The sequence below is a fragment of the Scaptodrosophila lebanonensis genome, unplaced genomic scaffold (assembly GCF_003285725.1).
Source record: "Scaptodrosophila lebanonensis strain 11010-0011.00,11010-0021.00 unplaced genomic scaffold, SlebRS2 tig00000150-arrow-arrow-pilon, whole genome shotgun sequence".
Lineage (NCBI taxonomy): Eukaryota > Metazoa > Arthropoda > Insecta > Diptera > Drosophilidae > Scaptodrosophila > Scaptodrosophila lebanonensis.
Genome location: NW_022060592.1, coordinates 362,688 through 434,776, shown reverse-complemented (window position 1 = coordinate 434,776; position 72,089 = coordinate 362,688).

The window sequence follows — 72,089 nt, the reverse complement described above, 5'->3', positions numbered from 1 at the left end:
TTTTATACCCTGTACCCAAAGGGTAAGGTAAGGGTAAGGGTAATGTATAAGTTTTGTGCGAGGGTACATGGAACACACAGAAGGCGGCGTGGCAGAGCCAACAAAGTATATATATTCTTGATCAAGATGACAAGCCGAGTCGATATAGCCATGTCCGTCTGTCTGTCTGGAATCGCAAGGATCTCAGAAAGTATAAGAGCTAGAATAATCTGAGCCCGAGAAAGGACGAATTTGTTCATTTTTTTGATGCACCCCCCACTCGCCCCTTATTCTAGATTTTTTATAACTCCCGTAACTCTTAGAATTTTGAACTTAAATTTGGTAGACACATCCAGTTAGTGATTATATATTCGTATACCATTTCATTATGATATGTTGATTAGAAAGACAGTTATAGCCATATAACCAGGCCCAAGCTGTGTCCGCAGTTGTATTGACATACTTATATAATTCACAGATACATATGTATGTTTGTGTAGAAACACGCATAGACACGATTCTGATGTAAATGTAAATGTATGTATGGAATATTTTATATTTAATTCAATTAATTAAATTTGTTTAATAAATAAGGTATATATATTCTTGTAATATTAATCATTCAACCTTACCTAAACAAAGTATGCGAGGTGGTTTGCAATTGCCAACCTGGCTATACTTCTCTGGTACAAAGTATGCGAGGCGGTGACAATTGTCTCCGATACCCAAAAAAAGTTTATGGTGTGCTCTAGCAGAGAATCGCAACGTTCATTCTCATCTGACAGCAGGAAACTTAAATTTGTCATGGAGTTTATATACCTTTGTTCTGCTCTCGACAACCCAAACAATATCGGCCTGTATTAAGCGGCGAATAATCCTTGCTTACAGGATCATCCATCTGGTGCTCTTATATGGGTATGAGCTGTACGGCGACACTGAAGTGGTCAGGCGAATGAATACGATAAGACTTCGTTGGCTATGTCATGCAATGGAAGAAGAAACTCCAGCTCGGAAATCGTTTCATGCGGTAGTTGGCAGACAACGCAGGAGAGGAAGACCCCGGATACATCACTTGGTAACTGCAAGAGACGTGCAGAGAACAGGGGCACGTGGATGCAAATGGTGCATCAGGCAGAGACCCAATAGAGGTGTTTATGCCACAAAATAGTTTATTGGCAATATTACCAGCCAATGAAATGATCTCTCAGCCGCTGGCATTGACTCGGGAACTACCCGAACTCTCGCGAACATTTTGGTCATGCGGGCTGATTGTAAATGCGACGTTCAATCATGGTTGTATGCAGATAACAACCTTCGGACGTTACCTATCATTTTTGAGTCTTTGCATTTTTGATTTGAACTGAATATTCGTTGAGCGCTCTTTCACGCCCGTTCATTGCTTGTCACTGTACCCAAAAGAAATAATCATAACGAGTACGAGTAAACACTCGAGTGTGATCGAAAATGTAGTACCCGATGCATTTCTCTGTTACATACATAGTAAGCCGCAATAAAGTACAGCCGTCAACGCAGCTGAATTTATCGTGCAGAGCTCACACTCAAAACGACTAAGTAACAAGAAAGAAAGGCTAGAGTCAAGTGGGCTCAACTCTTAAATACCGTGTAACCACCCCCAATAATGAAATATTTAAACAAAATATTAAAAAAACAATTAGAGAAGCTGTCCCGACTTTGAAATACTCTGTACATTATGTAGAATAATTATAGAAACAAAAAAAAATTACGAAAATTACAAAACAAAAAAATACAAAAAATGTTGTTCGATTTTACTTCCTTTGGTATTTGTGTCCATGTAAGTATATGCGTGGCTGTGTATGCGCATGTATGCAGTGCTAAGCAGTGCAAGAAGCAACAACAACAACAGCTGCGGACATTGCTTGGCCTGAGATTATATATATATGGCTACAACATCCTTTTAAATCAGCCTATTATTATGAAACTTGGCATATGGACTCATAATCACCAACTAGAGATATTTGCCAAATTTGAATATTCTAAGAATTACGGGAGTTATGGAAAATCTGTGATTTCGGAGAAGAGGGCGTACAAACATAAGGCATCTTTGTGCAAAATTTGGTGTCTCTAGCTCTTATAGTCTCTGAGACTTAGGTGTTCATACGGACAGACAGACAGGGCTAGATCGACTCGTCTTGTCACGCTGTGGGGTCTGCCACGCCTCCTTCTGCCCGTTACATTTTTCAGCTCGCGGAAACCTAATATACTCTTGTACATTTCATGTACAGAGTAAAAGATTCAATACATACATACATAAGTGGAGCTATACATATGTTTATGTACAGTTTCAACAACATACATTTACATCAGAATTGTGTCTATGCATGTTTATATACGTGTATGTATGCAGTAAAGAATTAAATTAAATCAAATCAATCAAATCAGCAACAACAACAGCTGCTGCCAGAGCATGGGCAGAGATTTCATTTTTGGCCATAACTTTCTTCATGATTGACGAAACATGATTAAACAAGGCATACGGACAGATAATCACTACCAAAATTGAAAATAATGGAAGTTATGGAAATTCAAGCTCTTGTACCTTCTGAGATCCTTGCGCTCATACAAACGGACATGGCTATTTTAATTACGATTTCAACGAGTTTCGGTCATTTTAGTTCGAAGACATTTTTGGATGTACATATAAGTATATACATACATGTTGAGCGTACATAGCGAGTTAGATGTTAAAAAGGCGGAATAAAAAGAATTAATTGTGGTTGATTTTCTAAAAACCCAATAAAATTAATAATTTAATTTGTACATTCATCTGTACGTAAGTATATGAATTTCTTTTTAAATTGGAAAAGAGTTGTACATAAAGCAAGGCTATGTACGCCCTTGTTTATCTCCCAGTATTTGTGTGTGTATGTACTTTGAATTAGTTACGTTTCAATAATTAAGACATATACATTTTTATGCATCTAAAAAATCACTTTATTAAATGTGATGTGCACCTAACTTATTAACAAGTCCGAAAATCATTTAAAAAGAGGTATTTTTGCTTCTCTCAATGACACCCACGTGTTTATACAATTAGCACATTTTTATTAACTGGTAAAAGACTATACTAGACTGGTGGGAATGTACAAATGTAAACAAGTAAAAAAGCTAATGTCGGGTGTCCCGACTTTGAAATACTCTGTACATATGTTTAGAATAATTATAAAAATTAAAAAAGTACGAGAATTAAAAAAAAATTTGATCGATTTTACTGTTTTTGGTATTCGTACTCACGTAAAGGGTGTATAATTGCACATATACAAAGCAATTGCGTCTATGTGAGTATATGTATGTTTATGCTCGTATATTCGTGTCTGTGTAAGAATGTTCGCAGTCAACCAAAGCACCAGCATCAACAACAGCCGCGGGAAGCGCTTGAGCAGCGCTGCAGCAGGAAATATATTTATGGCTATAACTTCTTGTTAAATCGGTTTATCATGATGAAACTTAGCATACGGAGAAATAATTACTAACTGGGGGTATTTGCAAAATTTTAGTTCGAAATTCTAAGAATTACGGGAGTTAGAGAACATCGCGATTTGCATGGAAGAGGGGGAAGGGAGGGAAATTCCAAAATACATATTTTCTGCGTATTCACATAAGGCATGTGGGTTGTGTCCATGTGTCTTATAATCTCCGAGATATAGGCGATTATACGAATGGGAAACCCCCATAGCGGGGAATTGGGGGGGGGGGGGGTAATCAAAAAATAAAACAAACTTGCATAGCGTACACACATAACACATCTTTGTGCAAAGTTTGGTGTCTCTACCTTATAGTCTCTGAGATCCAGGTGTTCATACGGACAGGCGGACAGACAGACAGACAGACAGACAGGGCTAGATCGACTCGTCTCGTCATGCTGATCAAGAATATATAGTACTAGCAGGTATTGCCCGTCTTAACCCGGCTCAATATAATGTTTCCAATTGTATTTATTTTGTGTGTGCATAACCTTCCCATATGCTTTCACCCTTTAAGTTACCAGTAGGAAGGCATTTAAGGTATTTAAATGAACATTTTCTGTTCTTGACAAAAAATTGTTCAGTAGTCCGTTACATTTTTGTTCTTGCCAAACTATTTCGTTAAACGAACATGACCACTATAACTAATATTTTTTAAAGCTCGTTTTCCCCCCTTTGGAGCTAGAATTTTCCAAAAGCCTTTCTTAGTGTGCTCCTACACTATGATGGATACTATGAAAGGATACTTGAGTCAAAATTTCATCTTTTACCGTTTGGGCTGTGCGTTGATCACCAATTAGTCAGGACAAACTGTTTTATATATAGAGAAACCGCAACGTTTTACGATAGACTATGTGCAAAAAAAGGGGAATAATTATAAGGGTATATCCTAATTTTAAATTCACATTTGAGTCTTTTCGTGCCATATTGAGTTAATACGGTCACGCACAAACTCGGAATATGAAACACGGCACACGTGTCAATGCCGTGCAGCGATGAGCCACGATCAAAAAGCACTGACAGTTCTCATCTCAATTTGCTAGAGTAAGACTTTCGATAGTTGAAGCCACCGATAGCATCAAAATATCGAAGTTTGAATGGAATAAGCAGAATATTTAAATAATAAAATCGAATTATTTATAGAGATCAATAAGAACAAATCATATACATACATACATCTGCCCGCAATGCGAAGCAGAATATGCGTAGCTCCGTTATTCGGTTTCTGCTTTACTATCGCTTACGCAGTCGTTGTCTAGCGACGGTAACTGTAAACTTTTGGCGTTTTGCCTTTGCAATTAACATTAAATGGTCAAAACGAAAGAAAAAGAGCGAGCCAATGACTTGCAGTTGTTGTTGTTTTTAGAGCATTATTTTTTTTACAATCAAACAACTGTGTTCGTTTGCCCAATGTATACATTAATACGAATGTACATACATGCTATATTCATACACAGGCATACATATGTATGTTTCTCTTTATTTTTCAACCGTACGTAGAGAACCGCACACATAGACACGAACTGTTGCTTGTTGTGTGTGAGTGTGTGTATGTGATGTCCCCAACTATTTGATATTTGTTGTTGCTGCATAAAGTTATTAATGAAAACACTAATGCCAAATGCACTAAACAAAGAAAAAATTACTTTAAAAAATGTTATATAATTTTCAATTAATTAACATTTCTTGCTCTGCCAGTGCAAGACGAATGTACAAACATACACATGTAGATACATATGTACATACATAGATGTGCACATATGTATGTATGTATGGACATTCACACAGTGTCTCACATGTTGCTTTGGCTATTTCAATCGTTTGCACGCAACTACACGAACAGCTGTTTGCATGTGTGTGTGTGTGTATGTATACTTAGTTGTCCCCAACTGTTTGATATTTTGTATTGTTTGTTCTTCCTGCTTTTGTAAAATGCATATTTTGAAAATCCTTGAATGCAAAGTTGTAGATTTAGTTACGTAGATTACATTATCCAAATTTTAAATCGATCGGACTAAATTTATAACACAAACTTTTCATTTGAAATAGTGAATAAATATTAAAACCCCAATAATTCAAGCTCCAACACAAATTTCGAAAACCTAAGTATGCAGTTTTGTTTGTATTCTTTAATTGATTTCAGAAACCAAATTTTATGTCGATCGGCTAAAAAATGCGGATTTTTCAAACAAACTTTGGAGCTCGTTTTCCCCCCTTTGGAGCTCGAATCAAAATCCCTTCTTATTGCGCATCTACACCATGATAGGATACTTGAGCCCAAATTTCAGCATCCTAGCTTTTACCGTGTGGGCTGTGGGCTGTTGACGCGGTTTCCTTTTGTGCCCCAAGAAAACCCCAATAAATCAAGCTCCAACAAAAAATTTTAAAAACCAAGTATGCAGTTTTCTTTGTATTCTTTAATTGATTTTAGAAACTAAGTTTTAAGTCGATCGGTTGAAAAATTCGGATTTTTCAAACAAACTTTGGAGCTATTTTCCCCCCTTTGGAGCTCGAATTTTCCAAAATCCCTTCTTAGTGCTCATCTACACCATGATGGGATACTTGAGCCCAAATTTCAGCATCCTAGCTTTTACCGTGTAGGCTGTGGGCTGTTGACGCGGTTTGCTTTTGTGACCCAACATTTTTTTTACAGGAAAACTCCCATATTTTAGGCCCCAAAAAAAATATCAAAAAACCAAGTATACAGTTTTTCTTCGAATTGTTCTGAGAGTATACAAACTAAGTTTAAAGTTAATCAGATGAAAACTGTAGATTTTTCATACAAACGTTGGAGCCTGTTTTCCCCCCTTTGGAGCTCGAGTTTTCCAAAATCTTAGTGGGCACCTAGACTATGAAAGGATACTTGAGTCCAAATTTCAGCTTCCTAGCATTTACCGTTTGGGCTGTGCGTTGATCACCAATCAGTCAGTCAGTCAGGACAAACTGTTTTATATATATAGATATACTTTGTGGGGTCTGTCATGCCTCCTTCTGCCTGTTACATTTTCAGCTGCCGCAAAGCTAATATACTCTTGTACATTTTATGTACAGAGTATAAATACATACATCCGAGTCTACTCGTATATACGTGTATAGGAGAATGGGTATCTTTGTATGTCTTACATTTCTAGTTTTCATTTCAATGAGAATCATTAAATTCAAAGAAAAATTCACATTTCAATATTAATATGAAGAAGAATGGAAAGTTAGAGTCGAACGGGATCACCTCTTAAATACCCTGTACCCACTCCCATCTACCTTCCCATACCTTCCATTTAGCCTTCCTACTGGTAACCTTTAAGGTGAAAACATATGGGTAGGTTATGCACACACAAAATAAATACAATTGGAAACATTATATTGAGCCGGGTTGACGGGCAATACTTGCTAGTAATATATATAAAACAAGTAAAAAAGCTAAAGTCGAGTGTCCCGACTTTGAAATACTCTGTACATATGTTTAGAATAATTATAAAAATTAAAAAAAGTACTAGAATTAAAAAAAAAATTTTTGATAGATTTTACCTCTTTCGGTATTCGAACTCAGGTAAAGGGTGTATAATTGCACATTTACATAGCAATTGCGTCTATGTGAGTATATGTATGTCTATGCGCGTCTATTCGTGTCTGTGTAAACATCTTTGCAGTCAACCAAACAGCAACATCAACAGCAGCTGCGGGCAGCGCTTGAGCAAATATATTTATGGCTATTGTTGGTGTTCATATTTGCCCCATAGCGCTGAAGTTCATCGTACTGTCAATGTCACACGCACTTGACCGTATCATGAGCTACGCATGGGCCACGCATGTGCATATGATGCCAACGCAGGCAGCTATTCTTAGCTATTGTAAGAAAAGCGGCCGCGCATGTGCACAAAACAACCACCAACCGGCTGCCACGTCTACCTACACCTACGCTGGATATGCACGCACCGAATCAGCTAGCTGCATACAACACCCCAGCAACGATTTATTTTAAGAATCACTTATTAGTAATAATTAGACCTAAGCCCATTCTCAATTTTGTATATAAACCCCTGCAATTCAATCAATAAACAGACAGAACCACAAGAACACTCGTGCAGCTCTGATCTCACATTCCCTTTCAGCTCCTCTGAATTACACTTGGTTCAAGTACCGATTGTAAAATACTCAGCTACTAGTTTATTACTAGGGGCTAACTCAACAAACAACAACATATTTTTGGTGACCTCGACGTGATCCTTACCACAGGATCACAATCATTGAGGACGCAACTGGAAAGAAAGGTTGGTCAATAAAGTGACCAACGTCAACGCAATAAATCGCACCTCTATTGAAGAGAGCTTTGTTGGGCAGCAGTTCTTGTCGTGCTCAAAGAAGCCAAAGAAACCTCAACAAAGCAACAAGGAAACTGTGCCAGCTGAATCTACGTGCTAGAGATTTTGCTATTGGGCAGTATTCCGAAACCTTGGTATTGCACAAAGGAAACGATTAGTCAACAAGGCGACTAATCGAGCTTCCGTTGGGCAGCAGTTCTGGCCGCGCTCACAGGAGCCCCAGAAACCTCAACAAAGCAAAATTATTGGAACTCTATTAAACAGAGCTTTGTTGGGCAGCAGTTATTGTCGTGCACAAAGAAGCCCAAGAAACCTTAACAAAGCAAGATTGACGGAAAGACCGCAACAAGGAAGCTGTGCCAGCTGAATCTACGTGCTAGAGATTTCGCTATCGGGCATTTTCCGACAATTTCTATCACAACGATTAGTCAACAAGGCGACTAATCGAGACTTCGTTGGGCAGCAGTTCTGGTCGTGCTTAAAGAAGCCCCAGAAACCTTAACGTGGGAACACTTCAGGATAAATCCGCCGCCAGGAACGGACGGACCTCCATTGGTATTTAGTGTCATTGACCTCTCATCGGTGTGAGTCGAGGCACATCCGGCTTTTAAAAGCAAAACCATAACACCTCTAACGGGTCTGACAACTGATACCAGATTGGAGAAATGGGAACTCTATCTCCAGAATTGGATTCGCTGCTTACTAAGCAGGCATGGCTGGGAGAAGAAATTCAAACCCTGATAAGGAATTACAAAAAGGATTCCCAGGATAGAAAAACGAAAGCTTACTACTAAGAAACAAAGGCAAGGCTAAGCCATCTTCGGGAGCGATTTCAAGCGGGCAATAATAATGTAATTGTTGCCTTAAATGGTCAAATAATAGACCATAGCTATTTTGAAAGCGACTATTACACAAAAATAATAGATATCGCTAATGAGTATCTAACTAAATTTACTCAGTACGCAACCATGCTTCAAACTTTTGACATGGACCTCAGCCTCTGAAACTAAAACACAAAACATTGAGCCACATATAAGGCATCAAAATTCTTAAATGATTATGCGTAAACTGCTTGGGAAAAAATCATAGAGCCCTAGAATGCCGTTCCCGAGGATGCTTTAATTGAAATATAAAACATAACACGTTATTGCATCTACATGCGAGCGATGTAATGAAATATGGCGAAGCAAAAAAGCACCAGCCGATAGGCTTCCCAGTACTCACTACTGTGTTGCTGACCATAATACTGTTGCTACCAAGAGCATTCGCTCAGCCAATCAAGATTACGAAATTCGGCTTGAAGTCTGGAATATTCTATGAACGAATTGGGACAGCCAAGTTAGCAATTGCAGAATGGAACATAATTGGCTACTACGACTTAGACCAAACAGGCATGTGTATCGCTGCACAAACACTTCTGCCATTTAGAGGAAGAGCTTAAGACCGAAAACGAGCTGTTGAAATACCCACGAACGCGGAGATTCCCCGTTAGACATCGTTGGAATAGCCAGTAGTCTATTCGGAGTTCTCGACGTGGAATACGCTAAGGAAATGTCCAATACCATTCACAAAATTAAAAATGAAAAAGTAAAAAAGTCAAAGTCGGGTGTCCCGACTTTGAAATACTCTGTACATATTTTTACAATAACTATAAAAAATAAAAAAATTAAGAAAATAAAAAAACATTTGATCGATTTTACCTCTCTCGGTATTCGAACTCACGTAAAGGGTGTATAATTGCACATTTACATAGCAATTGCGTCTGTGTGAGTGTATGTATGCCTATGCGCATCAATTCGTGTCTGTGTACGCATTTTCGCAGTCAACCAAACAGCAACATCAACAACAGCCGCGGGCAGCGCTGCAGCAGCAAATATATTTATGGCTATAACTTCTTGGTAAATCGGTCTATCATAGTGAAACTTGGCATACGGATAATTACTTATTTGCAAAATTTTAGTTTGAAATTCCAAGAATTACGGGAGTTAGAGAAAATCGCATTTGCGGGGGAGGGAAATTCCAAAATATACATTTTCTGCGTATTCACACAAGGCATCTTGGACTAAAATTTGGTGTGCCTAGGTCTTATAGTCTCCGAGATATAGGCGATTATACGAATGGAAAATCGGGAAAACCCCCATAGGGGGGAAGTGGGGGGAAAATCAAAAAAATAAAACAAACTCGTATAGAATACACACATAACGCATCTTTGTGCAAAATTTGGTATCTCTATCTCTTATAGTCTTTGAGATCCAGGTGTTCATACGGACGGACAGACGGACAGACAGGGCTAGATCGACTCGTCTTGTCACGCTGATCAAGAATATATATACTTTGTGGGGTCTGCCACGCCTCCTTTTGCCTGTTACATTTTTCAGCTCCCGCAAACCTAATATACTCTTGTACATTTCATGTACAGAGTATAACAAGTAAAAAAGCTAAAGTTGGATGTCCCGACTTTAAAATACTCTGTACATATGTTTAGAATAATTATAGAAATTTAAAATATTAATCAAATTAAACAAGTAAAAAAGCTAAAGTCGGGTGTCCCGACTTTGAAATACTTTGTACATATGTTTACAATAATTATAGAAAATAAAAAAATTAAGAAAATTAAAAAAAATTTTTTATCGATTTTACCTTTCTCGGTATTCGAACTCACGTAAAGGGTGTATAAGTGCACATTTACATAGCAATTGCGTCTGTGTGAGTGTATCTATGCCTATGCGCATCTATTCGTGTCTGTGTAAACATGTGTGCAGTCAACCAAAGCACCAGTATCAACAACGCTTCAGCAGCGCTGCAGCAGCAAATATATTTATGGCTATAACTTCTTGTTTAATCGATCTATCATAGTGAAACTTAACATACGGACACATAATAACTAACTGGGGATATTTCCAAAATTTTAGTTCGAAATTCCAAGAATTACGGGAGTTAGAGAAAACCGCGATTCCCGGTAGCGAGAGGAGAGGGAGGGAAATTCCAAAATACACATTTTCTGCGTATTCTCATAAGGCATCTAGGACTAAAATTTGGTGTCCTTAGGTCTTATAGTCTCCGAGATATAGGCGATTATACGAATGGAAAATCGTGAAAACCCCCATAGGGGTGAAGTGGGGGGGAAAATCCAAAAAATAAAACAAACTCGTATAGAATACACACATAAGGCATCTTTGTGCAAAATTTGATGTCTCTATCTCTTATAGTCTCTGAGATCCAGGTGTTCATACGGACGGACAGACGGACAGACAGGGCTAGATCAACTCGTCTTGTCACGCTGATCAAGAATATATATACTGTGTGGGGTCTACCTCGCCTTCTCTGCCTGTTACATTTTTCAGCTCCCGCAAACCTAATATACTTCTGTACATTTAATGTACAGAGTATAAAACAAGAAAGGAATGCTAAAGTCGAGCAGGCTCAACTCTTAAATACCCTGTTCCACCCCACAAAAAAGTAATTAAATTAATTTAATTAAATTAATTGACTAAATTAATTAAATTAATTGACTAAATTAATTTAATTAATTAACTAAATTAAATATAAAATATTCCATGCATGCATACATACATTTACATTGTCATCAGAATCGTGCCTTATGCATGTTTGTATACTTGTACATATGTATGTATGTGTGCATTGGGCCTGGTTATATGGGTATAACTTTCTTTCCGATCATTCTACCATAATGAAACTGGGTATACGGATATATAATCACTAACCTAATGACTACCAAATTTTAGTTCAAAATTCCAAGAATTACGGGAGTTATAAAATCTTGAATACGGGGGGATTGGGGGGTGGATCAGAAAAAATGAACAAACTCGTCCTTTCTCGGGCTCAGGAGAATCTGTATACCAAGTTTGGTTATTCTAGCTCTTATACTTTCTGAGATCCTTGCGTTCATACAGACGGACGGACGGACAGACGGACATGGCTATATCGACTCGTCTTCTTATCCTGATCAAGAATATATATACTTTGTGGGGTCTGCCACGCCTCCTTCTGCCTGTTACATACATTCGCACAAAACTAGTAAACCCTTTCACCCTTTGGGTAAAGGGTATAAAAAATTTTGATCGATTTTATCTCGAACTCACGTGAAGGGTGTATAATTGCACATTTACATAGCAATGTGAGTGTATGTATGTCTATGCGCGTGCAAGCATGTTTGCAGTCAACCAAAGCACCAGTATCAACAACAGCTGCGGGCAGCGCTTGAGCAGCGCTGCAGCAGCAAATATATTTATGGCTTTAGCTTCTTGTTAAATCGGTCTATCATAGTGAAACTTGGCATACGGACACATAATACTTACTGGGGGTATTTGAATTTGAAATTTGAGTTCGAAATTCCAAGAATTAAGGGAGTTAGAGAAAATCGCGATTTGCATGGGAGAGGGGGAAGGGAGGGAAATTCCAAAAAACACATTTTCAGCGTATTCACATGAGGCATCTTGGACTTTAAATTTGATATCCCTAGGTCTTATAGTCTCCGAGATATAGGCAATTTTACGAACGGCGTTACGGAAAAACCCCCAAAAAAAGAAAACAAACTCGTATAGAATACACACATAAGGCATCTTTGTGCAAAATTTGGTCTCTATAGCTCTTATAGTCTTTGAGATACAGGTGTTCATACGGACGGACAGACTGACAGACGGACAGACAGACAGGCAGGGCTAGATCGACTCGTTTCGTCATGCTGATCAAGAATATATATACTTTGTGGGGTCTGCCACGCCTCCTTCTGCCTGTTACATTTTTCACTTCCCGCAAACCTAATTAGGAAAGTACGAAGTAGAAAGAAAAAGAGAAAAAGAAAGAAGGAAAGAGAGATAGAGAAACAAAAAAAGATAACAGTGGAAAGAGAGAGAGACGAAAATAAAAAGAGGGAAATCTTCAATCCGGTGGGGGAAATTTTAAATGCCAATCCGGCAAGCTATGCCCCAACTCACAGCAGTAAGTGGTCAGAGATTTCTCCGAAGATAATTATAAAGAATAATTTTTATAGAACAGGGAGAGAGTCCTGTCGAAAGTAAATGTGAAAGATCATTATAATGTCTGCACAGGACCCAAAAACGATTGTGCAAAGCGTAATCAGTTGTGCATCTTGCCAATATGAACGGCAAATAATTCCTTGTTGGTCTACAATGAACTGAAAAATTAAGACGACCTAAGAGGGCAGAGGAGTTAACCAACTTGTGGAGAAAAACTACTCCAAGAACCGTCCTACGATTTACTAAGGAAGGAAGATTTATAGGCATCAGTCTACTAGAGTACGATGGCAAGCAGAGATTGGGATCCCAGCTTAAACCACGTAGAGCAAAAAGAAGGAATTGCTTTTGAACAGACTCAATACTTTCCTGATGCTTTCTATACATACTGCGGAGACCAAACGCATGAGCAGTATTCAAGCACAGGGTGTACTAGAGCAGTGTAAAGAAGCTTAGTGGTATAAGGGTCATTAAATTCCTTGGACCAACGCTTAAAGAATCCAAGTAATCCCTTGGTCTTATTGACAATACTGGATATGTGAAGGTTAAAGTTCAATTTGGAATCTAAAAGAACCCCAAGGTCTTCAACAGTCGATATACATTGCAATGGCACATTGTCAATCGTATACGTCTCTAAATGAGGCAAGGTTCGGTGAAATGTCATGAACTTACAATTAGAGTAATTGAGGTGCAAGTGGTTAGCTAAGCACCAAGATTGCATGCAGTTCAGATCGCCCTGCAGGCGATGAAAATGAGAAGGGTCTTTGTAAGTCAGAATAACCTTGAGGCACACCTGATGATGCAAACACAGGCTTAGAAATGTACGACTTAAGCAAGATCCGTTGGGATCTGTCTTTTAGATAAGACGAAATCCAGCACAAAAAAGCGGAGGGAAATTCTATAAGACTTAGCTTAAAGAGCAGAAGATCATGGTTCACAGAGTCAAATGCTTTACTGAAGTCAGTGTAAACGACATCAGTCTGCATTTTTAGAGTAAATGCTTCATTTACCAAGGAAGTAAATTACAGCAAATTGGTCGTATTGGACCGTCTCTTTATGAAGCCATATTGAGCCGGAGATATGACAGATTAACAGAGGTGCTGCAAACTATTTTTTCAAATAATTTTGGTATGGCAGACAACTTTGCAATTCCTCTGTAGTTTGAAATATCAGACTTACCACCCTTTTTATGAAGAGGAATAATAAAGGATTCTCTCCAAATAGTTGGAAAGATTGAGGAACCAAGTGACAGATTAAAGATTTTAAGTAATGGCTGTAATAGGGAACTAGAACACTCCTTGAGAACACAACTAGGAATGTTGTCTGCTCCAGGACAGTATGAAGATTTTAAAGATTTGATAGCAGAAAGTAGACAGCTATCAGTAATTATGGGAGCGTAAACAGTGTGGGAAGATGAAATGCTATAAGGATAAGAGGTACTACTAATAGAGATGGAGGAATAAGTTGACTGGAAGAAATTGAAAAACAAGTCAGCAGCTTCAGAATCGTTGCTGGCTTTTTTGTCACCAAGGAAAAATGATGAACGTAGAGAAGCAGTTTTACGTTTAGAATTAACGAACTTATAGAATTGTTTAGGGTCCTGTGCCAATTGCATCTTGCATCGGGCAAGGTAATTATTATATCATCGTGAATTAAGAAGAACAAAATTCGATTTCGCTATAGAGTAGTGGTAAGTATCTTCAGGCACTGACAGGGGTAAAGACCTAGAGACTACAGCGCTACTAGGATCAGTGACATAGACGAGATCAAGCATTTTGCTGAGATGATTAGGTATAGAATTAATTTGAAACAAAGAAAGGTCCAACAGGCAATCCAAAAACTCATGTTCTGCTCAGGGCACCAAATAATTGGACTCATTGAAAATCACCATTCCAAAAAGTTAACTTTAACAGCAACAAATTCAACATCATTTGGCACATCACCATCAATGATTTCCACCCGAAGGTTGGATTTGACTGCAATCTGTACCCCTCCGCCTCGACGATTCGGACGATCATGACGAAAAATACAAAAGTGACCTGATAAAATTTTATTATCAGAAATCGTAGGATTTAACCACGTTTCTGAAAACGCAATAATATTAGAATCAAAGGAAAAACTTCTCAGAAATAAATTCCCGAGCTTGGACAAAAGACCCCTAACATTCTGATACAGAATATTAAACGAAAAAGGTCTAGTTTTTTAAATCCAAACTTGCCGTTGGTTTGGAAGAAAGAGTACTAGACTGTAAATCAACAGGCAGTGACGAAACTCGTTTTTTCTGCCTAAACTCATAAAGAATCATATGTGGAGGCCAAAATTTTGGATAACATATAATTGTAAAAGCCTCAGGCGGAACACTTATTTTAAATGAGGCTATTTCACTGGGCTCAGCAAAACTGAACTTCGAAATAGATACACTACCCGTCGATTAACTGGCAATATAGGCTGCTATAGATTCACAAGTGGTATCGGAAGATCTTGATACAAAAACTTGTCTTCTGGGAGCTATAACAGTAAGAGCCGGGGGCTGAGGCAGAGCAGCTCGTGTTGAGACTGCGGGGGATTTTGCAGAAAATTGTATAGAGGAAGCTTTCTTAGAAGCTTTCGAGGCCACTACTGTCTTGCTTACTGCAGGAGGTTCTATCAACGGGAATAAGGTGACCTTAGCAGGAAAAGACACAGGGGAAATTTCAAACAAATTTCCACGGGAAGCAGACAACGAGATTGCTGGCGATAGATCAAGATCTACTGGAGATCTTGGGCGTAATGAGGTTGACGGCGCCGAGCAAGGCGGTACCTCTAGAAATTGAGGCACTAACCTACGTTTGGGCGGAGACACAAACTTATATTGACTAAGCAACTGTTCTCCAGAGTCGAACTCAGTTGAAAGTTGCTTAGTTACCACTTGGATCTCAAAGACTATAAGAGATAGAGAGATCAAATTTTGCACAAAGATGCCTTATGTGTGTACGCTGTACGAGTGTGTTTCATTTTTTTTGGTTTTCCCTTCACTTCCCCCTATGGGGATTTTCGGAAACGCCGTTCGTATCACCTATATCTCGGATACTATAAGACCTAGGAGATCCAAATTTTAGTCCAAGATGCCTTTTGTGAATACGCAGAAAATGTGTATTTTGGAATTTCCCTACACACCCACTCTCCACCGTGATTTTCTCTAACTCCCGTAATTCCTTGATTTTCGAACTCAAATATTTTAAATACCTCCAGTTAGTGATTATGTGCCCGTATGCTGATTTTTATTACGATAGACCGATTTAATAAGAAGTTATAGCCAGAAATATAATGTATGTCTCACATAGACGCAATTGCTTTGCAAATGTGGAATTATACACCCTTTAAGTGACTTCGAATACCGAGAGAGATAAAATCGATCAAAATATTTTTTTTTTTAATTTTTTTTTCCCCTCCCCCAGCCGAAAAATACGCAAAGTGGTAACAATTGCTTTACATACAGACTAGGCTCTATTGCTATGTGCAAATTAAACGAAAACTATGCCCACAAGCGACTAAGAAAAACAACGCTTCCAAAATAACAAAAACAGCTAAAAACACTATGCCAACTGAGGCGCTGAAAAACAATAGATTCGCGATTCTCAGTTTACCTGAAGAAAATAACGCCGAAACAGCTAAGGCCAAGCAACTAAAGCCACCACCTATTTATATGCGTCAGGCAAATTGTACAAAATTGGTTTAAAAACTCACTACCAAAATTGGCGAAAACAAATTTTATGTTACGTCTATAAAAAAGGGTAGCATAAATGAAACTAAAATACAAGTGAATGACGAAAATAACTATCGATCAGTGGTCAAATACCTCGACGATGAAACGATGAACTACTACACCTACCAATTTAAAAGTAACAAGGGATTACAAGTGGTTATCAAAGGAATCGAGCCAACGGTTCCAGTTAGCGAGATAAAAGATGGACTTAAAAAATGCCATGATAAATAGAAATAAAATTCCCCAACCAATGTTCAATGAGGCCTACCCTGTAAATTAGGAGGACCCCTCTGTTAAAAAATGTAGCAACTGTGGGGGAAGCCACACTACCAACTAAAGAGGTTGCCCTGTATACAAAAAGTTAAAAAGTCACCTAAGCCAACTAAAATCCGCAGCTCGAAATCCAGTCATCCGACAAAACTTGCCGTATATACCATCAACTACGATTCCAGGAGTATCTTCGTTCTATGGCTTTAAGTTACACCAACGAGTCGTACGCCTCAGTCTCTAAACAAACCACTGAAGGAATAATGAAACTACTACCCAACATACCACTGCAAATCCATCCCAATTGTCTAGTGAGATTGAATCAATTCTGGCAACTTTAACAAATACAATGGTAGCAACACAATAAACGATGCAGGAAATTATGCGCAATCAAAATCTCTTCCTGGAGTTAATAATCATACAGAAATCTACTTAAATGGCTTCAGTAAAAATATGTTTCTGGAATGGGAATGGCATTTCACAGCACAAATGCGAGCTCTTGCAGTTCCTCAATGAACATGACATTGACGCCAGGCTCACCTAACAAACAAAAATTATTTTCATCTCAATGGCTAGAACTTCTATGCGACTAATCATCCCGATGGTAAGGCTCATGGGGGTACTGGCATCCTGATAAAGCGGCGCATCAGGCACTATCCGATACCATAATTTGCTACAACTTATCTACAGGCCACAACAATTTATATCGAAATACAAAGCGGCTTATTAAGCCTTGCCACAGTATACTGCCCACCCCGCTTCTCCGTTCGAGGCAGAATTTGTACATTTCTTCGACCTACTAGGTGACCGCTTCATAGCAGCTGGTGACTACAATGCCAAACACACACATTGGGGATCCGGACTCATCAACCCGAAAGGAAGACAACAATATAACGCTAGAATAACACCACGAAACAAGCTTGACTTTATTTCTCCGGGATGGCCTAACAGATCCAAAGAAGCAACCAGACTTGATTCATTTTGCTGTTAAAAGAAGAGTGGAGCACTTAACAGATCTATCATCGGATCACTCGCCAATCCTTCTTCATCTTTATGACCACCCACAGTAATCGGAGCGCCCACACTTTCTAACTTCTAAAAAAACAGGTTGGCTTAAATACAGAAAGTACGTAAGTTCCCATGTTGATTATCTGTAAAGATGACATAGATACCTCAATTGAAGCATTAGTGTCTGTAATGTCAATGGCGGCAAACATTCCACTCCAGAAACCACTTCACAAAAGCGGTCGTGTTCCCAGGCATATTGAAGAGCTGCTACGAAATAAGAGAAGGCTTCGGCGGGAGTGGCAAGCACACAGATCACCTGACTCAAAGGAGCGGTTGAAAAGCCCTAGAAGATGAGAAACACCGAGCTCAAATGGACAGAGAAGGCAAATCTATTTGCCGCCCATTTAGAAAAAGCCTTTAAACCACATCCAGCAACAAATAATTTTGTGCTCCCACTAACCAATCACCTTGAAGCTACCACGTCTATCATATTCCAAGCAAGAGAAGTTGCAAGTGTCATTAAGGGCCAAGTTTCAAAGCAAAAAAAGCGATGGGCCACGATTTAATTTCCCCCAAATTGATCATTGAATTGCCGAGCTATGCAGTATATTTTCTAAACATAATTTTCAACAGCATGGGGCTATTATCCTCAACAATGGAGAAAACCTGTCATCACAATGGTCCATAAAGCCGGAAAGTCTCAGCCATCATCATATAGACCTATCAGTCTCCTGCCATGCCTATCGAAGATATTCGAAAAACTGCTCCTGAATCGCATCAAACAGCACCTAGACACCAACCGCGCAATCTCAAATCACCAATTTGGTTTTCGCGAAAAACATGGAAGAAGTCAACCGAATAACCTCTGACATACGAAATGCATTTGAAAGATGGAAGTGTTGCTCCGCTGTTTCCCAGTTGGATGCAAAGATTTCCTCAAGGAAGCGTGCTTGGACCGACACTGTATATCATATACACAGCAGATATACCGACAAACAGTAAACAGGTAAACGCTTCCATTAGTAATTTAGAGTTAATCGAAAGATGTCAATCATGCTCATGCTCGACGCAGACATGTCTGCAGAAGAGCAGCTGAGGCTCATCTATAAAAATAGCCAGCCGGCTATTTGACTCCACTGCTGGGACTGCGGTAGACTAGGAGTACCGGCGACGATGCTGCCACCGTAAGTGTTCGCCACACAATTAGCGAACCCGCACTGGAAAATTAGCTGAAAAACGCACGCGAGCGATGGTGTAAAGAGTGGACTACGACGGTCTGTCCCTCGACGCGCTGGTGAATACCGGAGCGACACGTAGTTTTGCAAGCCCGGCCCTGCCGCGGCGCTTGAGAGCGCCCAGAGGAGGTAATGTCCTGACGAGAAACCTGAGGCAATTTTTTCATCTTATTATCAGTCCGCAATCATTTTTCTATCTACATCCACCGCTTTCTCAATGCGCCGCGGCGCACATACAATAAGCGGAGTTTCTTTCAGCCTTGGCAGGTTCCATATTGGTACCTTATATTTCGATACTAAGTCTAATTTGTTTGATATCCATCTTAGGGTATTGTGTTATCCATGACCAAGCTGATGCTCGATGAAAAATTTTCCATGACAATTATGCCTTTGTCAACCGCACAGGCCGTAATCACCGTAATGTGTGTCTTTCTGTGTCCACTTCGTGATGGTTGTGGTTTCGCTACTACAGCTGAGGAGCTTTTGTATTAATGCGTAAGCCGCAGTTCACGGCTAAGCGCTGGCATAGCCGGTGAGAATCCGGTGACATCGTTGGTTGCTGAACGGTATGCCCACATGCGAGACCAAAGAGTTCGTCCAATTCTCAGTGACTAGCCGCGACAAATTTAGCCAAGTAATCCAAAGGGGAACGCTAGAATTGTTCCACCATACCATCAGACTGTGAATGTACGGGCGTGGTGCGTGTCTTCTCCACATCCAGAAGGCGCAGACGGCATTGCAAAAGTTCTGTCCTGTTCTGTCTGTGCAAAAGACTTCTTGGATTAAACATTAAAGATTGTAGTTGTCCAATGGTTTTGCATGAAGGACCGAAATGTATGAAATATACAAGAGTATATTAGGTTTGAGCGAGCTGAAAAATGTAACAGGCAGAAGGAGGCGTGGCAGACCCCACAAAGTGTATATATTCTTGATCAGCATGACGAGACGAGTCGATCTATGTCTGTCTGTTCGTCTGTCTGTCCGTATGAACACCGGGATCTCAGAGACTATAAGAGCTAGAGACACAAAATTTTGCACAAAGGTACCTTATGTGTGTACGCTGTGCAAGTTTGTTTTAGTTTTTTGATTTTCCCCCCACTTCCCCCCTATGGGGGTTTTCCCGATTTTCCATTCGCATAATCGTATATTCCATTCGTATATCTCGGAAACTATAAGACCTAGGAACACCAAATTTTAGTTCAAGATGCCTTATGAATACGCAGAAAATGTGTATTTTGGAATTTCCCTTCCTCCCCCCTCTCCACCGCATATCGCGATTTTCTCGAACTCTCGTAATTCTTGGAATTTACGTGAGTTCGAATACCAAGAGAGGTAAAATCGATCAAATTTTATTTTTTAATTCTCTTAATTTTTTTAATTTCTATAATTATTCTTAACATATGTACAGAATATTCCAAAGTCGGGAGACCCAACTTTAGCTTTTTTACTTGTTTTATACTTGCTAGTAGTTAACGTTGAGTCTTCTTTTTCTTATCTAATATGATTCTGATATGATGACTGTTGGAATGATGTTACGTGGAGCTGTATGTTGTACTGGTTACAAAAATCTTTAAAAAGATTTGAAGAGTATTCCGCTCCTTATCAATATTGCCTATGTGTAGTAAATCTAGTGGTCTTTCGGGTGTTTCAGTTTCTTGGTAATGTATTTTTGGTGGGTGCCTATCGTATTTCAATGTTTTGAAAATGTCACAGATATTAACTGTTTTTGTGACTTTTGCCTTCATGTTTGGGAAAAAATATCGTCTTTTAAACTTCGCTGTCACCTCATCGATGCCTCTATGATTAGATGAAATACAAGTATGTTGTTCACGGATTTCGTTTTCTTAAGCTTCCGTTGTTGTCAGGTCTATTAGTTGGTTCGTACATCTAAAGATTTTATAAATGTTACGGTGTGCAAAGAATTTCGCGTAACATTTCTGAATAATTTTTAAAATCTAATCCGGTGCATAAATTGCACATAAGGTGCGTTGCAAAACTATAGAACCACTTAAAAAATTGCGATTGCTTAAAAACGACTGACTGTAGGGTACAACAATATTCTGCGAAAATGTGTTAAAGACAAAATAAGGAAGAAATAACGGTATTTGGTTTAAATTTGTAGTGTAACATTTGAAGAAATAGGGGAAAAACGGGTTTTTGCTGTTGCATTACTATAGAACCACTTGCGTAAATTTTCAATATTGAAACGAATAATAATTTGTAATGTATTTAAATGGCTTAAATTTATTAAACAAGACTTCCTTTTTTTGTTATTGTCTCAAAAATGCGACTCTTCATACTTTTAACAAGAGTTTTGAGCAAATTTTGTTCCAATTGCTCCCATTCTCTTACTATCGCCCTTTTCAATTCATGTACATTGTCGAATTGTCTTTGATCCTTATAGATCCTTCGGACAAGTATTCCCCAAATATTCTCGATCGGATTAAGGTCTAGGGAACAAGCCGGCCAATCCATAACGTCTATAGATTTTTCAGAAAACCAAGACATGGTTTCTCGGCTTACATGGATTCTGGCATTGTCCTGTTGAAATGTCCATGTTTTTTCCGGTTTTGCCTAATAAAATGCAATAGACTCATTTTTAGGACATTAATGCAGTCGCTGCTCTTCATTTTCGATGATACGAATTGGATTTCCAAGCAACCTGATGCAGAAAATGCTGCCCAAATCATCACACTTCCCCCTCCAAAGTTTCGCTTGGAAAACACCAACGGCTTCTTCTCTTGGCTTGGGGCTCTCCTGGTTATCGTACATCAGCCCAACATGATCCCCGCCAACTTACACCTGCCGCAGGCCCATTGAAGCCACCACCACCTCAGCGCTAACTACCATAAAATGTGGTATTGCTCACAAAAAGAGCCAATATAGTGTCCAAGTTTGAAAACCAAAGTAAGTCCAAGAAAGTGTGTGTACAGTGAAAAGGAAAACTCCTTAAAACCCAATATATTGCATATATATGTACTATATGTAGGTACAAGTTTTTTAGCAGGCCAACATGTGCATTTAAGAGTCTGTATAATTTTTATACCCTGTACATAAAATGTACAGGAGGCTGCTCAGGACCCATCCTTTGGACCTCCCCTCATAATAAATGAAATAATAAATTGTCAAGTTTATTTAACGATGGACAATTTTAAATAAATACACTCTGCTATTAAAAAAAAATCCCGATGCACGATTTTTCCGCTTACACAAAACATTTCATAATTTTATACTGCAATAAGTTGTTTCCACAAATAATCAGGTGAGGTTATGCGACTCACCTGTATGAGTGTTCCATGTCGCCTTCGAAATCAAATTGATGCAATGGTATTACGCATTTCGAGATATAGGCATACTAAATTAGCATTTTAGATATATTCGTTAATGTTACTAATTCGGTTCAACATCGTTTCGTCATCATGTTCGATACGGGGAAGCTTAGCTTACCGTCTACCACCAACAACTCAGAAGGTACAAGAGCTAGAATAACCAAACTCGGTATCCAGATTTCCATAAGCCCTAGTTTATTTTTTTATTTTGATATGCCCCCCCACTCCCCCGCAATTCGTGTTTTTTCCATAACTCCCGTAGTTCTAGGAATTTCGAACTAAAATTTGGTAACTACATCCCATTAGTGATTATGTGTCTGTATGCCAAGTTTCATCATGATAGGTCAATTCTGAAGAAAGTTATAGCCATAAATAAAATCGCTGCCCACGCTCTGCGTGTAGCGCTGCCGGCAGCGCTGCCCGCAGCTGTTATTTTTGTTGCTGCTTGTGTTCAACTTTGTGCTGCATACATACACGCATATAAGCACGCAGAGATGTCTGCGTGTACATCTCTGATGTAAATGTATGCTGTTGAAACTGTACATGAACATGTCTTTAATTTAATTAAATAATTAAATTAAAATAATTTGTTTAAATTATTGAAAATTTTTTTTTTCCTACCTCTCACCAGGTACAGGGTATTTAAGAGTTGAGCTTGCTCGACTTTAGCATTCTTTTCTTGTTTTGTATTAATTATTCTCGCTGAATCAAGTCATAAAATATGATGTAAGCATTTGAGTATTTATGGCGGAATGTTCGATAGTACGTACTGTGCCGCCAATAAATAGCCGTGCGCAGCGACGCTTTCAACCAACATCAGCAGATAAACAGTTATTCGCGCTCTTTCCAGTTCCGTTCTCTATCGTGTTCGCAATGTCGCAGAGCGAACGTGAAATCTGCGGCAGCCCAGCTTTTGAATCAGCTGCTGCTTAAGTAGCTGAAGCAGCGGCGCCTGCGCCAACAGCTGCGACGTCAACAGCTGTGGGCAATGCAGTTCGGCCTAGCAACAATCATGTTGAATTTTATAAACGCAAGGTGCAATCATTATATTCGTGGGCTCTTGCAATTGCGTACAATTGTGAGAAACAGGTCTCGCCTGCCTGTGCTTAACGTGGGTGGCGTTCAACTGTAAATACAAGGAGCATGCCTGATCTCACCGATGTAGATTCGCCCAGTTTGCGTACCCATGGATCGGTTTTCCCGTAGCGTTGTAATGAAGTTTCAGATCAGCTGTGCCTTTTAAACACCTTAGCATACGCTTTGCCGCAACTTCGTGTTCCTTATGCAAAATATCTGGCCTTGTCGTTATTGCCAAATACATTAAAGAGCCTATCAAGGACTGATATCTCTTTACATCAACAGGGGTACAGCCACTATCATCACACTTGACTTGATGACCGGCTTCTAGGGGTGTTGCAACAGGCTTACACGTTGACATGCCCCATGCATGCATCCACGTACTGCTTGTGACCAATCATTTAGCTTGGCATTCCACTCTCTACCGTTTTGCTTCAGCCCATAGAGAGGTTTCTTCAACATCTGCACCTTGCTTGGAGCGTTGAGCGTTTACAAACCCATCTGGCTGGTTCATGTAAACCTCTTCAGATAACTCGCTGTGTTCTGGCCCACTGGGAAATCTGTCAGCTCCCACGTTTTGTTGGCTTCGAGAGAATCAATCTCCTTCTGAATCGATGCTGCCCATTGCTGACACATTTCTGATTTCATGGGCTCTCTTACTGTTGTAGAAACCGACACGTCTACTACTTTCAATACATTGAGCATATTGTATTGTTTACCAGGTCTACCTGTTTGACCTATTCTGACGATTTTGGGCCGCCCTGGCCCACGGACTTCACTTCTTGCCGGCGACATCGCCTCATCGATATTTGCGCTCTCTAATTCTAACCTCTTCGGATAATTCAATGTCACGAGCATCTTGAGCATCTCACATACAAGACTTTCATTGCAGATCATTTCTGCACCAGCTGTCGATATGCCTTAGAAGTCCATTAATACCCTATCATTATGTACTCCTTGCCTTTTGCACTAAATTTCTTTTTGTGCGCTTTAAATGCGCCACACTTGGTATTTTACCAGTCCATGCTTCATACGGCATTTTGTTGGCTAGACTTCTTGTTACTGACCTATTGCATATATAGGCTGCAGTCTGTACTGCCTCGACTAACGTATTCACGACCGTTATCGCTTCGAACAGCTTTTACTCTTTTACCACATTGTTTTTCGACAAACACCACGAAGTCTTTAAATGCCGTAAAAACCTGATCACGCGTTTTCAACTTATACACAAAAGTATAGCGTAAGAAATCATCCATAAATGTTGCAAGATATCGAGCGCCACCGGCAGACGCTTTACTCATCGGCCCACAAATGTCTGTATGAATCAAACTCAGCAACTCTGTTGCGCGATTCTCTGCCTCCTTTGAGAAAGGCTTTACACATATTTTGCTTTTCGCACATGTCTCACATAGGACATTTTCTAAATTCACTCTTTTGTTAATCGCTTTTAATCCATAGACCATTTCATCACATGCCATTTTCTCAATACTTTTCATATTCAAATGACCCAACCGACAATGTAATTTCCACAGTTCACCACTACAGGCGTTAGTATACATCAGGGTTCGTAAAATGTGCTCGCAACCCGTTTGGGGCCGCGAGAAATTCTGCTGCGGGTTTTTTCGGGTCGCAGCCGACAGAGGCGGCGGGTACGATCGGGTAGTCTGGCAGAAGTAACGGGTCGTGCGGGTACGCCGTGCTTCGGCGCGGGTCGCTGACAGCAGCAGTGTCGTACGAGCCGGTCTGCAGTAGCAGAGCGCTCGTTCGTGGTAGGCAGGCATATGTACATATGTATGTGTGATGTGTCAAATTTGTATGATGGTATGCTTGTGTGTATATATTTTTTTAAGGCGAAATGTGCGCGATCTCTTTCACTCTGTACCTGCTGCCTACTCCGTTTCATCTTGACGCAGCTGTTTTGCCTACGTTTGCACAGTGGTACCTGATACTATTTTTAAGGATCCGTGGCGTTGCAACTTGGCGTAATTTAAAGGGAGTTTTTTACCTATATACTCCTATACCAATAAAACCTACAGTCAATTCGTATACTTCATTCGCATAATGAATAGTAAAAAATATTTTAGTAACAAGTTTATTTATTTGCAAATGATCTTTTTATTTCCTATAGCCAAAACAATCGAAAGACATTCATTCAGAAATCTAGTATCAGGTACCACTATGCAAACGCAGACAAATCTGCTGAGTGAGGCTATAAGGGATGAAATGCATCGCGCACATTTTACCTTCAAATATATACACACAAGCAAACCATCATACAAATTCCACACATCACACATACATATGTACGACCCGATCGTACCCGCGGCCTCTGTCGGCAGCGACCCGAAAATACCCGCGGCAGAATTTCTCGCGGGCCCGAACGGGTTTTGCCCGCATTTTACGAACCCTGGTATACATGCACTTTTTTTGTGAATATCAGCAGTGAACAAATCATTAAACTTTCTCGCATGTAGAATATTTTTGCTTTGCTTGTCCTTTATTTTCGCACTTCATTTATCAAAAATCACTTTATAACCCTTTTCGACCGCTCTGGAGACCGATATAAAGTTTGTTTACAACTCTTTAACGTATAATAAGTTTTCCATTTTAATTGTAGAGTTCTCATAGTTCACACACGCAGTACCAATGCCATCGGCATATATGAAACTCTCTCCTGCAAGTAAGATTTTCTCTTTATGCTCTCTTAAGTCGTCAAAACACGATTTGTCACAACACATGTGTTCAGTGGTGCCACTATCTAGACACCAAGTTGCTTTTGTCGTTATTTTTGTTCTCGCCACTTTTTATAGCCTGTACCCAAAGGGTGAAAGGCTATACTAGTTTTGTGCGAATGTATGTAACACACAGAAGGAGGGGTGATAGACCCCACAAAGTATATATATTCTTGATCAGGGTGACAAGCCGAGTCGATTTAGCCATGTCCGCCTGTTTGTCCGCCCGTCCGTCTGTATGAGCGCAAGGATCTCAGAAGGTACAAGAGCTAGAATTACCAAACTTGGTATCCAGGTATCCCCTAAGCCCTAAGCAGGTCAAGTTTACTTTTTTATTCTGATATACCTCCCCACTCCCCCGCAATTCGTTTTTTTTTATAACTCCCGTAATTCTTGGAATTTTGAAATCAGTTTTAGTAGTTACGTCCAGTTAGTGCTAAATAAATTCGCTGCCCATGCTCTGCTTGCAGCGCTGACCGTAGCTGTTATTGTTGTTGCTTATATATACACGTATATAAACAAGCATAGACAAGTGATGTATATATAAAACTATACATAAAAATGTCTTCTATGTATTAAATCAATTTTCTTAATTAATTTAATAAATTAATGCAATTTTTTTTAATAATTTAATTTTTTTAAAATATTTTTTTTTAATTTTTTCTTTTTTGTGGAGAGTACAGGCTATTTTATTGTCGGGCTTGCTCGGCTGTAGCGTTCTATCTTGTTTCACTTTGCTTGCACTGAGCAATAAAATGTCACTCACGGCCGCACTTGTAGCATTTCCTGCTATGTTTCGCGCCGTTCTCATTTTGCGAGTTGCTTTTGCCCCTGTTTTGGGCACGCGTCACTAAGACTTGCTGTACACTACTCGGTGTTCACGCGCTGTCTGTCTCCCTCTTCTAAAATTTTAGCCTTGAGATCAGACAATAACGGCAACTGCTCGCGTGTTTCGATAGCTACCATAAAGTTTTTAAACGGTTTACTTAAACCCGACAGCAACACAATTGTAAGAATGTCTTCAGAAATATCCATGCCTATTTCCTTGAGCTTGTCCACTCACTTATATAGTTTTTCACATCTGACCCCTTTGACAAGCGTAACCGAAGCAATCTTCTAAGCAATGAAATTTTTCTTGCAGGCCCACGCGGCTGATATACAGCTGCAAGCTTATCCCAAGCTTTTTTTTGCCGAATTACAGTTTCTTATTAAAAATAATTTCCGATGCTTTTACACCCAGTAAAATGTTTGCTAATGCCTTTTCGTCGCACGTATCAAACTCAGCCTTTTGCTCAGCCGTATCGGACCCATTTTTGACCGATCTACACACGATTGGCCATAGGTCGTATTGTCCCAACACACTTTTCATGTACACCGACCACACCGCATAATTTTCACCATCCAACTTTTCGATGGAATATAACCCTTGCGCACTCATGTTTGCGTTTTCCGCGATCACACACAGTAATCCATAAAAGCACTTCTGATTTCCTCTATAGCCCACACACAGTAATCCATAAAAGCACTTCTGACTTCCTCTATAGCCCTGGGCCCATAACCTGTTGTAATTATAACCTTTGGTGGCTATAATTTTAGAGGAGTTGGAGGAAGAAATGAGACGCAGTTGCTTTAAAGTGTTTAGAGGTTATACATATTTATTATGCACTTATGCGCGAGTTCTTTCTTAGACAAACGATTGTGATTATGAGAACTAACTTGGTATACATACATAGAATGACAAAACAAGTGTGGCCAAATGTCAAGTAATAACAGTTGGCTTAATTTAACGGGTTTCAATAGGGGAAATCGGTCATTTCAGAGAAGGCATTCAGGCAAATGAGAAATGGATCGGTTACACAAACATCGGGTGTCGCTTAGAATTCGCAGCGCAGTTCAAATTTGTACAAAGCAGCCGCAGCGCCGTCACCAAATACTAAATCGTCGCAGCGCAGTCGCCACAAGATAGGTATATATATGCTATATATATGCTTGAGACACGGATGACCCTATTCAGGAATCCCAAACTCAGTAGGCACTGTAATTATTTGAAATTATAGGCAATATTTATAGTGAAACGACACTGAATTACCTGGCCACTCCAGTAGAAATTGAACAAACAATTGTTTGTGGAATTGATATTTATTTTAACATTTTTTAAATGCAATTTTTAAATTGCTCTATTTAAATTTCCACGTGCTATTATAATACAATGGGCTCTTGGCCACAATCACTTGGTAGAATTAGTCTGCTCCACTCAGAGGTCGGTAACGAAGTGAACTGTACCTCTCGCAAGTAATTTGGCTAGCCCTATGCAATTCTCAGCCAAAGCCGATCTTGAACCACAAGAACATCAATGCCTAGCCGACGTCTGTACAAACGCGTGGGTGATGATAAACATAATCGTACGATAATGCTCCGCTTATTCAAGGTAACCGCAGCATTAAGAGAAGATGAAATATGACGACCCCTGTAGGAAATTGGACACTACAATTTTTGAGAACAATAAACAACAGCAGCGTATGTTGGGCTGCTCTGCAGACGTGTGGGGCCTTAGGCCTAAACAGCTTGCGAAAATCAAAAATTTCATCAACGGTTTGGGGATTATGAATGTTAATTCATATCTAATAGTGAATTTCCCACAGATTACGAAAATCTGACTTTCAAAGATATTATAGTTTAGGAGATATGTGTACTCAAAGTTGACCCTTTTTTTAGTCCGCAATTTTAGGCAAACTCTGCATCTATTATAATTGCTAAATTATGAGACGAATCACTGTTTTTATTTGTATTGTTAGATGTTTTATGCATTTTTAATAAAAACTATGTCTTTTATATAAAAACTATGACTTCTCTAGAGAACGTCATTTTTAAGACTACCTATTTTCCGGGTGTTTTTCAACTTCGATGGAAAAAACACCTTTTTTACCACGCCCATATTTTCAAAATACAAGTATGTTCCTTAAATATTCTTTTACCTAACTTAAAAACAAGAAAGGAATGCTAAAGTCGAGCAGACTCAACTCTTAAATACCCTGTACCACCCCACAAAAAAGTAATTACATTAATTAATTAATTAAATTAAATTAATTAATTAAATTAATTAACTAAATTAATTTAATTAATTAACTAAATATTAACTAATTAAATATAAAATATTCCATGCATGCATACATACTTGTACATTTACATTTACATCAGAATCGCTCCTTATGCGTGTTTGTGTACTTGTACATATGTATGTATGTGTGCATTGGGCCTGGTTATATGGCTATAACTTTCTTGACTGACTGCCAAAGTTTAGTTCAAAATTCCAGAATTATGGGAGTTATAGAAAATCTTTAATAGGGGGGAGTGGGGGGGGGGGGGGGGGGTGGATCAGAAAAAATGAACAAACTCGTCCTTTCTTGGTCTCAGGAGAATATATATATATATATACCAAGTTTGGTTATTCTAGCTCTTATACTTTCGGAGATCCTTGCGTTCATACAGACAGACGGACAGACAGACAGACAGACAGACAGACAGACAGACGGACAGACGGACATGGCTATATCGACTCGGCTTGTCATGCTGATGAAGAATATATATACTTTGTGGGGTCTACCAAGCCCCCTTCTGTGTGTTCCATGTGCACTCGCACAAAACTAATATACCCTTGTACTCTTTGGGTAATTTAAAATATGGGGTGAAGGGCTTGCAATCTTTTTGACCCATTCTTGAATTGTAATTTCTTTGCTTTAAAGCATTTGAACAGGCAAAGGGAGGTTTTAGTTTCTAATCTTAGAATACGTTTAGAAATGGTATATATTGGCTATATTTTTGATGCAGCGTAATAGTTGAATTTTGACTTAAAAATCAATCAGTTGTGCAAATTTAACAGTGAATAGTATTTATACCCTGTGCCCAAAGGGTGAAAAGGTATACTAGTTTTGTGCTAATGTATGCAAAACACAGAAGTAGGTGTGGCAGTACAAGTATATACAAGTATATTATTGATCAGTATGAGATGACGAGTAGATACAAGAAACGTTCCAAATTAAACAGGACTTTTTGAATCTAGCGCCCTCTGGTGGCGCTATCTATATGTCGACTGGTGCGTTAGAATCTGCTATCTTTATCGATTGTCCAGTGAGAATTTAATGTATGTATTTAATGTAATCAGTATGTTTGTGTTATCGGTGCAAAAATGAGCTTCGAACAAAGAGCCAACATTAAATTTTGTTTTAAAATTTGTAAAAATTTTACCGAAACGTTTCAATTGATGGAACAAGTTTATGACTATGATTGCCTACCCCGTTGCAGAGTGCACGAGTGATTTCAACGTTTCAACGTTTTCAAAGTGGTCGTGAGGACATAAATGACGATCAACATGTGGGCCAATCAAAATTCGTGATCACCGAAAAATCCATCGAAACTGTGCGTGAATTCATCAAAAATCAGCCGAAATCTTCATTGAAATTGATGGAAATAGAATTGAATATCTCCAAAACATCGATTTATCGCATTTTGACCGAACATTTACGAAAGGTGTGTGCACGGTTTGTCCGCACAAATTGACTGACGACCAAAAATTGCTCAGAGACATCATTAAAGAGGTCAAATAGGACAAAAACTTCCTTTACAATATTGTGACTGGTGGCGAAACGTGGTGTACCCAATATAATCCCGAAACGAAACGGGAAGGCACCGGACGAGCCGAAATCCAAAAAATCGCATGGAGAAGTCTAAAGTTAAGACAATGCTGATTTGTTTTTATGATTCCAAGGGTATTGTCCACAAAGAATTTGTTCCACCCGGCCAAAACGTTAATGCGGTATTCTACCTTGGAGTTTTGAAGCATTTGGTGCGCCGTATTCGACGTGATCGGCCCGAATATTGCGAAGATGAAAGTTGGCGTTTGTTGCACGATAATGCGCCGTCTCATCGATCGACGCTTGTGACCGATTATTTCACCAAAAATCAAAAAATGGCACCGTGCGACTTCTACCTTTTCGGAAAAAAGCATTTGCCCATGAAAGGAAAGCGTTATGTAGACGTAGAGGCCATTCAAAAGGCTTGCACCGGAATACTGGCGGCCATACCGGCCAACGAGCTAAAGCACTCGTTCGACATGATTTTGGATCGTGGAAAAAGCTGTATTGAAGCAGAAGGAGACTATTTTGAATAAAATAAATTGATTTTGCCGAAAAAACCATCTGTTCTGTTTTTTTTTTTTTTTAAAGTCCTGTTTGGAACACACCTTTTTTTTAAAAGTCCTGTTTGGAACACACCTTGTATAGCCATATCCGTCTGTCTGTCCGTATGCCAAGTTTCATCATGATAGGTCAATTATAGTTAAAGTTATAGCCATAAACATAATCTCTGCCCAAGCTCTGCCGAAGTTCTGCCCAAGCTCTGCTGGCAACTGATGTTGTTGTTGCTGCTGTGACTTATTTCTTTACTGCATAAAAGCACGCATAGACACGATTCTGATGTATATGTATGATGTCGATGTATACCCTGTACCCGTAGGGTAAAAAGGGTATATTAGGTTTGTGCAAAGATGTAACATACAGAAGGAAGCATCTCCGACCCCATAAAGTATATATATTCTTGATCAGCATGACGAGAGAAATCGATCTAGACATGTCCGTCCGTCCGTCTGTCCGTCTGGATGAACGCGAGGATCTCAGAAACTATAAAAGCTAGAATAACCAAAGTTGGCATCCAGATTCTCCTAGGTCCGAGTAAGGACGAGTTTATTTTTTTTTTTAATTTTCCCCCCCTTCCCCCGCTGCAGAATTTCGTCAATAGCGTCCACATTTCAAATGCTACCTAAACCAAACTTTGCACACATAATTTATATATAATTGTCTACTGTTGTTCAAAATTTTATTCAATTCGGTCAATTCTAAGAAAAGTTATTAGCGAAACAAATTCTCGACAGTACAACACCCCCAAACTGCAGCAACAAGTTCGCTCTTCTTCTTCCTCTTTTTGCTGCTGCTATGAGCGCATATAACTCAGTGACGGAAGTTTACCTGGGTACAGGGTATTACACTGTCGGGCTTGCTCGACTGTAGCGTTCTCTCTTGTTTTTTGTAGATTTTGTTAAAATTATGTTTTAAAACAAATTTTTTTCTTTTTCGCACCTAAAAGTTCTGTACTATGTGATTTCGATCGGATTGCTAGGACCTACGTCCTTCCCTTTTGTACTACTTCACATAGACTACTAGGGAGCAAGTAACACAATATTATTATAGCCTGTACCCAAAGGGTAAAAAGCTATTCTAGTTTTGTGCGAATGTATGTAACAGGGAGAAAGAGGCGTGGCAGACCCCACAAAGTGTATATATTCTTGATCAGGGTGACAATCCCAAGAGCAGGCTAACAAGCAAGCCAATGAACCTGTTCTTTGTCAATATACAATGGCAATTCAGTCTAATTAGATACGAGCTTAAATTGACCTATATTAGGGAGCAGGACCATGCAGAGGGATATTACGGTTGTTTCCAACCCATAACGATCGATACAACAACAAAATTAAGCAACGGAATCACCACACCAATTAGCAACCAGCAACCGGTCTAGTAGAGTTACGTATGCTGAAGCCGTCAAAGGAGGTGGACTCAATCAGGACAACCATGTCCTAGCCCAAAGCATACAACAGAAGCAGAAACTATGTCTGAATAGCAACAGAAACATCAACGGCAACAACAGACATTCGATGAATCTTCGGGGCTCCTGACAGCGGTCAAAAGCATGACCAGAACTCTGGAGAAACTAATGGAGCCACAGGCGCAAATGGTGCGGACCCAAATCCAGGTCCTCAACCTTCTCACCGCCCGTTGGCGAGCGCCCTCCTAGTCCTTATCTGGAAAATCCTGGCTACTGGTTCTCCCACAAGGTTTCCATTCGGCAGCAGAGGCAAACCATTTGCCCTCTACCAGATGGCTGCCTGAAAAAAAGTAGCAACTGGGACCTTCATATCAATCACGTCGCTTTGATTGTGGAAGTTGACTCTCACACCAGGTCAAGCGGCAGCGTCTGAGGGTGGCCTCAATCAAAAAGCAATCCGAGGCATACTGTCAAATGGATGCTGAAGCGTTTGCTGCCTACCTGGAAACTCCCTTCATGCCATTGAGATAGTGTCTGATGCTGATGGGATATCGACAAGGAGGGAGTTGGAGACGCAGTTACTGATGGCACTACCAGTCAAGCCAATACGCTTTGAGGAGGTTACCGACGCGACCAAAAGCCTGCCGAAAGAGAAATGCGCCGCTATGCTGCGAAAGGGCTGGTATCGCCACCTTATTGTACCAACATGATGCTACGGAATCCAGATTTGGGGATTAATTGCAGAGTCGAACCGAAGACGGGTGCAGACGCTTCAGAATAAAGCATTGCGGCTTATTACTAGGTACGGCTGGTACGTCTGCGGCTCCACACTGCACAGTGATCTAAATCAAAAGACTTTGGAGTCCCATATAAATTGGCACAGCACCTTTCTCGGTATTCGAACTCACGTAAATGGTGTATATTTTGCACATTTACATAGCAATTGCGTCTGTGTGAGTGTAAGTATGCATATGCGCATCTATTCGTGTCTGTGTAAACATGTGTGCAGTCAACCAAAGCACCAGCATCAACAACATCCGCGGGCAGCGCTTGAGCAGCGCTGCAGCAGCAAATATATTTATGGCTTTAGCTTCTTATTAAATCGGCCTATCATAGGCCGAAGGGCCTATGTACCCAAAGGGTACAAGGGTATATTAGTTTTGTGCGAGTGCACATGGAACACACAGAAGGAGGCTTGGTAGACCCCACAAAGTATATATATTCTTGATCAGCATGACAAGCCGAGTCGATATAGCCATGTCCGTCTGTCCGTCTGTCTGTCTGTCCGTCTGTCTGTCTGTATGAACGCAAGGATCTCCGAAAGTATAAGAGCTAGAATACTTGGTATACAGATTCTCCTGAGCCCGAGAAAGGACGAGTTTGTTCATTCTTTCTGATCCAACCCCCCACTCCCCCCCTATTAACGGTTTTCTATAACTCCCGTAATTTTGAATAATAATAATAATTTTGAACTAAAATTTGGTAGTCGCATTAGGTTAGTGATTATATATCCGTATACCAAGTTTCATTATGATAGAATGATCGGAAAGAAAGTTATAGCCATAAAACCAGGCCCAATGCACACATACATACATATGTACAAGTACACAAACACGCAATGATGTAAATGTATGTATGCATGCATGGAATATTTTATATTTAATTTAGTTAATTAATTAAATTAATTTAGTTAATTAATTAAATTAATTTAGTTAATTAATTAAATTAATTTAGTTAATTAATTAAATTAATTTAGTTAATTAATTTAATTAAATTAATTAATTAATTTAATTACTTTTTTGTGGGGTGGTACAGGGTATTTAAGAGTTGAGCCTGCTCGACTTTAGCATACCTTTTTTGTTTGATTTTTTTTTTTGGGCCTAAAATATGGGTGTTTTCCTGTAAAAAAAATGTTGGGGCACAAAAGCAAACCGCGTCAACAGCCCACAGCCCACACGGTAAAAGCTAGGATGCTGAAATTTGGGCTCAAGTATCCTATCAGGGTGTAGATGAGCACTAAGAAGGGATTTTGGAAAATTCGAGCTCAAAAGGGGGGAAAAGTAGCTCCAAAGTTTGTTTCAAAAATCCACATTTTTCAACCGATCGACTTAAAACTTATTTTTTTAAATCAATTAAAGAATACAAAGAAAACTGCATACACGGTTTTTTTAATTTTTTGTTGGAGCTTGAATTATTGGGGTTTTCTTGGGGCACAAAAGGAAACCGCGTCAACAGCCCACAGCCCAAACGGTAATAGCTAGAAAGCTGAAATTTGGGCTCAAGTATCCTATCATGGTGTAGATGCGCACTAAGAAGGGATTTTGGAAAATTCGAGCTCCAAAGGGGGGAAAACGAGCTCCAAAGTTTGTTTGAAAAATCCGCACTTTTCAACCGATCGACTTAAAACTTAGTTTCTAAAATCAATTAAAGAATACAAACAAAAGACAAAAAAAAGCGTACTCGGATTTTCGAAATTTGTGTTGGAGCTTGAATTATTGGGGTTTTAATATTTATTCACTATTTCAAATGAAAAGTTTGTGTTATAAATTTAGTCCGATCAATTTAAAATTTGGATAATGCAATCTACGTAACTAAATCTACAACTTTGCATTCAAGGATTTTCAAAATATGCATTTTACAAAAGCAGGCAGAACAAACAATACAAAATATCAAACAGTTGGGGACAAATAAGTATACATACACACACACACACACACATGCAAACAGCTGTTCGTGTAGTTGCATGCAAACGATTGAAATAGCCAAAGCAACATGTGAGACACTAATGTGTGAATGTCCATACATATGTGCACATCTATGTCTGTACATATGTATCTACATGTGTATGTTTGTACATTCGTCTTGCACTGACAGAGCAAGAAATGTTAATTAATTGAAAATTATATAACATTTTTAAAAGTAATTTTGTCTTTGTTTAGTGCATTTGAAATTAGGGTTTTCATTAATAGCTTTATGCAGCAACAACAAATATCAAATAGTTGGGGACAACAAGCAACAGTTCGCGCCTATGTGTGCGGTTCTCTACGTACGGTAAAGAGAAACATACATATTTGCCTGTGTATGAATATAGCATGTATGTACATTCGTATTAATGTATACATTGGGCTATCGAACACAGTTGTTTGATTGTAAATAAAATAATGCTCTAAAAACAACAACAACTGCAAGTCATTAGCTCGCTCTTCTTCTTTCGTTTTGACCATTTAATGTTAATTGCAAAGGCAAAACGCCAAAATGTTACAGTTGCCGTCGCTAGGCAACGACTGCGTAAGCGATAGTAAAGCAGAAACCGAATATCGGAGCTACGCATATTCTGCTTCGCATTGCGGGCAGATGTATGTATGTATATGATTTGTTCTTATTGATGTCAATAAATAATTAGATTTTGTTATTTAAATATTCTGCTTATTGCATTCAAACTTCGATATTTTGATGGTATCGGTGCCAGTGCTATTTGATCGTGGCTCATCGCTGCACGGCATTGACACGAGTGCCGTGTTTCATATTCCGAGTTTGTGCGTGGCCGTATTGACTCAATATTGCACGAAAAGACTCAAATGTGAATTTAAATTTGGACTCAAGTATCGTTTCATAGTATCCATCATAGTGTAGGAGCACACTAAGAAAGGCTTTTGGAAAATTCTAGCTCCAACGGGGGGAAAACGAGCTTTAAAAAATATTAGTTATAGTGGTCATGTTCGTTTAACGAAATAGTTTGGCAAGAACAAAAATGTAACGGACTATTGAACAATTTTTTGTCAAGAACAGAAAATGTTCATTTAAATACCTTAAATGCCTTCCTACTGGTAACCTTTAAGGTGAAAACATATGGGTAGGTTATGCACACACAAAATAAATACAATTGGAAACATTATATTGAGCCGGGTTAAGACGGGCAATAACTGCTAGTCTCTTATAGTCTCTGAGATCTAGGTGTTCATACGGGCAGACAGACAGACAGACAGACAGACAGACAGACAGACAGACAGGGCTAGATCGACTCGTCACGTCATTCTGATCAAGATCTGATCATTCTGTCTGTTACAGTTTCAGCCCCCGCCAACCTAATATACTTTTGTACATTTTATATTCACAGTATAAAAATGCAGCTATCAATTTACGTTAAATAACTTGCATACAAATGGAACTGCAGAAAAGTAGATACAAGTAGTTAGCTGTTGCGCTTGGTGAAGAATAAAACGTCCGCTGTGTTCGGTGGTCACAAGAAAATAGAGACAATCTTTATTTTCGGCAACATAAAGGCGCGATTGCTTAGGTTGACAGCTGGATTAATACCGTTTTACATTAACCCACTCATTTGTACAGTTTCGCAAGATATGACAACATTGATTTCTATTACAGCCTTAAACTTAAATGAACAATTCAATTTTACTTCTATTAACTTAAATGACTAACAATTCAATTTAAACCACTTCATAAATGACAACTTAAATATAAACATACAAAATATAATAATGTAAATCAACATGCCGGCCACGTTGAAGGGCCATGCATTGGACCTTCAAAATATAGGAAGCATGGCTAGCTTGTGGATGGACTGTTTAAGTTCGCCCATGGCCGTTTTTACGGTTGCTACCCGCACTTGGCCGTCTGCTCCTGTTGTAGCGCTGGTTATCCGTCCTACGATCTAACGCTGCGGTGGTGTGTTGTTCTCGTGGACGCAGCTCCTTCAGCAGATTGTTGGTTTCCGCGAAGTTGGTCGCGTTGTATAAGCGTTGAGGAACGCCACGTCTCGCGATGAAGCTTTTAAGGGTTAAAATAAACGAATTAGTTGATAGGTCAGCTACGATTTCGAGATGAACGGCTTTTGAAGCAAAGCACACAAACACTGCTATATACATTTTAACTGGAGGTCCTCTTATGCGGAGGGATACATTAATGGGACCGCACAAGTCAACGCCGCAAACAAAGGGGTGCTTTGTTTCCTAGTCAAGAGGGGCATTTAGCAGCCTACCTTCGACCCGAATAAGCGAAAAATGTCTACCAGAGTCGATAAATGGAGTCAGCGCTTGAAAGCCTGGCTGAAGAAGATGACCTTTTTTCGAATAATTTAAGAGTTGCGAAATTTATCTCCTTAACACTCATCTCCAAAGTGCTGCGTTTTTCAGCAGATCTGATAAGTTTGCGATGCGAGGAAAAACGATTAAGTACATACGAAAAGTCATTCTGGGTGGAAGCTAGGAAGACTTGAGCAGATTTTTTAGTCTCGCCTTTTTTAATTACCTAAGATAATGAAAAATGAGCATTTTGGGGCCAAGCTGACTCATTGTCATACAAAAACTTGGGTCCTTCAAGCCAAATTGAATTAACCAGTTCTCTTACATCAGAACCACGCGACGCAATGTCTGCGGGATTCGAAAGAGAAGGAACATCACGCCATAGAATATTTTCAGACATTTCTAGAATTCCAGCTACACGATTTGCCACAAACGTTGTAAGCGTGGAAGGAGACGAATTTATCCAATGTAGTGTGATTTCAGAGTCGGTCCAAAAATACACACTCTCGATTCTGCATTTGGCAAGCATTTCTTTAACTTGAGACCATATTTGGGTCAGTAAGTATGCTGCGCACAATTCGAGCCTGGGTATGGATTTTATTTTTAGCGGTGCAACCTTTGCCTTTGCTGTAAGCAAACGGCAGGAAATGTTGTCATTGTGGTTGGCACCAACGGTCTTTTTCGGATATGCTCACTTGCCTATACATTTTAGTTATATCTGCCGTAATGGCAAAGCGATTTAAACAAAATCGAATGAGCGACAAAAAAAAATTCCCTCTGTATAGTCGGTCCCACCATAAGAATATCATTTAATGAACTGCCAGAAGTTGTTTTGCACGAAGCTTCAAAAACAACTGTCTGTTTAGTGGAACTGCTATCAGGCCTCAGGACACACTAATGCGGTATGAAATAGTGTGGTCCCGGTGGAATTTTTGTTCCTATGGCAGTCATATGGCCAAGCTCGATGTATTCATTCATAAAATCAACAAACATCTTTTGGAGCGAGGGGGATTTTATAACTCTGCGTTTTAGCGATAGAAATCGTCGTTTGGCAATGTCAAATGATGAGAGAGAGAATTTTGCGGATTTTCGAACGTTGGGAATTTCTTCTAATTCCCAGAAACGCTCCACTAGAGCCTCAAGTTTAGTGTCTTCAACAGAACATGAAACTGCACAACAAGACGGACTTCGCGTATTGAAGTTCTTGTATCGCCCAGATACTACCCATCCAAACAGGGTTTTCTGCAATAATGGCGCACCGTCTGCAAGTTGAGTTTGACCAATACATAAAATGTCGAAGAATGAGTCAGCGCCAAGCAACAATTCAACTCTTTGGGGCTTGTAAAACTCGGGGTCGGCTAGTTCGAGATTGGCTGGGATTTTCGACTGATTGCTTTTTACAAAAGCAAACCTCTCTAAAACAGGAGTCGCACTGAAACCTCGACATTTAGAGATATGGTGATCGGCTTCACAAAAAAAAAACATTTTTGTTCGCCTTTGGAGCATGAAAACGATGATTTAGTGGCGTTCTTCGACGGAAACTCAAACCTTGAAATGCCTTTGTGTAACTGTCTACTACTTTCGACAAGACGATGTGTATCAACAGTGCATTGACAATTTGTTTTTCATTCCCCAGAGACAGGAGTGACTCGAAAATGGCTGATACGGTGTCTATGATCGACCTCAAAGCCAAAGCTTGCATTTAATGCTAATAAATATAGCGCTTTGGCACTAATACAAGTTTCCTCCAATGAAGCTCGATTTGTATTATCTGGGTCAATGGAATCAATATCAGACTCAAGATCCATATCCCTTGATATATACGAATTTAGGATTTCCAATCGGCACTGTATTGCGATCGGATTTGGTAGAGTAGTTTTTTTCACGAAAGCTCTTTTTAAATGAATAATATCCTCTTCTACCTTCTCTAATTTCTAGAACAACTTGGTAAGTTGGTCACTAAGGTAGCCAGGATTTGACAAAGTGTCGTCTACTTTGGTGGTCGACATATTTGCGAATTAATTATTTTAATTTTAATTAATTATGTTACGCGTTTTCTAATGGCACAGACCACTGTGCATATATAAAAGCAAATGCAGATCGAACAAGTTTCAGTTGTCAGCTGAGTTTATTATCTAGTTCGTCGAAGAGAGTTTTCAAAAGAGAGTCGGCTTGCCTAATTATCGTACACGACAAGCGAAGGCCAATTTAAGCAATGCAAGCAATTACCTTACTCTTACGCAAGCCGAATTGTTGCAGAAAAAACATCTAACGAAGAGAATCACTGCACTCAGCGTTTAAGTGTGAGGATAAAATGACAAGAGGGCAAAGGGCATGAAATGAGCGGTCTAAGTATGTACTGGCGCGCACCCACGCATAAGCCGTTGCTATAAGCGTAGGCTGTACGAACGAAATCGAAAGGAGAATGTAGGAGCACGCACAGCACTAACTCGATACCACGGTCAGCAAAGAAGCATAAACATAAATGGGCGGTCAACGAACTTGGGATTGCGAAAAATTTTCAATTCCCGACTTTAATCACACAATTATTATGCTTCAATTTGCCGTTTTACAATTGACACAAATATTGCCTATGCCAAACCAGATGCATGAGCTACTATATGCGACGATTTATTGTATGTGCTAAGAACTGTATGTATGTAATTAACAGCAGCTTAATGTACATACATATGTGTATCTTCTAACAATGCACATATAGTCCGTATGCATAGGCTATGACACGGTTACCTGGTCATCGGATGAAGATTCATCGACTTTCCTTATATCCATTCCAGGTCCAGCGGTGTTCAACAAGCGAATAGCCAAAGCGAGCAGCCAACTAATTGTCGCAACAAAATGTTTAAAATGTTTCTGGCAATAGCTGAAGAAGAGGCAGTTGACAAGCAGATAAACCAATGGCTACGTGAAGGCATAATTCGAGAGTCCTCATCAAACTTCGCAAGTCGGCTGGTGTTGGTGAACAAAAAGGATGGCACACGTCGTATTTGCGTCGATTTCCGTAAATTAAACTCCATGCTGCTGAAAGATTGCTTTCCGGTACCCCTGATTGATGATATATTGGAGAAGCTGCAAACGTAGAAGTACTTTTCTGTCATAGATCTGGAGAACGGATTTTTCCATGTGGCCATCGAAAGTACAGTTCGTTTAGTACCAAGAAGGGGTAGCTCTACGAGTTCAAGTGCCGTTCGGATTTCGTAATTCGCCAGCAGTCTTTATTAGATACTAGCAGGTATTGCCCGTCGTAACCCGGCTCAATATGTTTCCAATTGTATTTATTTTGTGTGTGCATAACCTACCCATATGTTTTCACCTTAAAGGTTACCAGTAGGAAGGCATTTAAGGTATTTAAATGAACATTTTCTGTTCTTGACAAAAAATTGTTCAGTAGTCCGTTACATTTTTGTTCTTGACAAACTATTTCGTTAAACGAACATGACCACTATAACTAATATTTTTTAAAGCTCGTTTTCCCCCCGTTGGAGCTAGAATTTTCCAAAAGCCTTTCTTAGTGTGCTCCTACACTATGATGGATACTATGAAACGATACTTGAGTCCAAATTTAAATTTACATTTGAGTCTTTTCGTGCAATATTGAGTCAATACGGCCACGCACAAACTCGGAATATGAAACACGGCACTCGTGTCAATGCCGTGCAGCGATGAGCCACGATCAAATAGCACTGGCACCGATACCATCAAAATATCGAAGTTTGAATGCAATAAGCAGAATATTTAAATAACAAAATCTAATTATTTATTGACATCAATAAGAACAAATCATATACATACATACATCTGCCCGCAATGCGAAGCAGAATATGCGTAGCTCCGTTATTCGGTTTCTGCTTTACTATCGCTTACGCAGTCGTTGCCTAGCGACGGCAACTGTAACATTTTGGCGTTTTGCCTTTGCAATTAACATTAAATGGTCAAAACGAAAGAAGAAGAGCGAGCTAATGACTTGCAGTTGTTGTTGTTTTTAGAGCATTCTTTTTTTTACAATCAAACAACTGTGTTCGATAGCCCAATGTATACATTAATACGAATGTACATACATGCTATATTCATACACAGGCATACATACATATGTACATATGTTTCTCTTTACTTTTTCAACCGTACGTAGAGAACCGCACACATAGACACGAACTGTTGCTTGTTCTGTGTGTGAGTGTGTGTAAATGATGTCCCTAACTATTTGATATTTGCGTTCTTTGTAATTTGTTGTTGCTGCATAAAGTTACTAATGAAAACCCTAATGCCAAATGTACTAAACAAAGAAAAAATTACTTTTAAAAATGTTAAATAATTGTTAATTAATTAACATACATAGATGTGTACATGTACATAGATGTGCACATATGTATGGACATTCACACATTAGTGTCTCACATGTTGCTTTGGCTATTTCAATCGTTTGCACGCAACTACACGAACAGCTGTTTGTATGTGTGTATATGTATACTTAGTTGTCCCCAACTGTTTGATATTTTGTATTGTTTGTTCTGCCTGCTTTTGTAAAATGCATATTTTGAAAATCCTTGAATGCAAAGTTGTAGATTTAGTTACGTAGATTGCATTATCCAAATTTTAAATCGATCGGACTAAATTTATAACAAAAACTTTTCATTTGAAATAGTGAATAAATATTAAAACCCTAATAATTCAAGCTCCAACACAAATTTCGAAAATCCGAGTATGCAGTTTTGTTTGTATCCTTTAATTGATTTTAGAAACTAAGTTTTAAGTCGATCGGTTGAAAAGTGCGGATTTTTCAAACAAACTTTGGAGCTCGTTTTCCCCCCTTTGGAGCTCGAATTTTCCAAAATCCCTTCTTAGTGCGCATCTACACCATGATAGGATACTTGAGCCCAAATTTCAGCATCCTAGCTTTTACCCTTTGGGCTGGGGGCTGTTGACGCGGTTTCCTTTTGTGCCCCAAGAAAACCCCAATAATTCAAGCTCCAACAAAAAATTTAAAAAACCGAGTATGCAGTTTTCTTTGCATTCTTTAATTGATTTTAGAAACTAAGTTTTAAGTCGATCGGTTGAAAAATGCGGATTTTTCAAACAAACTTTGTAGCTCGTTTTCCCCCCCTTTGGAGCTCGAATTTTCCAAAATCCCTTCTTAGTGCTCATCTACACCATGATAGGATACTTGAGCCCAAATTTCAGCATCCTAGCTTTTACCGTGTGGGCTGTGGGCTGTTGACGCGGTTTGCTTTTGTGCCCCAACATTTTTTTTACATGAAAACTCCCATATTTTAGGCCCAAAAAAAAATATCAAAAAACCAAGTATACAGTTTTTCTTGGAATTGGAATTGGAGTATACAAACTAAGTTTAAAGTTAATCAGATGAAAACTGTAGATTTTTCATACAAACGTTGGAGCCTGTTTCCCCCCTTTGGAGCTCGAGTTTTCCAAAATCCCTTCTTAGTGGGGACCTAGACTATGAAAGGATACTTGAGTCCAAATTTCAGCTTCCTAGCCTTTACCGTTTGGGCTGTGCGTTGATCACCAATCAGTCAGTCAGGACAAACTGTTTTATATATATAGAGATGTGAATTACATCTTCAGAGATTTAATGAACCAAAACGTGCTGGACGTATATATGGACGATATTGTAATTCATTCCGAGCCGGTAGGAGCATGCTTGCAAGAAATAAAAACTGTTTTCGACACAGCTGCAAAACATCGGCTGAGAAGCAAATGGAAGAATTGTCACTTTCTTCAGACCTTCATATGTTTCCTGGGCCACAATATCGAAAATGGACGAATTTGGCCTGGTAGAGAAGAAGAGAGAGGCGGTCAATAAATATGCTGTTCCAAACAAGGAAACTTTGAAATACTCTGTACATATGTTTAGAATAATTATAGACATTAAAAAAGTAAGGGAATTAAAAAAAATTTTGTTTACCGATTTTACCTCTCAGTATTCGAACGAAGGGTGTATATTTGCACATATACATTGCAATTGCGTCCATGTGAGTGTATGTATGTTTATGCGCGTCTATTCGTGTCTGTGTAAGCATGTTTGCAGTCAACCAAAGCATCGGCATAAACAACAGCTGCGGGCAGCGCTTGATCAGCAAATATATTTATGGCTAACGCATGTTAGTGCAAAGTTTGGTGTCTCTATCTCTAATAGTCTCTGAGATCCAGGTGTTCATACGGACAGACGGACAGACAGACAGACAGACAGGGCTAGATCGACTCGTCTCGTCATGTTGATCAAGAATATATATACTTTGTGGGGTCTGCCACGCCTCCTTCTGCCTGTTACATTTTCAGCTCCCGCAAACCTAATATACTTGTACTCTTGTACATTTTATGTACAGAGTATAAAAATATCAAAGCTGTACAAGCATTCTTGGGCTTAACTGAATTTTTTCGAAAATTCATTAAGAACTATTCGCTGATTGCTCGACATCTGACAAACTTCCTGCGAAAGAATGTGGTATTCCAGATGGGTGCTGCTGATATGGAAGCGTTCATACAGTTAAAAGAAGCATTAACAAAAGAGCCTGTGCTAAAGTTGAAAGGATGCAATTACCGAAGTCCATACGTCAAGAGACGGTTTTGGAGCTGTATTGTTGCATAGATCAGAAGAAAAACTACATCCGGTGCTATTTTGGAGTAAGAAGATTTCTGAATCGGAGTCTCGAAAGCGCAGCTATATACTGGAGGCCACGGCAGCATATATCGCAGCCAAACAATTTAGACGTTACTTGCTGGGCAGGTCATTTAAGCTGGTAGCAGATTGTGTCGCGATTAAACAAACTGGAGATGCCTCGAGATGTGATGCAGTGGATTATATACTTGAAGAAGTTCGAGTTTGAAACGGAGTATAGACCAGGTGAAAGGCACGTAGATTGTCTTATTTGGTGTCCATGCCAGGTTGTGCTAATTACTTCGGAGGTTACTGCTAAAATGAAAAAGGTACAAGAAAAGGATGAGATGATTAAAGCAATTATACAAATACTTGCTGATCTTTCGTATAATGCATATAAAATGAAAGGTGGATTGCTGTACAAAGAGGTAGATGGCAATGACTTGGTGGTCGTTCCAAGACAAATGGAGAAGGAAATTATTGTTGACATCCATAACGTTGGCCACTTTGCTGCTCAGAAAACTATACATGGAATACGACACAGTTTCTGGATCCCACATTTGGAAACGATAGTAATGCAAGTTACTAACAGTTGTGTAAGATGCATCATTTTCAACAATAAACTTACCAAGAAGGAAGGATACTTGCATTGCATTGAGAAGAAAGATCAGCTACTTCAGACGTTGCATATAGACCATTTGGCGCAGCATCACAGCCGACAATTTTGCAGAGTTCCCGAAGGAACATGGTATTGAGCATGTGTGGAGTACAACCGGCGTACCAAGAGGAAACGGCCAGGTTGAGAGAGTCAACCGTACAGTCTTATCCATTATAGACAAGTTGTCAGTTGATAATCCTGCTAAATGGTATATGTCACGAATGTACAGAAAGTCATAAACTCGCACTTTCACACATCTACGCAAAAAACTCCATTCGAGCTGTTGTTAGGAGTTAAAATAAATATTAAGCTGTATAATATAAATCAGATTTTGGAGCAAGAGTTGCAGAACGGTAAATACGTGCACGAGTGAGGACAATATGAAACTATGATCATATGCAGCAGTTAATGATGAGGAGCTTGATTCATCTGAGACAGATGAATAGTCAGGATGGCCGAGTGTGAGGTGGTACAGAGGCATTAGCATCTATGAGTGACACCGATTGGCAGGCCTGGCAGCAATGAGGAGGAGAGCAAGAGCAGCGAGTAGGGGCAGTCGTCAAGTCGCACGTACATAGTTGAAAAGATCTACATGTAGAGTTGTACCGTCGAGTTGTAATTGTTTAACAAGTTGTTGTTAAACCAAATTAATACGCGAAAAGACGCTCAGGGTATGCATGGGCACCTATGCTCGTGCGACCCATGTAAATTGATCATATATTTTGATTAGAACTAAGAAAAACGAACTAAATTTTGTGAAAAAATTAAGTAATGACAAGGAGTAAGAGCATAAGCTCTGTAAACAACAAAGAAAAAATGAGCCACAATCGTGCTCGGCAGCAACAACAACAAGACGAACGTCGACTTTCGTCACTTCGTAACAACGCGTACTTTTCTATACGCGCACCCGATGTAACGATACCAACAACAACTGCATTACTGCAAGCTAATTCGGAAAGAGAACGTTCTCTCCCCCCTGCGTTCATATGCTCACCCAGGACATTGCAAATGGAGTGGGTCATGGAGTGCCCCTACGGTTTTACCAATGAATTGCTGATAACAACAACGACCAGTACAATGCCCTCCCTTACAACTGTGTCTTCGACTTCGCCAACGACAACTACAACAACAGCAGTCTCTCAGCGCCCGGTATTGTCAACTCACTGCGACCTCCCCCTCTCCCAGTCGAAAAGTACGCAAAGCGCTAACGAAGCGTTACTACAAAATGGACTGGATCGCTGTGCAAATTAAACGAAAACTGAGCCCACAAGCAACTAAGAGAAACAACGCACCCAAAATATCTAAAACAGAAAAAAAACACTGTGCCAACTGAAGCGCTGAAAACAACAGATTCGTGATTCTCAGTTTACCTGAAGAAGATAACGCCGAAACAGCTAAGGCCAAGCAACTAAAGCCACCACCTATTTATGTGCAAAAAACTCACTACTAAAATTGGCGAAAAAAAATTCTATGTTACGTCTATAAAAAGGGGTAGCATAAATGAACTAAAATAAAAGTCAATGATGAAAACACCTATTGATCACTGGTCAATACCTCGACGATGAAAAGATGAACTACTACACCTACCAACTTAAAAGTAGCAAGGGATTACAAGTGGTTATCAAAGGAATCGAGCCAACAGTTCCAGTAAGCGAGATAAAAGATAAAAGAAATCTACTTAAATGGCTTCACTAAAAATATGTTTCTGGAATGGGAATGGCATTTCATAGCATAAATGCGAGCTCTTGCAGTTCCTCAATCAACATGACATTGACGCCATGCTCATATCAGAGACTCACCTAACAAACATTATTTTTATCTCAATGGCTACAACTTCTATGCGACTAATCATCCCGATGGTAAGCCTCATGGAGGTACTGGCATCCTGATAAAGCGTCGCATCAGGCACTATCCGTTACCATCATTTGCTACAACGTATCTACAGGCCACAACAATTCATATCGAAACACAAAGCGGCTACTTAAGCATATCCGCAGAATACTGCCCACCGCGCTTCTCTGTTTCTGAAGCAGAATTTGTAAAATTCTTCGATCTGTTTGGTGACCGGTTTATAGACTCATCACCCCGAAAGGAAGACAACTATATAACGCCATAATAACACCAAGAAACAAGCTTGATTTTATTTCTCGAGGCTGGCCTACATATTGGCCCACAGATCCAAAGAAGCAACCCGACTTGATAGATTTTGCTATTACAAGAAGAGTGCCACAGGCTCAGATTCGTGTGGAGCACTTATCAGATCTATCATCGGATCACTCGCCGATCCTTCTGCACCTTTGTGACCATCCACAGTTATTGTAACGCCCACATTTTCTAACTTCTAGAAAAACAGATTGGCTTAAATACATGAAGTACGTAAGTTCCCATATTGATGACTGCCCTAGCATTTATTGTAAAAATGACATAGATACCTCAGTTGAAGCATTAGTGTCTGTAATGTCACTGGCGGCCAAACATTCGACTCCAATAACTACAGCTAATAAACTTCAAAAATGCAGCCGTGTCCCCAGGCACGTTGAAGAGCTGCTTCGCAATAAGCGAAAACTTCGGCGGGAGTGGCAAGCCCACAGATCACCTGACTCAAAGGAGCGGTTAAAAATAGCCAACCATCTACTACGCAAAGCCCTAGAAGATGAAAAACACCGAACTCAAATGGATTATATGGAGCAACTCTCCCCAAACAGCAAACGATTCCCATTGTGTAAAGCTAAATCAGGCGTATGTCCACCAATCGAAAGTGAATCACCATTACGTACACAAAGAGGAAAGTGGGCTCGCAGCAACGCAGAGAAGGCAAATCTATTTGCCGCCCATTTAGAAAAAGTCTTCAAACCACATCCAGCAACAAATAGCTTTGTGCTCCCACCAACCAATTATCTTGAAGCTACCTCGACGATCGTATTTCAAGTTGGAGAAGTTACAAGTGTCATTAAGGACCAAGTTTCAAAGCAAAAAAAGCGCCGGGCCACGATTTAATTTCCCTCAAAATGATTATGGAATTGCCGAGCTGTGCAGTATATCTTCTCACCATTATTTTCAACAGCATAATGAAATGGGGCAATTTTCCTCAACAATGGAGAAAATCGGTCATCAAAATGATCCATAAAGGTGGAAAGGACAAGTCTCAGCCATCATCATATAGACCTATCAGCCTCCTGCCGTGTCTATCAAAGATATTCGAAAAATTGATCCTGAAGCGCATCAAACAGCACCTACACACCAACAGTGCAATCCCATTGCACCAATTTGGTTTTCACGAAAAACATGGAACCAAATAACCTCTGAGATACGAAATGCATTTGAAAAACGAGAGTATTGCTCCGTTGTTTTTCTGGATGCCGCCCAAGCCTTCGACCGCGTTCGGCTGGATGGCTTAATTCATAAAATCAAAATATTACTTCCACAGAACATCCACAAAATACTGGAGTCATACCTACAGCAAAGAAGTTTCGCAGTTAGATACAAAGATTTCCTCTCCGAATACCATCCAATTGAAGCTGGCGTACCCCAAGGGAGCGTGCTTGGACCAACACTGTATATTATATACACAGCAGATATACCGACAAACAGTCGTACAACAATTTCGACATTTGCTGATGATACTGCCATCATAAGTCGCTCCAAGTGCCCAAAAAGAGCTACAGAACTTTTATCATCTTACCTCGTGGCCATACAAGAATGGCTAGCAGACTGGCGCATACATGTAAACGAGCAAAAGGGCAAACATGTCACCTTTACCCTAAACAAACAAACCTGTCACCCATTGTCGCTAAACAACATCAATATTCCACAAGAAACCGAAGTATCATACCTTGGTGTCCATTTGGATAGACGGCTTACTTGGCGTGAGCACATCAAAAAGAAGAGAGATCAACTAAAACTAAAAGCTATTAATCTACATTGGCTGATAAACGTCCATTCACGACTAAAACTGGAGTACAAAGTACTCTTGTACAATGCTGTTCTCAAACCAATTTGGACATATGGCTCTGAATGATGGGGAAATGCTTCCATTAGTAATTTAGAGTTAATCGAGAGAGCTCAATTGAGGATACTGAGAACCGTCACTGCGGCACCCAGGTACATAAGAAGTGATAATATCCGCGAAGATTTAAATGTGGGATCTGTTAAAGATGAAATCGCCAAGGTGATAGCAAAGTACCAGCTTAAGCTTCTGAACCATCCGAACAGACCTGCACAGAATTTAACTTGTCAGGCTAGCCATACACGACTCCGGCGAAGAGACCTCCTCACCCAGCAATAAGAGTTAGGGCCGTAAAAAAAATATTTAATTGTAATAAATTAAATAACTGTATTAGATTAAGATTAAAAAAAAATGTTTATTTAAGATCTGTCCTGGATTGGACAGTTATTACATTTCACGATAACTTTGAAATTTCAATTAGCCTTCAACCTTGATGGTTGCTGCGTGATTCGAACCAAAACCCTACTAACAAACAAATATTTATATTGTGGGACTCCTGCTAGCTCGTTAAGGATATGCTAGGCTTTGGCATGGTTTCTAAGCAGTTCTTAGCACTTTTTTTATACTTTTGTGTATTTGCCGGGATTTCACTGCGTAGGAATGTCCTTAATATCGATATTTTTGTAAAAATCGATCGAAACATCGAATCTAAAAACATCGAGTTAAAATCGAAAACAATCGCTAAGTAAAAATCGATGTATATTTACATCACTAGATGGCATCAAGGAAGCGTCAAGCTAATAGCATGCGACGATAAAAGGTCGGCTGACCTTTATATGCATGCAATTGGCGGGGTGGGAGAAGTATATCCGAGAGCACATACCATCCCGCCCGAGGGCAAGAACCTGAATCCCGACCAAGCCCGCAGAACCGGAAAAAATTCTGGAACTTATTCAGTTCTTCAACATGAAAAGGCTGGAGGGTGATAAAGACGGAGGCGATAAAAAGAGCAACAATGCGGGTCGTCCTTATGCTAAACAACGAATGCGTAGAGCAATTGAATGCGTCGGTAGGCCGCCAAAACTATGAGTTTGACAAAATAAAGTTGAACATATACAAGGCAGATAGGGGAGCACTATGCACTCTCTCTCTCACAGCAAAATGTGCCCTTTTTGCTGCGTTTTCCATAACTTTTTCTAGCATCTCAGGTGGTATAGCGATGATTTCTGCACGAATATTTGCCTTGAGCTCGTCAATGGTTTGAGGCTTGCTGGCGTAAACTTTGCTTTTCAAATATCCCCACAAAAAGAAGTCCGGAGGCGTCAAATCTGGAGATCTTGTTGAAACCAGTAACCGTTCAGACTTTTTTCACGCATTTGCGGGCAGACATAATGAGCCAACATCCACCGATATCGATTCCCATCAACTGTTTCGCCTTCTTTGAAGAAAAATGGCCCAATGATGGTTTTGGCGCAGACACCGGCCCAAACAGTCACTTTTTTAACATGCAATGGTGTTTCATGAATCTCGTGTGGATTTTCCGTTCCCCAAATGCTGCAATTTTGCTTGTTAACGCCGCCAGAGAGTGTGAAATGGGCCTCGTCAGTCATCAAAATTTGCTTCCAAAAATCAGGTTCAGTGTCAATCATTCGAGCAACTGTTTGGCCGTATTCCAAGCGACGTGGACAGTCTGTCGGCAAATTTCTTTGAGTTAATTGCACTTTATACGGAAACAAATGCGCCGCAAAGTGGTTCTACTGACGTTAAAATGCTGAGCACGGTGGCGATACGACACATTTGGGTCCTGGGCAACACTCTCTCTTACCATTTCAATCAGTTCATTGGAACGTCTTGGTCGTTGATGAACAATATGTGGACGATCTCCCACTGTCCCGTGCTCAACAAAATTTGAAAACAGACGACGAATAGTGTTGTCAGATGGTGCCTGTTTGTCGCGATATTTTTGACGATATGCACGTTGAGTTAACACAACTGAACGATTTTTTTCAATGTAAAGCGTCACTATTTCAGCGCGTTCTTTCGGAGTGAAGCGATTCATAATAAAAATTGTGCTGAACTGAGGTTTTCAACACTGGTCTACTTAAGTCAATCGGTTCACTAATGACAAAATTATTCAATATTTACATACCGACATAAAAATGGAGCACCCCGTGATTATATATCCGTATAACAAGTCATTATGATCAGAAAGAAAGTTATAGCCATATAACCAGGCCCAATTCACACATACTTGTACATACATATGTACATGTACACAAGCACGCATAGACACTATTCTGATGTAAATGTAAATGTATGTATGCATGTATGGAATATTTTATATTTAATTCAGTTAATTAATTAAATTTAATTAATTTAATTAATTACATTTATTTTTTTGTGGGGTGGTACAGTGTAGTTAAGAGTTAAGCCTGCTCGACTTTAGCATTACTTTCTTGTTTCGTATAAAGATCCTCTTTATCAATCTCATCTGCAGTACGATCTGAATTGTTTTCAACTTCTGTTCAGACTTCTCTAAGGCTTTTGTTAGAGTAGGCAGCCATTCAATCCTAAACCAATTAAGAGAGTGGGAAATAGGACCGAAAATTCTCAATTTCGTATCAAAATATATGACAAATAGGAAAATAAAAACGAGAATTAACAATCAAAAGTCAAATACATATTCTCTACACAATGGAATACCACAGGGTTCACCAATCTCAGTAATCTTATTCCTCATAGCCTACAACAAATTAGCTAATATCATCCAACTACAAAGGAACATAAGCTTTAGTGCATTTTCCGATGATTTCCAGCTAATTATCCACCACAAAAGAGACAAAAACTCAACAATAAACTTAAATCAACTCTTCAATAACATCCAAGAATGGTGCCTTGAATCTGGCGCCAACCTGTCCCCAAACATATGTAGAAAACACTGCAATAGCCAAATTGTAATAGATAATTTGTCAATTCCACAAGTGAACAAACTAAAAATATTAGGCATAACAATAAATAAAAGATACAAATGGAACTCACACATAGAAGATCTAACTCCAGAACTTGCTTAGGAGCATTCAGAACAACACCCGTAAACAACTTAATCATTGAGTTCAACATTACATTACATTACAACCAGAAGAGACTTCCTTACCAGCAAATTGGGCAAAAATTTAATATTCTCATCTAACTCCCCTCTAGAAAAAATAATAAAAAAACACAATATTAACAATATAGTAAAAGTAAATTCCACTATCTCCAAAACAATAAACATTTGCTCACTCCATCACACACCATACAAACCTTTAAAAATATTAACATCTACCAAACCATTCTGGCACTTCAACCAAGAATCTGTAAATATTACCCTACACCTTTATTCAAAAAATTCCACTAATCCAGCAATATTCCAACAAAAATTCATAGAGTTCAAACACAAGCACCAACAATATCAATTCATATATACAGATGGATCAAAATCCACTCAAACAACTGCTTTTGCCATCACAACTGAACAATCAGTGCTCAAAATCGGTATATATATACCAATATATTCATCGATATACTCAGCGGAAATAATTTCCATCCTCGAAGCCATTAACTATATCAAAACTAGTCAGCGCTAAAATCCATCAGAAACATTGATAATCATAGCCTCTACGCCGAAATTATCAGAAACATACTTATGCGTCTACCGAACAAAATAAAACTTATGTGGATACCAAGCCATACGAGCATTAAAGGCAACGAACTCGCCGATGTAAACGCTAAATCAGCCTACAAGCTTCCTCTTATCACCACAATCAATTACAACATAAACGACATCAACAAACATTTTAAGAACCAATATATTCTGACCCAAAGGACACAATCTTAGCTCCAATTGGTACAAGAAAATTAACCCAAAAAAGACTAACATCCAAACAAGTAAACAAGTAAAAAAGCTAAAGTCGGGTGTCCCGACTTTTAAATACTCTGTACATATGTTTACAATAATTATAGAAAATATAAAAATTGAGAACAAAAAAAAAAAATTTTTGATCGATTTTACCTTTCTCGGTATTCGAACTCACGTAAAGGGTGTATAATTGCACATTTACATAGCAATTGCGTCTGTGTGAGTGTATGTATGCCTATGCGCATCTATTCGTGTCTGTGTAAACATGTTAGCAGTCAACCAAACAGAAACATCAACAACAGCCGCGGGCAGCGCTTGGGCAGCGGTTGCGCAGCGCTGCAGCAGCAAATATATTTATGGCTATAACTTCTTGTTCAATCGGTATATCATAGTGAAACTTGGCATACGGACACGTAATAACTATCTGAGGGTATTTCCGAAATTTTAGTTCGAAATACCAAGAATTACGGGAGTTACGATTTGCTTGGTAGAGGGGAGAGGGAGGGAAATTCCAAAATATACATTTTCTGCGTATTCACATAAGTCATCTGGGACTAAAATTTGGTGTTCCTAGGTCTTATAGTCTCCGAGATATAGGCGATTATACGAATGGAAAATCGGGAAAACCCCCATAGGGGGGAAGTGTGGGGGAAAATCAAAAAAATAAAACAAACTCGTATAGAATACACACATAAGGCATCTTTGTGCAAAATTTGGTGTCTCTACCTCTTATAGTCTCTGAGATCCAGGTGTTCATACGGACGGACAGACGGACAGACAGGGCTAGATCGACTCGTCTCGTCATGCTGATCAAGAATATATATACTTTGTGGGGTCTGCCACGCCTCCTTCTGCCTGTTACATTTTTCAGCTCCCGCAAACCTAATATACTTCTGTACATTTCATGTACAGAGTATAAATATCTTTAAAAATTAACAACACAACGAACTTTCAAGACTAGACCAAACCAAAATTATTAAATTAAGACTGGGTCACACAAAAATCACAAACGAACATTGCTTAAATAAAAATATCTCCAATTCTGTCCACTATGTGAAACAAACAGCCAGATAAATATTGAACATTTACTTATCCAATGCCCCGCATTAACAACCGCACGCACAAAATACGTAGCTGATAACAACCCCATCCAAATCCTCTCAAATCCCACAACTGAAAACCTAAAACAAGTAAAAAAGCTAAAGTCGGGTGTCCCGACTATGAAATACTCTGTACATATGTTTACAATAATTATAGAAAATAAAAAAAATTAAGAAAATAAAAAAAAAATTTGATCGATTTTACCTCTCTCGGTATTCGAACTCACGTAAAAGGTTTATAATTGTACATTTACATAGCAATTGCGTCTGTGTGAGTGTATGTATGCCTAAGCGCATCCATTCGTGTCTGTGTAAGCATTTTCGCAGTCAACCAAACAGCAACATCAACAATAGCCGCGGGCAGCGCTTGAGCAGCGCTGCAGCAGCAAATATATTTATGGCTATAACTTCTTGTTAAATCGGTCTATCATAAAGAAACTTGGCATACGGACACATAATTACTAACTGGGGGTGTTTGCAAAATTTTAGTTCGAAATTCCAAGAATTACGGGAGTTCCGATTTGCTGGGTAGAGGGGGGAGGGAGGGAAATTCCAAAATATACATTTTCTGCGTATTCACATAAGGCATCTGGGACTAAAATTTGGTGTCCCCAGGTCTTATAGTCTCCGAGATATAGGCGATTATACGAATGGAAAATCGGGAAAACCTCCATAGGGGGGAAGTGGGGGGGAAAATCAAAAAAATAAAACAAACTCGTATAGCGTACACACATAACGCATCTTTGTGCAAAATTTGGTGTCTCTATCTCTTATAGTCTCTGAGATCCAGGTGTTCATACGGACGGACAGACGGACAGACTGACAGACGGACAGACAGACAGACAGGGCTAGATCGACTCGTCTCGTCATGCTCGTCAGAATATATATACTTTGTGGGGTCTGCCACGCCTCCTTCTGCCTGTTACATTTTTCAGCTCCCGCAAACCTAATATACTTCTGTACATTTCATGTACAGAGTATAATAATAATAAATTTTATAAAAAAACAAAATATACAATAAAAGTTAATGTTAATATAAGTAAAAATCTGCCAATATACAACTGTAAATAATGTAAATAGTACAATGTACATAACATAACAACAATAATAGTATAAATATATATATGTACTTGTATGTATACAAATTAAGCAAGTTCGCTGTTAAGCGAATTGATGGGGTGCGCGGTGTAACACTATTTCGGAAGTTTTACACTGATTCGCTGTTGAGCGAATTTATAAGATGCGCGGTGTCGCACAAATGCTTTCACGTGGCGATGACCGACGCGGTTTATTTCCAAAAATCAACTAACTCTACGTACAGAAAAGTTCTTAAAATGAAAGCTAGCCCTGTGACCCATATTTTGCTGGTATTGCACTTTCTTCAAGTGCAAGTGGGTGAGTGCCCTGTAGTCGCTGACGCGCGACTATGCTACTGTGCGCGTGCACGAGCCGTACGCTTAGATTGATGACCATGCCCAAAATCGTTCTTATTCTGCATGATCGAGCGGTCACTGACTTATGACCGGCCGGATGTGTTAACTCCTCCCTCGCTAAGTTGAAGGGCGTCCTCGGTTTTCCTCAGACTCTCGATAACAATCTGCAGGGAAGATTGGCGGCTAGCCCTTCTCCGTTTCTGGTACAGCTTAAAAAGAAGGACTCCACTAGCTATGATGAAAAGAATGGATGCGCTGACCATCGCCGATCTTGTTGCCAGCTTATCCTCTATGTCACTAATGTACCGCAGGTTTTCAATGTTTAACCCTTGCAGATATGGCAGGCTCCAAATTTCTTGGTGAGGCCGGGTGTCTTCGGACGATATTCTTCGTGTTTCATGGATACGTTTCTCTGTACTATTGTCAATTTTTATTTCGGCAGTTCCCTCATTTATTATGATGATACCGTCGTCCACAACCTCTAGCGTTTTTAGATGACTGGGACGAGTGCTGCAGTGTGCGGTGCCACCGGAGTGGAGTTGTTGCGCACATGTCGCGGAGGATAGCTCCTTGCAAAATGTTGACGTGAGAGTAGCGGTGCAATTTCCGATTGGCAGGATTTTATTGCCACAGTCTGCGACATTATTATCTTCAGCAAAATGTAGTATTGTACCATTGTGTTGTACAGGAAACAGTGTGATCATTTTACAGACTATGCTAGGATCAGGATATTTAATTATAAAGTGCAGAAAATTATTATCTAATACAACATTGACATATGGTACTTCCATTAAATCTGTTATTGTAATAATAGTAGAGTGCTCATTTATCATTTTCTCTAAATCTTTAAAATCAAGAATAGCGGGGTTAATATTTTGGATCTTAGCAAGTGTAACAGACAGCATTCATGTCTCAAGTTCCGAAATTAAAATTCTATCCCTTGCGAGTAATGTTTCGTAGAGGTGGTCAGTTTCGATTTGTTTTTTCTTCGTATCCCTGACAATCAGATTTACAGTTTCAGTTAATTTATTTATTTTTTCTTGTACTCGAGTGTTAATAACTACCTGTCTGTTTATCGATTCAACTAAACTTTGTTGATTGTATTTTTATACCCTGTACCCGTAGGGTAAAAAGGGTATATTAGGTTTGTGCAAAGTATGTAACATGCAGAAGGAAGCATCTCCGACCCCATAAAGTATATATATTCTGAATCAGCATGACGATAGAAATCGATCTAGACATGTCCGTCTGTCCGTCCGTCCGTCTGTCCGTTCGTCTGGATGAACGCAAGGATTTCAGAAACAATAAAAGCTAAAATAACCAAAGATGGCATCCAGATTCTCCTAGGTCCGAGAAAGGACGAGAACTAAAATGGAAATTTGGAAATACCACCAGTTGGCTATTATGTGTCCGTATGCCAAGTTTCACTATGATAGACCAATTTAACAAGAAGTTATAGCCATAAATATATTTGCTGCTGCCGCGCTGCTCAAGCGCTGCCCGCGGATGTTGTTGATGTTGCTGTTTGGTTGACTGCGAAAATGCTTACACAGACACAAATAGACGCACATAAGCATTTATACACTCACATAGACGCAATTGCTTTGTATATGTGCAATTATACACCCTTTACGTGAGTTTGAATACCAAAAGAATACCAAATCGATCAAATTTTTTTTTTTTAATTCTCTTACTTTTTTAATTTGTATAATTATTCTAAACATAGGTACAGAGTATTTCAAACTCGGGACACCCGACTTTAGCTTTTTTTTTACTTGTTTTTCTATTGCTGCTACTTGTAGCCAAATTTTATTGAAAAATGAAAAGGGTCAACAAATTGTCTTAATATACAAGTATAGCAAACCAGACAGCTCTTTCTCCCTCTTGATTTGCGTTTTCTGTTAGTAACATAGCCTTGCAATAGAGTAATGGGCCACATGGCTGCTGGATATAAACGTACCTTCAGACACAGCCTTTGAAGTTACGCCCAGGAAACGGTTTTGCGATTTTCACACAGGCATAGACACGCCCAACATTTGTATACCCTGTATCCATAGGGTATACTAGTTCTTTGCGAATGTATGTAACAGACAGCACAAAGTATATATATTCTTGCTCAGGGTAACAAGCCGAGTCGATATAGCCATGTCCGTCTGTGTGAACGCAAGGATCTCGTAAATTATAAGAGCTAGAATAACCAAACTTGGTATCCAGATTCTCCTAAGTCGGACAAAGTCTGATGCACCCCTCCAATTCCCCGTTATTCGCGATTTTCCATAACTCCCGTTATTCCTGGAATTTTCGACGTAAATTTGGTTATATTTGTATATATATAATCTCTGCCCAAGTTCTGTCCACAGCTGTTGTTGCTGCTGTTTTGACTTATTTCTGTACTGTATACATACACGCACAGACACAATTCTGATGTAAGTGTATGCTGTTGAAACTGTACATAAATATGTATCTCCATTTATGTATGTATGTACATATGTATTAATTTAATTATTTTAAAATTAATTTTTAAGATTTTTTTTAAATTTTTATAGCCTGTACCCAAAGGGTGAAAGGCTGTACTAGTTTTGTGCGCATGTATGTAACACACAGAAGGAGGCGTGGCAGACCCCACAAAGTATATATATTTTTGATCAGGATGACAAGACGAGTCGATATAGCCATGTCCGTCTGTCTGTCTGTCTGACCGTCTGTCCGTCTGTCTGTTTGAGCGCAAGGATCTCAGTAAGTACAAGAGCTAGGATAACCAAAATTGGTATCAAGGTTCCTATAAGCCCTAGGCAGATCGAGTTTGTTTATTTTTTCTGATACACCCCCCCACTCCCCCGCAATTCGTGTTTCTTATAACTTCCGTAATTCTGTGTGCCAAATTTCATCATCGCAGGTCAATTCTGAAGAAAGTTATAGCCATAAGTAAAATCGCTGCTCATGCGCTGCCTGCAGCTCTGTCGGCAGCGCTGCCCGCAGCTGTTGTTGTTGTTGCTGCTTTGGTTCAACTTTGTGCTGCATACATACACGCATATAAACACGCATAGGTACGTAATGTAAATGTATACTGTTAAAACTGAACATAAACATGTATTCTAATTTAATTTAATTAATTAATTCATTCATTCATTTTTTTTAATAATTTAATTTTTTTTTAATTTATTTTTAAAATTTTTGTTTTTAATTTTTCTTTTTTGTGGAGAGTACAGGCTATTTTACTGTCGGGCTTGCTCGACTGTAGCGTTCTATTTTGTTTTTATTTTCAATAATTATTGTAAACATATTTACAGAGTATTTCAAAGTCGGGACACCCGACTTTAGCTTTTTTACTTGTATTTTTTAAATTTTTTTTTAAATTTTTCCTTTTTGTGGAGAGTACAGGGTATTTTACTGTCGGGCTTGCTCGACTGTAGCGTTCTCTCTTGTATTTTCTCGAAATCGTCGAAATCGGGGGTCCCAGCAACTATCTTCAGAGCCGTTCCCAGAATATTTATACTTCTTGTATGTCTATGATGAATGTTCACAGTTTCTAAAAGTGTTTTTATATGACCTATGTCAGATTCTAGTAGTTTTTTCATATGGGACTGGGGAAAATGTTTCATGAGAAGTTGTGTTTCCTCGGCTATTTCCGAGTACATAGTCAGGTTGGATGAATGTCTGAGATACTTAAAATTCTTCCAGATGATTGCGTTTCCGTCTAGTAGTGGGATATAATCCGAATTCGAGTAGTCGGTTAGCTTGGCAGTTGTTATTGTAACAAAAAGCAGCATAGGCAGAAACCTTAATAGAATAAATAAATGAAATGAAAGCTCATCGTATATTGTCCTTATGGACCTCCCTTCCACTTATCAGAACCGTTGTTCCCAAGTCAGCTTCTACTGTAACTTCCTCGTACAGGGGTGTTAGTTTGTTTCCTAGCCTTTTATTTATTTTCATAAGTACTTTGTCACCTACTTGAAAAGTTCTGTTTCGTCTTGTCTCGTTGTTAATTTTGTCTCTTATTTCTGCTTCAAATTGGAAGAGTGTATTACGTCGATTGGTCTCTTGTTTATGGTGGAGTGTACTGTCTTATTGTATTCTATTGTTGACTGAAGTATTAACTCAACTGTGTCGTTCATGTGTTTTTCTAATTTCAGGCACCTAGCAATTTCTGCAAGAGTACTATGAAATCTCTCTACCTGTCCATTTGAAGTACTATGAAGTGGTGGGGAATTTATGATCTGAACATCGAATTTGTTTTCTAAAAGTGATTTGATAGTTCCTGAATTTAAAGAGGGCTCATTGTCGCAATATATGATTGTGGTATGAGGATAAAAATTCATAAGCTGTAAAATTGATGGCTCTTTGTCTATTATAGTTCTAGAAGCTAGAGGTTGAACAATTGCGAATTTTGAAAATTTATCCACACAAGTTAAGAAGTATTTTTTATCCGTGGAAAAAATGTCAATATGAAGAATCTCACCTACTTGAGAAGGGATGGGTGTTTCACCAATAACATGTTTTTGTGGGTGTCGGTCGTATTTGGCTCTATTACAGACTTTACAGTTTGCTACTATTTCGTTTATAAGACGGGTCATTTTCGGAAAAAAAAAGTCTCGAAGTATTTGTTTGCTATTTTCCTGCGCTGCTCTATGGGTCCTGTTATGTTCTGCGACTATTATTTCCTTTTGTTCATTTTTATCAAGAACGTCGATGACCATTCTTTTGGAATGCCAAAATTTTGTTGTAGGAAATACTTCCACCAATTTATCTTGAATAAAAGCCAGGATTGGTAAGTCGCACGCAATAGCGTTGACTACGTCTTTTTTGACCGCGTCATGCACCTTTTCAAGTAAATGTTCCCTGTCAGAAAAGTGTATAATATGTCTTGTTTTTTGGCCGAACATAATTAAAGTGCGCGTTGATGAAACCACGCTTTCTTCTATAATTATCTGGTTTCGGAAACAATTTACTGGTTTATCAGTGGATTCAATAATATATGTTAGCGATAATTCGCTATGTATGGTGGCCAAATCGGATGGTGCATTTTCTTCTAAGGCGTGAAAATTCTGCCGCCATATAGATAATTTCTAAGGGTTTTTAATGCCCACACTATAGCAAGTAACTCGCGCTCATTTGTTGCGAAGTTTTGTTCGTTATCTCTTAATGTTCTGGAAATCATAGTAATTGGTTTCCCATCTTGAGACAGAACTGCCCCCAGGCCAACGGATGAAGCATCCGTCGTTAAGTCAAATGGCTTCTGATAGTCGGGGTAAAGTAGCATAACGTCCTCAGACACGAGAATATTTCTCAAAAGTTAGACGTTGTTTCTCGTTAATGCTTACAGGAATTTTTTTTTGATTGTCCTGCACTGACTTTGCCGTTGTCACCCTTCAGTATTTCTGTCAATGGCTTAGCAATAGATGCAAAGTCTTTTATAAAGCATCTATAATAGCTTGCTAGACCCAAAAATGATCTAACATGGAACAATGTGGTTGGCTTCTCAAATCTGCTGATTGCCTCTACTTTACTGGGGTTCGTTGTGATACCGCCTCTAGAGACCACGAATCCAAGATACTCTACTTTTTCTTTAAAAAAGTATGACTTTTCTCGCAAAACACTCATATTTGCATAATAGAGTTTATCCAATACCCATGCAATATGTTTTACGTGGTCTTCCATGCTTTTCGAAAAAAGGATAACATCATCCACATAAACATAGCAGTTTTTTCCCTATCCTTTTCCGCAAGTATAAGTAGTATTTGGTGAAATCCCGATTTTAGGTCAAGTGTCGTAAAATACCTAGCTTTCCCTAGATTTGAGAGGGTTGCTACAATATTGGGTATAGGGTATCTATCATCTGTAGTTTTTGAATTAAGTTTTCTAAAATCTATAACAAGACGCTTTTTCCTGTTTCCCTGTTCGTCTGTCCCCTTTTTATCAACTACCCACACCGGATTATTATAGGGTGATCTAGATGGCCTAATAATTTATCTTTCAACAAGCTGTTGATTTCGCTATTTACAAAATTGGACAACCCCATTGGGTAAGGATATAGCTTAGAATAGACAGGGTCATCATTTACTGTTCGGATAGTGCCGACGATGTTAATATTATACGGGAGGGCTTCGTTAGGGTCGGCAAAGACACCCGTTCTTTTTAATACCATTTCTTTGAATTCTTCTTGAATGTACTGAGGAACTTCTATGCCCTCTATTTCTGTAAAATTGACGTCTGTGCCTTTCAGAAATTGAATTATTTCAAATCCGGATTCGGTTTTCAAAATTTTATTTTTAAAATCCAACGTGGCATTTACTCTATTTAATAGGTCAAGTCCCATTATTCCATCACATGTTGTCAGATTGGGGAGTAAAAAAAATGTAGCTGTGGTGATGAAAAGGTGCATGAAACACTTTTCCTGAACAGAGTTCGTTCGTTCTACGAACGGTAGCAGGGAGCTTTGTCTAAACAAGATAGAACGCTACAGTCGAGCAAGCCCGACAGTAAAATAGCCTGTACTCTCCACAAAAAAGAAAAATTAAAAAAAATTAAATTATTAAAAAAAATGAATAAATGAATTAATTAAAATTAATTATTTAATTAAATTAGAATACATGTTTATGTTCAGTTTTAACAGCATACATTAACATCACGTACCTATGCGTGTATGTATGCAGCACAAAGTTGAACCAAAGCAGCAACAACAACAACAGCTGCGGGCAGCGCTGCCGACGGAGCTGCAGGCAGCGCATGAGCAGCGATTTTACTTATGGCTATAACTTTCTTCAGAAATGACCTATCATGATGAAATTCGGCATACGGACACATTAGTACTAACTGGATGTACCTACCAAAATTGATTTCAAAATTCCGAGAATTACGGAAGTTATAAGAAAAAACACGAATTGCGGGGGAGTGGGGGGTGCATCGAAAAAAAACTCAAACTCGTACTTTCTCGGTCTTAGGAATAGAATATGGAAACCAAGTTTGGTTATTCTAGCTCTTATACTTTCTGAGATCCTTGCGTTCATACGGACAGACGAACAGACGGACGGACGGACATGGCTATATCGACTCGGCTTCTCATCCTGATCAAGAATATATATACTTTGTGGGGTCTGCCACGCCTCCTTCTGTGTGTTACATACATGCGCACAAAACTAGTATAGCCTTTCACCCTTTGGGTACAGGTTTTAGTTTTTGTTGTTTGCCGCCTTGGCAATTTTTGTTGGTTTTAATATGGTTTAATTAATTGCGGATCGTGGTTTCCGTTTTGTTGGGCGCCAATTAAGCAAGTTCGCTGTTAAGCGAATTGATGGGGTGCGAGGTGTAACACTTTTCTGTATGTAGAGTTAGTTGATTTTTGGAAATAAGCCGCGTCGGTCATCGCCACGTGAAAGCATTAATTAAAAAGTCTACTCATTTGTGCGACACCGCGCATCTTATAAATTCGCTCAACAGCGAATCAGTGTAAAACTTCGCGCACCCCATCAATTCGCTCCAAAAAAACGCTCCAAATCTAGTGGACCAATTAAGTATTCTTTCACTGTTGGGAAGTTCTGTCCACAGCTGTTGTTGCTGCTGTTTTGACTTATTTCTGTACTGTATACATACACGCACAGACACAATTCTGATGTAAGTGTATGCTGTTGAAACTGTACATAAATATGTATCTCCATTTATGTATGTATGTACATATGTATTAATTTAATTATTTTAAAATTAATTTTTAAGATTTTTTTTAAATTTTTATAGACTGTACCCAAAGGGTGAAAGGCTGTACTAGTTTTGTGCGCATGTATGTAACACACAGAAGGAGGCGTGGCAGACCCCACAAAGTATATATATTTTTGATCAGAATGACAAGACGAGTCGATATAGCCATGTCCGTCTGTCTGTCCGTCTGACCGTCTGTCTGTATGAGCGCAAGGATCTCAGTAAGTACAAGAGCTAGGATAACCAAAATTGGTATCAAGGTTCCTATAAGCCCTAGGCAGATCGAGTTTGTTTATTTTTTCTGATACACCCCCCCACTCCCCCGCAATTCGTGTTTCTTATAACTTCCGTAATTCTGTGTGCCAAATTTCATCATCGCAGGTCAATTCTGAAGAAAGTTATAGCCATAAGTAAAATCGCTGCTCATGCGCTGCCTGCAGCTCTGTCGGCTGCGCTGCCCGCAGCTTTGTGCTGCATACATACAGGCATATAAACACGCATAGGTACGTAATGTAAATGTATACTGTTAAAACTGAACATAAACATGTATTCTAATTTAATTTAATTAATTAATTCATTCATTCATTTTTTTTAATAATTTAATTTTTTTTAAATTTATTTTTAAAATTTTTGTTTTTAATTTTTCTTTTTTGTGGAGAGTACAGGCTATTTTACTGTCGGGCTTGCTCGACTGTAGCGTTCTATTTTGTTTTTATTTTCAATAATTATTGTAAACATATTTACAGAGTATTTCAAAGTCGGGACACCCGACTTTAGCTTTTTTACTTGTATTTTTTAAATTTTTTTTTATATTTTTCCTTTTTGTGGAGAGTACAGGGTATTTTACTGTCGGGCTTGCTCGACTGTAGCGTTCTCTCTTGTATTTTCTCGAAATCGTCGAAATCGGGGGTCCCAGCAACTATCTTCAGAGCCGTTCCCAGAATATTTATACTTCTTGTATGTCTATGATGAATGTTCACAGTTTCTAAAAGTGTTTTTATATGACCTATGTCAGATTCTAGTAGTTTTTTCATATGGGACTGGGGAAAATGTTTCATGAGAAGTTGTGTTTCCTCGGCTATTTCCGAGTACATAGTCAGGTTGAATGAATGTCTGAGATACTTAAAATTCTTCCAGATGATTGCGTTTCCGTCTAGTAGTGGGATATAATCCGAATTCGAGTAGTCGGTTAGCTTGGCAGTTGTTATTGTAACAAAAAGCAGCATAGGCAGAAACCTTAATAGAATAAATAAATGAAATGAAAGCTCATCGTATATTGTCCTTATGGACCTCCCTTCCACTTATCAGAACCGTTGTTCCCAAGTCAGCTTCTACTGTAACTTCCTCGTACAGGGGTGTTAGTTTGTTTCCTAGCCTTTTATTTATTTTCATAAGTACTTTGTCACCTACTTGAAAAGTTCTGTTTCGTCTTGTCTCGTTGTTAATTTTGTCTCTTATTTCTGCTTCAAATTGGAAGAGTGTATTACGTCGATTGGTCTCTTGTTTATGGTGGAGTGTACTGTCTTATTGTATTCTATTGTTGACTGAAGTATTAACTCAACTGTGTCGTTCATGTGTTTTTCTAATTTCAGGCACCTAGCAATTTCTGCAAGAGTACTATGAAATCTCTCTACCTGTCCATTTGAAGTACTATGAAGTGGTGGGGAATTTATGATCTGAACATCGAATTTGTTTTCTAAAAGTGATTTGATAGTTCCTGAATTTAAAGAGGGCTCATTGTCGCAATATATGATTGTGGTATGAGGATAAAAATTCATAAGCTGTAAAATTGATGGCTCTTTGTCTATTATAGTTCTAGAAGCTATAGGTTGAACAATTGCGAATTTTGAAAATTTATCCACACAAGTTAAGAAGTATTTTTTATCCGTGGAAAAAATGTCAATATGAAGAATCTCACCTACTTGAGAAGGGATGGGTGTTTCACCAATAACATGTTTTTGTGGGTGTCGGTCGTATTTGGCTCTATTACAGACTTTACAGTTTGCTACTATTTCGTTTATAAGACGGGTCATTTTCGGAAAAAAAAAGTCTCGAAGTATTTGTTTGCTATTTTCCTGCGCTGCTCTATGGGTCCTGTTATGTTCTGCGACTATTATTTCCTTTTGTTCATTTTTATCAAGAACGTCGATGACCATTCTTTTGGAATGCCAAAATTTTGTTGTAGGAAATACTTCCACCAATTTATCTTGAATAAAAGCCAGGATTGGTAAGTCGCACGCAATAGCGTTGACTACGTCTTTTTTGACCGCGTCATGCACCTTTTCAAGTAAATGTTCCCTGTCAGAAAAGTGTATAATATGTCTTGTTTTTTGGCCGAACATAATTAAAGTGCGCGTTGATGAAACCACGCTTTCTTCTATAATTATCTGGTTTCGGAAACAATTTACTGGTTTATCAGTGGATTCAATAATATATGTTAGCGATAATTCGCTATGTATGGTGGCCAAATCGGATGGTGCATTTTCTTCTAAGGCGTGAAAATTCTGCCGCCATATAGATAATTTCTAAGGGTTTTTAATGCCCACACTATAGCAAGTAACTCGCGCTCATTTGTTGCGAAGTTTTGTTCGTTATCTCTTAATGTTCTGGAAATCATAGTAATTGGTTTCCCATCTTGAGACAGAACTGCCCCCAGGCCAACGGATGAAGCATCCGTCGTTAAGTCAAATGGCTTCTGATAGTCGGGGTAAAGTAGCATAACGTCCTCAGACACGAGAATATTTCTCAAAAGTTAGACGTTGTTTCTCGTTAATGCTTACAGGAATTTTTTTTTGATTGTCCTGCACTGACTTTGCCGTTGTCACCCTTCAGTATTTCTGTCAATGGCTTAGCAATAGATGCAAAGTCTTTTATAAAGCATCTATAATAGCTTGCTAGACCCAAAAATGATCTAACATGGAACAATGTGGTTGGCTTCTCAAATCTGCTGATTGCCTCTACTTTACTGGGGTTCGTTGTGATACCGCCTCTAGAGACCACGAATCCAAGATACTCTACTTTTTCTTTAAAAAAGTATGACTTTTCTCGCAAAACACTCATATTTGCATAATAGAGTTTATCCAATACCCATGCAATATGTTTTACGTGGTCTTCCATGCTTTTCGAAAAAAGGATAACATCATCCACATAAACATAGCAGTTTTTTCCCTATCCTTTTCCGCAAGTATAAGTAGTATTTGGTGAAATCCCGATTTTAGGTCAAGTGTCGTAAAATACCTAGCTTTCCCTAGATTTGAGAGGATTGCTACAATATTGGGTATAGGGTATCTATCATCTGTAGTTTTTGAATTAAGTTTTCTAAAATCTATAACAAGACGCTTTTTCCTGTTTCCCTGTTCGTCTGTCTCCTTTTTATCAACTACCCACACCGGATTATTATACGGTGATCTAGATGGCCTAATAATTTGTCTTTCAACAAGCTGTTGATTTCGCTATTTACAAAATTGGACAACCCCATTGGGTAAGGATATAGCTTAGAATAGACAGGGTCATCATTTACTGTTCGGATAGTGCCGACGATGTTAATATTATACGGGAGGGCTTCGTTAGGGTCGGCAAAGACACCCGTTCTTTTTAATACCATTTCTTTGAATTCTTCTTGAATGTACTGAGGAACTTCTATGCCCTCTATTTCTGTAAAATTGACGTCTGTGCCTTTCAGAAATTGAATTATTTCAAATCCGGATTCGGTTTTCAAAATTTTATTTTTAAAATCCAACGTGGCATTTACTCTATTTAATAGGTCAAGTCCCATTATTCCATCACATGTTGTCAGATTGGGGAGTAAAAAAAATGTAGCTGTGGTGATGAAAAGGTGCATGAAACACTTTTCCTGAACAGAGTTCGTTCGTTCTACGAACGGTAGCAGGGAGCTATGTCTAAACAAGATAGAACGCTACAGTCGAGCAAGCCCGACAGTAAAATAGCCTGTACTCTCCACAAAAAAGAAAAATTAAAAAAAATTAAATTATTAAAAAAAATGAATAAATGAATTAATTAAAATTAATTAATTAAATTAAATTAGAATACATGTTTATGTTCAGTTTTAACAGCATACATTAACATCACGTACCTATGCCTGTATGTATGCAGCACAAAGTTGAACCAAAGCAGCAACAACAACAACAGCTGCGGGCAGCGCTGCCGACGGAGCTGCAGGCAGCGCATGAGCAGCGATTTTACTTATGGCTATAACTTTCTTCAGAAATGACCTATCATGATGAAATTCGGCATACGGACACATTAGTACTAACTGGATGTACCTACCAAAATTGATTTCAAAATTCCGAGAATTACGGAAGTTATAAGAAAAAACACGAATTGCGGGGGAGTGGGGGGTGCATCGAAAAAAAACTCAAACTCGTACTTTCTCGGTCTTAGGAATAGAATATGGAAACCAAGTTTGGTTATTCTAGCTCTTATACTTTCTGAGATCCTTGCGTTCATACGGACAGACGAACAGACGGACGGACGGACATGGCTATTACGACTCGGCTTCTCATCCTGATCAAGAATATATATACTTTGTGGGGTCTGCCACGTCTCCTTCTGTGTCTTACATACATGCGCACAAAACTAGTATAGCCTTTCACCCTTTGGGTACAGGTTTTAGTTTTTGTTGTTTGCCGCCTTGGCAATTTTTGTTGGTTTTAATATGGTTTAATTAATTGCGGATCGTGGTTTCCGTTTTGTTGGGCGCCAATTAAGCAAGTTCGCTGTTAAGCGAATTGATGGGGTGCGAGGTGTAACACTTTTCTGTATGTAGAGTTAGTTGATTTTTGGAAATAAGCCGCGTCGGTCATCGCCACGTGAAAGCATTAATTAAAAAGTCTACTCATTTGTGCGACACCGCGCATCTTATAAATTCGCTCAACAGCGAATCAGTGTAAAACTTCGCGCACCCCATCAATTCGCTCCAAAAAAACGCTCCAAATCTAGTGGACCAATTAAGTATTCTTTCACTGTTGGGAAGTTCTGTCCACAGCTGTTGTTGCTGCTGTTTTGACTTATTTCTGTACTGTATACATACACGCACAGACACAATTCTGATGTAAGTGTATGCTGTTGAAACTGTACATAAATATGTATCTCCATTTATGTATGTATGTACATATGTATTAATTTAATTACTTTAAAATTAATTTTTAAGATTTTTTTTTAATTTTTATAGCCTGTACCGAAAGGGTGAAAGGCTGTACTAGTTTTGTGCGCATGTATGTAACACACAGAAGGAGGCGTGGCAGACCCCACAAAGTATATATATTTTTGATCAGAATGACAAGACGAGTCGATATAGCCATGTCCGTCTGTCTGTCCGTCTGACCGTCTGTCTGTATGAGCGCAAGGATCTCAGTAAGTACAAGAGCTAGGATAACCAAAATTGGTATCAAGGTTCCTATAAGCCCTAGGCAGATCGAGTTTGTTTATTTTTTCTGATACACCCCCCACTCCCCCGCAATTCGTGTTTCTTATAACTTCCGTAATTCTGTGTGCTAAATTTCATCATCGCAGGTCAATTCTGAAGAAAGTTATAGCCATAAGTAAAATCGCTGCTCATGCGCTGCCTGCAGCTCTGTCGGCAGCGCTGCCCGCAGCTTTGTGCTGCATACATACACGCATATAAACACGCATAGGTACGTAATGTAAATGTATACTGTTAAAACTGAACATAAACATGTATTCTAATTTAATTTAATTAATTAATTCATTCATTCATTTTTTTTAATAATTTAATTTTTTTTAAATTTATTTTTAAAATTTTTGTTTTTAATTTTTCTTTTTTGTGGAGAGTACAGGCTATTTTACTGTCGGGCTTGCTCGACTGTAGCGTTCTATTTTGTTTTTATTTTCAATAATTATTGTAAACATATTTACAGAGTATTTCAAAGTCGGGACACCCGACTTTAGCTTTTTTACTTGTATTTTTTAAATTTTTTTTTAAATTTTTCCTTTTTGTGGAGAGTACAGGGTATTTTACTGTCGGGCTTGCTCGACTGTAGCGTTCTCTCTTGTATTTTCTCGAAATCGTCGAAATCGGGGGTCCCAGCAACTATCTTCAGAGCCGTTCCCAGAATATTTATACTTCTTGTATGTCTATGATGAATGTTCACAGTTTCTAAAAGTGTTTTTATATGACCTATGTCAGATTCTAGTAGTTTTTTCATATGGGACTGGGGAAAATGTTTCATGAGAAGTTGTGTTTCCTCGGCTATTTCCGAGTACATAGTCAGGTTGGATGAATGTCTGAGATACTTAAAATTCTTCCAGATGATTGCGTTTCCGTCTAGTAGTGGGATATAATCCGAATTCGAGTAGTCGGTTAGCTTGGCAGTTGTTATTGTAACAAAAAGCAGCATAGGCAGAAACCTTAATAGAATAAATAAATGAAATGAAAGCTCATCGTATATTGTCCTTATGGACCTCCCTTCCACTTATCAGAACCGTTGTTCCCAAGTCAGCTTCTACTGTAACTTCCTCGTACAGGGGTGTTAGTTTGTTTCCTAGCCTTTTATTTATTTTCATAAGTACTTTGTCACCTACTTGAAAAGTTCTGTTTCGTCTTGTCTCGTTGTTAATTTTGTCTCTTATTTCTGCTTCAAATTGGAAGAGTGTATTACGTCGATTGGTCTCTTGTTTATGGTGGAGTGTACTGTCTTATTGTATTCTATTGTTGACTGAAGTATTAACTCAACTGTGTCGTTCATGTGTTTTTCTAATTTCAGGCACCTAGCAATTTCTGCAAGAGTACTATGAAATCTCACTACCTGTCCATTTGAAGTACTATGAAGTGGTGGGGAATTTATGATCTGAACATCGAATTTGTTTTCTAAAAGTGATTTGATAGTTCCTGAATTTAAAGAGGGCTCATTGTCGCAATATATGATTTTATTTGTCTATTATAGTTCTAGAAGCTATAGGTTGAACAATTGCGAATTTTGAAAATTTATCCACACAAGTTAAGAAGTATTTTTTATCCGTGGAAAAAATGTCAATATGAAGAATCTCACCTACTTGAGAAGGGATGGCTCTATTACAGACTTTACAGTTTGCTACTATTTCGTTTATAAGACGGGTCATTTTCGGAAAAAAAAAGTCTCGAAGTATTTGTTTGCTATTTTCCTGCGCTGCTCTATGGGTCCTGTTATGTTCTGCGACTATTATTTCCTTTTGTTCATTTTTATCAAGAACGTCGATGACCATTCTTTTGGAATGCCAAAATTTTGTTGTAGGAAATACTTCCACCAATTTATCTTGAATAAAAGCCAGGATTGGTAAGTCGCACGCAATAGCGTTGACTACGTCTTTTTTGACCGCGTCATGCACCTTTTCAAGTAAATGTTCCCTGTCAGAAAAGTGTATAATATGTCTTGTTTTTTGGCCGAACATAATTAAAGTGCGCGTTGATGAAACCACGCTTTCTTCTATAATTATCTGGTTTCGGAAACAATTTACTGGTTTATCAGTGGATTCAATAATATATGTTAGCGATAATTCGCTATGTATGGTGGCCAAATCGGATGGTGCATTTTCTTCTAAGGCGTGAAAATTCTGCCGCCATATAGATAATTTCTAAGGGTTTTTAATGCCCACACTATAGCAAGTAACTCGCGCTCATTTGTTGCGAAGTTTTGTTCGTTATCTCTTAATGTTCTGGAAATCATAGTAATTGGTTTCCCATCTTGAGACAGAACTGCCCCCAGGCCAACGGATGAAGCATCCGTCGTTAAGTCAAATGGCTTCTGATAGTCGGGGTAAAGTAGCATAACGTCCTCAGACACGAGAATATTTCTCAAAAGTTAGACGTTGTTTCTCGTTAATGCTTACAGGAATTTTTTTTTGATTGTCCTGCACTGACTTTGCCGTTGTCACCCTTCAGTATTTCTGTCAATGGCTTAGCAATAGATGCAAAGTCTTTTATAAAGCATCTATAATAGCTTGCTAGACCCAAAAATGATCTAACATGGAACAATGTGGTTGGCTTCTCAAATCTGCTGATTGCCTCTACTTTACTGGGGTTCGTTGTGATACCGCCTCTAGAGACCACGAATCCAAGATACTCTACTTTTTCTTTAAAAAAGTATGACTTTTCTCGCAAAACACTCATATTTGCATAATAGAGTTTATCCAATACCCATGCAATATGTTTTACGTGGTCTTCCATGCTTTTCGAAAAAAGGATAACATCATCCACATAAACATAGCAGTTTTTTCCCTATCCTTTTCCGCAAGTATAAGTAGTATTTGGTGAAATCCCGATTTTAGGTCAAGTGTCGTAAAATACCTAGCTTTCCCTAGATTTGAGAGGATTGCTACAATATTGGGTATAGGGTATCTATCATCTGTAGTTTTTGAATTAAGTTTTCTAAAATCTATAACAAGACGCTTTTTCCTGTTTCCCTGTTCGTCTGTCCCCTTTTTATCAACTACCCACACCGGATTATTATAGGGTGATCTAGATGGCCTAATAATTTGTCTTTCAACAAGCTGTTGATTTCGCTATTTACAAAATTGGACAACCCCATTGGGTAAGGATATAGCTTAGAATAGACAGGGTCATCATTTACTGTTCGGATAGTGCCGACGATGTTAATATTATACGGGAGGGCTTCGTTAGGGTCGGCAAAGACACCCGTTCTTTTTAATACCATTTCTTTGAATTCTTCTTGAATGTACTGAGGAACTTCTATGCCCTCTATTTCTGTAAAATTGACGTCTGTGCCTTTCAGAAATTGAATTATTTCAAATCCGGATTCGGTTTTCAAAATTTTATTTTTAAAATCCAACGTGGCATTTACTCTATTTAATAGGTCAAGTCCCATTATTCCATCACATGTTGTCAGATTGGGGAGTAAAAAAAATGTAGCTGTGGTGATGAAAAGG